At 39.6% G+C, this 72089-nt stretch overlaps 3 protein-coding genes and 1 long non-coding RNA gene across 6 annotated transcripts in view; 2 read left to right on the top strand and 2 right to left on the bottom strand.

Moving 5' to 3' along the window:
• eva1ba (eva-1 homolog Ba (C. elegans)) overlaps nt 1–4607 on the top strand; it is a 12735-nt gene extending 8128 nt beyond the window's left edge. Inside the window, exons 2-4 of the mRNA XM_028579506.1 lie at nt 1721–1874; nt 3297–3391; nt 3480–4607. Coding sequence (XP_028435307.1) covers nt 3325–3391; nt 3480–3904 — 492 coding nt within the window. The 5' untranslated portion in view covers nt 1721–1874; nt 3297–3324 and the 3' untranslated portion in view covers nt 3905–4607. The remainder of the gene's footprint in view (nt 1–1720; nt 1875–3296; nt 3392–3479) is intronic.
• A 7473-nt stretch (nt 4608–12080) lies between these two features.
• On the bottom strand, nt 12081–25748 carry sh3d21 (SH3 domain containing 21). The gene is made up of 17 exons (XM_028579505.1): nt 25546–25748; nt 24753–24910; nt 24593–24650; nt 23638–23747; nt 23018–23108; nt 22841–22902; nt 22722–22761; nt 22140–22234; nt 21647–21748; nt 21206–21257; nt 18283–18333; nt 18070–18187; nt 16584–16752; nt 15380–15460; nt 14993–15189; nt 13631–13694; nt 12081–13481 (listed from the first exon to the last, which is right to left on the bottom strand). Exons 1-17 carry the CDS (start codon nt 25547–25549, stop codon nt 13449–13451), a joined length of 1485 nt encoding a protein of 494 aa, XP_028435306.1. The 5' UTR covers nt 25550–25748; the 3' UTR covers nt 12081–13448.
• A 5216-nt stretch (nt 25749–30964) lies between these two features.
• On the bottom strand, nt 30965–59327 carry thrap3a (thyroid hormone receptor associated protein 3a). 3 transcript variants are annotated; one of them, XM_028579501.1, is made up of 12 exons: nt 59270–59327; nt 50552–50804; nt 43402–43558; nt 37853–38740; nt 36705–37385; nt 36179–36351; nt 35718–35829; nt 35324–35408; nt 33730–33911; nt 33425–33605; nt 33112–33261; nt 30965–32587 (listed from the first exon to the last, which is right to left on the bottom strand). In XM_028579501.1, exons 3-12 carry the CDS (start codon nt 43533–43535, stop codon nt 32348–32350), a joined length of 2826 nt encoding a protein of 941 aa, XP_028435302.1. In that variant the 5' UTR covers nt 43536–43558; nt 50552–50804; nt 59270–59327; the 3' UTR covers nt 30965–32347. The 3 variants fall into 3 exon arrangements, with proteins under 3 accessions (XP_028435302.1, XP_028435303.1, XP_028435304.1); XM_028579502.1 differs by lacking the exons at nt 50552–50804; nt 59270–59327 and adding an exon at nt 43648–43835; XM_028579503.1 differs by lacking the exons at nt 43402–43558; nt 50552–50804; nt 59270–59327 and adding an exon at nt 41738–41820.
• LOC114556535 (uncharacterized) lies at nt 48339–49307 on the top strand. Its single transcript, XR_003692701.1, has 2 exons — nt 48339–48395; nt 49018–49307. It is a non-coding gene; the product is annotated as an uncharacterized LOC114556535 (long non-coding RNA).
• Nucleotides 59328–72089: the final 12762 nt, after the last annotated feature.

Here is a 72089-nt window from a genome sequence, read left to right as displayed (position 1 = left end):
TGAGAAGTGAAGTGAGAAGCTTTGTTTGTTTGTTTGTTTGTTTGTTATATTTATTTGATTTTTGCCAAAGTAAATGGTCCAAGCCAAAGTTTTAAAAAAGTGTCAAAATCTCATAGTTGGTTTGTTCGGTTTGCTTTTTTCAATCAAGCCATCATGGTTAGTGTTAATATTTGATTACGTCAGGAGCCATAATTTGAGGACTGTTGCTCTCATTCATAATATTTACCAGGCAGTTTATAATGCAACTTAAGCTTGAGTTAAACCTGATGGGACAAAATGATACATCAAATTGCAAATGCATGACTCCTTTGTTATTAGGGTCTCATTTTCAAGGCTGTAGGGTTAGGGCAACATCTGCAATAGAACAGCAAAGTGGGTCACTTGGAGAAAAATGACTGAAAGTTGAGTCATGGGAAGGCTGGGGAGGAGAAGATCTGTTAATAATTTCCTTCTTGAGGTAAAACAAAAACACAACAAAACAACAGGGCAGCGTAATTAGTGTTTAGATAGCTTTAAACAGGTCTCCAGTTGTCATTAACCACCAGTAACAGATGCCTGAGTGCTGATGAAGCTCAGGTTTGCTGCATTCCAGTGTGAGAAGAGGCCAGTTACTGTACTGTGTCCAATCATTAGCTTGGACTTTGGCTTGAGGTAACGGCTGTAGTCACTCGAGCCGTTTGCTTTATTACCCTTGAAACAAAAACAAAATATCTCATTGAAAGCCCATGCTCTCTAGCTCTGCTTAGATAATGATGAATAGATTCCATTAGTAGGGAGGAATTAGGCTCTGCGGGAGCGAGGAGATGAACGTGTTCATAATTGAAAAGAAAGGAAGGAAGGAAGCTCGACAGGAAGACAGCGCGTAGGTCCATACCTAGTTGCACTGCAGAAACAAGAGGCCCATCGTCTCGCTCCCGTGGGGACCGAAGGGGTGGCCTGGAAACCATTTTGCCATAGTGACCGCTCTGTCACTCAGCCCTAAGCGCTGTCTCGGTCAGGCGCTCTGTAGTGTACATAGGATCTGCCAAGAGTCAGCAAGATCAAAATCTGCCCTGGAAAGCACAGAGGCTCTGTTAAACCAACTACGGCTGGCACATGAGCTTTTTCCTAAACAGAGCTACACGTTAGAAAACTTCACAGCGCAGCATTTTTCGCAGCCCTTGTTCCCCACCTGGCATGTAAAGCACTAACCCCAAGCTCATTATAGGCCTTTTACTGAGTAAAGGAAAGTGATTCTGGGACTCATGTTGAAGTCTCACTGAATTTTGAATTCTCCTCACTTTTTGTGTAAGAAGAACACATAAACTACAATGGCATTGCAGCTATTGTGCATATTTTTTTTTCCAATTTTCAAAAGGGGATAAAACTGTTTTTGCATTATAGTAAAATAATAAGCATTATAATCTTCCTAAATGTAGGATTTGTGGCAGATCTGTTGTATTGGATTGCATTAAACTGTATAGTATACCTTATAAAGTGGCTAGGGAGTGTACATTCCTGTGTTTTTTACTCTGTGGCTTAAGAAATCACAGTTGAACCAGTGAAAACTGAAAATGCCTGCCTCTAGTCTCTTGCTGGACCGTGTATCCTGCAATAGGCCTGTCGTTGTTTGCATTGCAGACGCCTCACTGATTTTGGATCTAATGTGCCTTGACGTGTGTGTGTGTATGTGTGTGTGTGTGTGTGTGTGTGTGTGTGTGTGTGTTTGCTCTTTTCTCAGGATGGCCAAATGAACTGTTTAGACTGAGGACCAAAGATCACATGCCCTGATCCCACGTCAAAGGAGAGAAAGCAAGAGAAGTGTGATCATTCTCCAACTTCTCATTAAAACTATGAGCTGGGACTGAGGACGTACTTCATAGTTTCATTTTGTGGTAAGTTTTATATGTGTACTCCACTTTCTGTTTACTTCTGCTTTTACAGACGAGAATGTTTGCTGTTTTAAAGTTCATTAGTAAACCACATTACATATGGTTTACATGTGTGTGGTTTTATGCTTGAATTCTACTAAAAGCTACATCGTCAAATGAGCACAAATGCTGCATAAATCAATGAAGTATTCACATCATGATACAAATCAGGCACTGGGGTTATCAGTGGGTGCAATTTGGAGGTAAATGCAAACAAAAACATGTGGATTGTGCAATTTGAGGACATCCATATGATCCGTGTGTAGGCTTAGTGACATGTGGTTCGACTTGGAGAAAAGTGCGCACACATAAGCGTGGGATGGCTTCAGAGTTCATCGTCATTTCACATGAACAGGGATTTTTTTTTCCACAGCCAGCCACAACACAAAGCACATGCTAAAGGGTAATGGAGCTAACATTTAGCTGGAAGGATTAAAGGCACCTCCTTTTATTTTGAATTGGTTGCCATCAACACTCTAATGTGTCTCATGGTGCAACACCATGATGTCATCATGGAAAATGTTTACAAAATGGTAGAGGAAAAAAGACAGAGTCAGCAGGAAAGGGCTGCAGGGTGGAGGAGAGGAGCTGAGGAAGGTTGACGGAGGAAATACAGAAAGACCCAGCAGCACAACACAACCCTGGTTCAATAGTCCATGCATTTTTTACAGTTGAGAAACAGACTTGTTTCTCCTGAAGAAAACAAATATACTGTGGAGGTAGCATGAAGGTAACACAGAAGATGTAGATAATTACTGAAAACAAAAAAATCAGACCACAAAGGAGAATGAACCTGAACTTGTTTTGTATCTGGTGCACTGCTCCACAGATTTCGTGGAGTCATGGCGGCACACAGGAACGGTTAAAAACACAATGGAGCTCCTCAGACTGACAGGATGTCAGCTTAAATATCAGGGACACAAAGTCCAAACAGTACACGTTTTTTTCTTTCTCTGAGCCTCACAGATTTATCTGAGAGTCCCATCGGGCAGGAAAGAGTCCTTTGTGGCTACTGGGAAAATTGACTCTTGACCTCCTTTAAAGACAGCTGTCATAGTTCAGAGAGAATAGAAGAGGAAGAGTGCCATGTGCCAAATATGTTTTGATGATCCCAGATGAAGCCAGTACTTTAGGACTACACAGAGGAGCTTTTGTTTGACACTTGGAGGCCTCATCCCACCCGCTCGAAGGCATATGAAGAAGTACCGTGGTCAGTGGGTTTGACATTCAGGCGCTGCACAGAATGTCAAACAGAATGTCAGAACACTGGAGGAATTGTGCTTGGAAAACATTCCAAAGACTTTCAACACCTGGAAGAGTATTAATATGGTGTCTAGTTGCATTACACGCCAAAGTCAGATGTGTCATATGTTTGTTGTTTTGCAGGTGTGAGGAAATCAAAGTCAAGCTCACCATGGATGTGAAGAAAAAAGAAATGGACCTCTTGAGCAACAGCATAGCTGCATATGCACACATCAAAGGTAGGTCACACCGCAGCCCAGCACAATACCTACTGTACATCTCCATGTTAGTTACTTTATCTGACAATCATTTATTTCCTTTCCTTAGCAAACCCAGAGAGCTTCGGCCTTTACTTTGTGCTTGGAGTGTGTTTCGGCCTGGTGCTGACGCTCTGCCTCCTGGTCATCCGCATCTCCTGCAAGCCGCGGACCAACGTCACCCCCTCCACGCCGGAGAAGAAACAGTTAAAGGACATCACCGAGGAGGACGAGGAGAGTGAGGACGATGACGATGAAGATGGGGATGATGTAGAGGCACCCATCCCTTTGCCCAGCACAGAAATCCCTGTTGGTAATTATACCAGCCAATCAGATGGGACACTGAGTGTGAACGTGTTTACTTCAGCTGAGGAGCTGGAACGGGCACAGCGACTGGAGGAGAGGGAACGCATCATACGTGAGATCTGGAGGAATGGCCAGCCTGATATCCTGGGGTCGGGAACAGGGACTATTGGAAGAGTGCATTACTACTAAGATACACGAGGCTTCAGGGGAAACACTCTGAGCTCTGTGAAGGACAGACACGGACCTTTGGGTGGGCCGGATGTCCCTGAAGCCGGTGAGACTTGTGTTAAATACCAAGCAACATGATGGAAACAGGACAGCAGTGATGTGACACGTTGATATGCAAAAATACTCAGCTCTGACACAGCTGAACTATGTGATATTGCACTTCCCATGTAGCAATGCTATGCGACTACATGAAATTTAAACAAAGAGGTGGTTTAAAGACTGATTAATCCATATGGAAAAGATGCAGTATGAATGTGGGAGCTGATGGACACTTGAAGTAACAACACGGTCGGAAGTAATCAGTCTATTGGTGCTTAATGACAAAAATGCACACAACTTGGTTAATGTATGTAGTACGTGGAAAATGAAAGCATATAAGGACAATGTATGTACTGTATTTTGTAATGAAGATTAATTGTCTGCAGTGAGGACAATTGTCCTCTAGACTGGTAAATTTGTGGGGAAAAGAAAACAATCTCAGCAGTACTGTTAAAGGAAATTTACATTGTTTGAACAAGCACATATCAATCAATTTGGGGGGTCAGTATTACAGAGTATAATGTAAAAACAATTCAAATTGGAGTCTTTAATTTCTCCATGCCTGTGTTTTCAGGGATAATTCCACCAAAGGAAATGACAGAATTAAAGTATTACGCTGAAATCATTTGCTGTTGTTTCTCTGGATAATGCTTGGATGTCAGAGAAATACAGAGCTCATTTTCTGTGTACCTTTGGGCCATGGATTTATAATAAAGATAAGAGAGAGAAAAGGAGAGATAGATAGATAGATAGATAGATAGAGAGAGAGAGAGAGAGAGAGAGAGAGAGAGAGAGAGAGAAACTGCTAACAAGATTGATGGAAAGGTCATTTTTGGTAATTTGTTATTTCTGCTTAATGTCTCTGGTATGTGCCCTAAAAGGTCAGAAATGCAGGACAATTCTGGGAACAAGAATGGAATTGATTTCCTTTCCTCTTTAAATGAAAAAGAACTTGAACATGGAGGCCAGTCTGAATGCTGGTTCAGGTAGACCAGATGAACTTCTTTTTAACAAAGGGGTATTTTCACAAAAGAGGGGTCCCCCTTATGTAGCCTTTGTCCCGTTTGGAATAATTTGGTAGCCTATTGTAAAAGAATAAAACAACAAAACGTATTAGAAAGATATTAGACATGTATAGCCTACAACATAATTGCAAGAGCTAGATAGAATGTAGCTAGGCTAACCTATGAACTATCATTTAAAAAATTAAAATATTGTTTGATGAACTTTGAAGTCTTTTGAAAAATTAATCTTCACGGCCCCCTAGCAGAGCGCCACACAGACCCCACTTTGAGAATCACGGTAGACAACTCGGTACCCGGCGGCTGTTACGTAGCCTACAGTATATCAAGCGCACCCTCGTGCACCGTGGGTCCATTTGACCTGTCACCTGGCTCACTCGTTTGCTGCTGCTACGTGCTGCTCCTGTAGTCTTTCCTAGACAAACTTGTCAGCTAAAAATCCAACCATGTATGCTACTTAATTAAGGACGGTTTTGGGGATAAAAAAAAAATCATAAATGTGTCGCTCGTCCCCAGCTGTCCACGCACACACAACTTGAAACCTAAAGTTTTGCTTCACCTGCATCTGCTGTTGACAACTTGGGACCGCCGCCCCCCTCACCGAGGTAAGTGCTAACTGCTAGTTCTAACGTGTAGCCTAAGGGCCGTTACAGAGTCAACGCGAGCAACGCGAACAAGCAACGCGAGCGACGCGCTCCCTTTCATAGTCTAAACAGCGAACGCAAGTAGACGCAAGCGTCACGGACGATACGTGAAATGCAATACACCGCCCACGCAACAGGGGGCAGCAGAGTGCTCCACGGTGTTCGGTCGGCAGAGCCAGACCCTCCCGGAGGCGATATTACGAATCCCACTATGGCCACGCCAAGACCCGCCCTTCAATAGCGTTCACACACTACTATTGGCCAGGCGTCCATGCTTACGTGTACAGGTCCTATCCCCTGACCAATCCCCTAACCCTAATCTTAACCACTCGAGGTGAAATGCCTAAACCCAACCAATCAAGCTGCTTCGTAGGGCGGGTCTTGGCGTGGCCATAGTGGGATTCGTAATTTTGCCTCCCGGAGAGTGGCTCTCGTCAGGGAGCAGCTGGCTGGCTGACTTCTTTTTATCAGATGCTGGCGTGTTTCCCCACCAGTACAGTGTACTACGGTTGGGTAGCACTGACCAATACATTTAGCGGATTTAGCAGGTTTTAAAAATATATAAATACATTTGGGTCTCTCTCTCTCTCTCTCTCTCTCCTGCTGTACGCTATTTCAGCCTCTTGAGGAGGGCACACAGCATAGACACACACACAGAACGTTGATACATACCGAAAAATGTGACTCAGTAGTCCTATGTTTGATGAATTTGCTTTTCTACTACTACAATACATGCAGTGTCGCCCCCACCGACAATGCATAGTATTGTGCGCACCGGCGCGTTGCGTATCAAAAACTAGGACGACACATTTGGCTACGCATCGACGCATAATGGCGGCCGAAGCGTAGCGATGCGTAGCCTTGCGGACGCGTATGCGTACCGATGCGTTGACTCTGTAACGGCCCTAAAGGATGTCAGCTGTGTTAACCCTTGTGTTGATTACGGGTCAAATTCAAATTTTTTTTTATATCGGAAAATATGCAACGTAGAAATAAGCGCTGAAAACGTGTAGAAGAATTTTTTTTTACAATTGGAACAACGTTGGAAAAAGCAAAAAAAATAAAGAAACACTTAAGTTGTTGTTAACAGAGCGAAGCAATGTTGCTTGACAATGTTTTTAGCCAAGCTAGCGGCGAGGCAGTTGGTCAATCTTTGGTTGGTCAAACCCTGGTCCAGATTGTAATATCTCAACAACTAACGTTATTTAATGGATTGCTATTCATTTGTGCAGCCATTCATGGTCCCCAAAGGGTTATATCCTACAGACTCTGGACCACCAAGAGCTTGACATTTTTGTTTTTTGAGTAACATCTGATGAATTGCGATGATATTTGGTGCAGATTTTCAAGGATCCCTGGTAATAGATTTCTTTCTCCTCGACTTTCTTGACTCCTTGACTTTTCATCTATTCTAGCGCATAGACTGTAGGCTATATTAACAGTCTATGTTCTAGCGCCACTAGCAGGTCAAATTCACTTATCCAGTGAAAAATCTCAACCTCTAGCATACTGGATACACTGGCACAGACTGACTTTTCTTCTAGTGCCACCAGACATTTTTGGTTTTAGTGAAATATTTCAACAACTTTTTTTTTTTTTTATTTAGTGCCACCATAGATTATAGACATTTTTGGCTCTAAGTGAAATGTCTGCACAGTTATTGGATGAAACATTCAAGTACTCCAGAGCATGCATTGCAGTAACTTAGTGTTTCCCTGACTTTTCAACGTTCAAATTTTTCCAATTCTTCGATTTACAACCAAATACCTGAAAAACTAATGACATTCCCATCAGCCTCAACTGTATTTTGAGTTCAGTGCTACATAGCCAATGTTAGCATACATGCTAAACTAAGATAGAGTAGTAAATATTGCAAAACATGAGGACATTAGCATTTAGCTCAAAAAACAAAGTAAAAAGTTGCTAGCGTTGCCAGGTTAAATTGTCTCTCTTTTGAACCTGCTGTCATTTTTGCATGTCTTGGAGTCTGCTGGCTGATTACTTCTTCTCTTATGCTGTTGATATTTGTCTGCTGGCTGAATTTGCTCGTATGCTGGCTGCTAATGTCTTCTCTTATGCTGCTGAAATCTGCATTCATGCTTTTGATATGTGCTGACTGCCAATTTTTTTGCTCTTATGCGGTTGATAACTATGTGCGCTGTGTTTGCATTGGTAGTAATTGTGAATGACTACATTTCTTTTGTGTTGTGGCAAAGTGTTATATGATGCTTTTTATAGAGAGCTTAATTGGTTTTGCGGCATGTTTCCTTCTATGTTGTTGTAATTATTTTACAGAGTGGCCTCTGGTTTGTACACTGACTTCTGGTATGTAAACATGACTGCCTATTTACATAATTATTTTACTGTATTATTTGCTTCATGAGAAACACAGAATGGCTTTTGTCACACACAACACATTTCATTTTCACATTTTCTTCATATTTGGCCTAGATTGTATATTCCCTGACTGGAGGTGTTTTGTTAGTAATGGCCACACAGGAACCAGGTGCTCACTAGATAGTGTAGTCCCTTCATTGTCTGTGGTGTCTTGCAGGGGAATAGAGCTCAACAGTGACCGCCCACTTTTTAAACGCCTCTGGTTTCCAGAAGTGTTTTTCCCCGTTCAATTTTTCCATTGACGTTTTATTAAATGCTTATATAAAGAGTTTTAAGGTCTGGAACCAAGCCAACCAGCTCCAAGATGAATTATGAACATAAAACATTTGATTCAGCGCAAAATAAAAATTTACAGCATAGCATCACAATATTTTCCATGGCAATACTGTATCAATACACAGACGCCAAGTATTGATCTATTATTATATATGTGTTGGTTTGTCTGCTTGACAATGCCATTTTGAGATGACCAAACAGAGAAATGTATCTTTTTAGATAAAATAGATGTTGACAAAGTTTCCTTTTGGGGACATCTATCTATCTATCTATCTATCTATCTATCTATCTATCTATCTATCTATCTATCTATCTATCTATCTATCTATCTATCTATCTATAAATTGCAGGAACGTCTGTCTGTCTGTCTGTTATGCGCATATCTCTCAAACCGTTAGTCCGATGGATTTCAAACTTGACAGGTGTCTTGCTACGGGCACAAGTAAGTGCAATGCCAAGTTTGACATTGTTTGGATTAGAAATGCAAAAGATATCGTTAAATATACTGGATATCGGTAAAAGAAGCACACATTGGCTTTTGCCGCTCTAGCTGCTCTAGCCGCTCTAGCTGCTCTAGCTGCTCTAGCTGCTCTAGCTGCTCTAGCCGCTGGCCACTCCCCCTCTCACACTGCATGCACACTGAGTGAGCACTAAAACTGTTTGAGTCGTGACTCACTCGGATCTTTTACCCAACTCTTTAAATTAACTCATGAGTCGCTCATACTACACGAGACAACAAGGTCTCTCTCTCTCTCTCTCTCTCTCTCTCTCTCTGCACACACACACACACACACACACACACACACACAAACAGTCCGGTTCTGGTGATGATTAATGCATATATGCTGTTTAGCGCTCATAACGGGCCGGGTGGGTATGGCGCTGCCATGAGTCAAAGACGCTAATGTCTGATTACTCCACATTTTCATTGTGATATTTTGTGATTACATTCTGAATCTGCAACGTTCTCTTTCAGGTAAATCAGTAAGTCTGTAGTAGGGTATACAGGAGTGTTGCATTTGAAGTGGTTTGGGGTCCTTCTGTAAGTAATTTTGGGGTACAATTTGGTTTTGATCACTTCTACAAGCCGCAATACCACAGGCCAAGCAATCGGCCCGTTCCAAACAGGCACATTTTCAATGGGCACTGCACTAATAATTGGAAATTGGGAAAAATTTGAAGTTGTGAAAAAAGGTAATAAATTGAAATATATCGCAGAATATTGCAATATGTTTAAAATCGCAATAATATCGTATTGTGACATAAGTATTGTGATAATATTGTATCGTGGGGCCTCTGGTGATTCCCACCCCTATTCAATGGTAGAAGCTCGACCTAGCTGTTCGTGGGTGTGGTAAACATTTCCTTGGTAATAGTGAGTTCCACCAATCAGAGACGTGACTGTCATGCTTAGGATTGTGGGTAGTGTAGTATTTCTTTATATAGATCACGAATAAAACATGTTTTTCTTGAAACAAGGTGGACTTCATATGGACTTCTAGCTTCTACTGGCCTGGTTGACACCAGACCCTTCTCAGCTGTAACTGAGAGTGGTTCCAAAGGGGCGTCACCAACGGACGCCGCTCAAATGCCTCTGGGCACATTGGATAGTCCAACCAATCAGACCAACGATCCGAGTGACGCTTCGCTTCGGTAGCCGTCATGTTGAATGTAAACAAAAAGCTGCTTGCCGTCACTGCGCTATCGTCGTTGCGCTATCGTCGTTGTGTAAAGCCCGCCTCAGCGGTTGTGATTGGTGCCTCGATTTTGGGGACATTTGAAATGGGTTTGAATGGGCTCTTCGCCAGACTGACTTGCAGAGCAAATCTCAAATTTGCTGGAAGTTCGTCAGGGTTTTCACAACCTCTGAGCTCATGGTCAGTCTCCCTTGGATGGTTTAGATATTATGGCTGATAATCCAAATCCTTACGGTGAAAATGAATGGGGTTTTTACTTCAGGAACCACACTGTTGAGCTCAATGGACCACACATAGTAGAATCCATATGATAACTGATGTCAGGCTCTGTATCTAATGTGGTTTTGGGGGGAGTGTATTCACTCCCAAAACTCTGTTGTTCTGACTTTGGGGACGAGGTCAAAGCTCAGGTGGCCAATATCAACTCTGTATTCACATAATAAATGTTTTTCATGTGAGTTGGCTGATGGAAGTAATTTTGTTTGGCTGCCAACGAAGACATACAGAACATTGATGAATTGCCCACACTGGGCTGGGTGAATGATCACAAGTCAATCTTTAGTGGTTGGGTGATTCACAAGTTATGAAAGTAGGAATTCTTGGCATGTCAATAAAGCATAAAAAAGGGAAAATATACTAAATACTCATCAGTGTATGGCATGTGTCCACATTCTTTCTGCTGGCCAACCTGGAACCAGAAACTTTAGTCTTACGCCCTTTTGCTGTGATGCTTGTGTAGCGTTGCTCGGAGGAAATTCTTGGTTTGAGATGAAGGCAGGACAAGAACTTCCGCTAGAGTTTTCCTTAAAGTACAGACTGTGCTGGAGGAGCAGACCGGCTTCAAGTTTGCCTTGGGGCCCGCCATGTTTTTAGATGGAGCACACACTGGAATCTTCTCTGTTGAGGTCTTGGAAAAGCCTCTCATGTGGTCACAAGCTTTCGGAAATCAGTGGCACTGATGGTGTGGACTCTTGAAGTATCCTGAAGTATCTGTGTGTAATTATATTTTTATAAATCTCTTGTGAATGGCGTGTACCTCAAAATGTAATCCAACCTAAAATGTGTTTTACTAGACCCACGATTCAATACTTTAAATAGTATTGTTTTCAATTTACAGGATGTAATCACGACACACATGTAATTAGAAGCAACATATCTTCGCCTTATGCTAATTATAGTTATGAAACAATACATCAGTAAAATGAAGTGAGGGGAATCCAGTTTTGGAAAGCCCTAAATCTGAGCCATAACACAGCGTGGGAAAGATTTCTGCAAAGACAAACGGACCGTCTTTTGTGGTTCTCTGGCTGATTCTAGAAACCAGCATCTAACATATGGCTACATTCATGCTATTTAACCACCGCTTTCATTAATCACATTTTATTATAATGGCCAAATTTTGTACTTTTTAGAGTTTAATTACTTTTTATTGTAATTGCAAATACAATATGATTATGATTCCCCTCAGTAAAAGGCTCTATTTCAAAAAAGCATTTTTAATATGCAACAAATGTATTGCCATTTCCCATGACATCATGCAGGATTTGTTTCTGCATCCGTCCAGCTCCTTTCTTTAACAAAGGCCAACTGTACTGTGTCAGCTCAGCTTCTCTTTCTCTATTTCTAATTTTAACTTGGAAGTTTTTTTTATCTTCGCATTTGACCTCTGAGCTCCAAAATTCTTCAGTTCTCAACACTGAGTTTTCAGTACTCCCAGCAGTTCCATCTTACGGTGTACTGAGTCAAATATCCGTACAAGCAGTGTATTATAATTTATAGCAGTGCCTGTAGCGTACACTGCACCCATCATCACTGACATTATTGCATATTTTAGAGGCCCCTCAGTGAAAAAAGTAATATCTTCACTTATGTTTGTAGGGCTTTACATAAAGGTCATTAATTTTTCATATCTTGAAAACATTCAGCAATATCAACTCACCCTTTTGTTTTTTTAGTTTCATTTATTTCACACCTTGTCCACGAGGGAATGTGCCCTTAATGACCAGTATTCAACACAGTTTTTAAAAATAATATGTTCCCATGGCAGTTTCAGAAGCACCCGGTCCCTGATGAGCTCCAGATGTCATCCAGATGTGCTCTACAGTGTGCAACACTAGCAGGCTTAGACAGGAGCACACCACCATCACCACCATTTGGAGCCAAAACCAAATCTATACGCCTCACTGTGAAGATGCCGTGGTCCAAATACGGTCAAGTTAAATAGCTCTCCCTTTGGTGGGCGCAAAGAATTTCTGATTAAATTCTCTTCCCACGTTGTCTCCATCCATCCCGATGAGTCACTATGTTCAGAGTTTTCAGAGTGAGTCAGTTTTTCTCGGAGTGACACAGGATGCCTTTTCTACTTAACTGAAAAAAAATGCAGCTGACCACAAACTCTGTTTAACTCCTGAAGCGTTTTTAACAGCATTTGTTAAAGATTTTTTTTCATAAAAGATCAATTAACATATAAGATCAGCCGTCAGCTTAAATTTTAACACATTTACTATTTTTGATTAAATGTTTTTTTCTTTTCTAATGTGAGCTCACTATGGCTTGGTCACTTCCACCAATCCAGCATTCACTGAAAAGTTTAACACTTCTCTTTATGTTGAATAGACATACAGTGCCCCCCAGTGGACTAATGCAGCATTACATTCTGGTCAAGATAACCTGCGAAATATATGAATGATATGCTGAAACAATATGACCCTGTGAGACTTCTAAGATCTCTGGGGAGTGGATGGTGATGGAGAATTGGCTTTTAGTAGTTTTTTAGCACAGCGCTGGAACCAACTGCCAGATTGAAAACCGCATTTTTCTCCAGTGCTTTTAACCGAACGCTCTGAAAAATGATTATATATATATATATATATATATATATATATATATATATATATATATATATATATTAGTTGTACTTCAGATATTTGACATTCAAGTAACAATACCCCTTTGGATGACTTGAAATTATATTTCTTTGCAAAAAATATCACAATATCATCACAATATTTCCTCCTATGTACAGCTGCATATATTACATATTCTGCTGAGGCATTAGTTGTGTAAATGTTAAAAGTACAGTAAAACCTATGATCAAAGAAATAAAGGTGGCAGTTGAAACAGGACAATGTAAAACATTAACTTCCAACCAAGAGTAACCCATTGTGATTTCCAGCATTCAAATATGTAAAACCTTTAACAGTACATAATTTAAAAGTCTTTTGAAGGATTAAGTTTCTCTGGTCCAGTGCAGGATCATCTTAATCCTATGTCAGCTATAATCACTTGTGTGTCTGCAGTGGGAGAGCTTGCTTGTCTTCTCCATCCCCATTTCATCTCAAAAAAAATGTTTGTCTTGTTTAAATTTGCAGTATGAAAGCCTGCATGGCACAGTGTCAGACGGTCAGCCCAGTCACAGTCTGTGTTGGGATTAATGCTTCATCTTCAAACTGTGGACTTCCTCCTGTATGGAAAAGATTTTTTTTTTTAAACAATTAATTATACCACAGTCATGATCTTGGGAACCACAGTTTCTGTATTCTTTTTTTCAGGCAATATAAGGACAAGCATAAAGTATGAATGCATGCAAAACTGAAGGCACATCTCACTGACCTGCAGTGCCACTCGTTTGTTTCTCTCGTCCTTCAGTTCTTCTTTCACTTCCTCCATGTCTCGGCTGATCAAAAGAGACAGAAACAGAAAAGATGAGTTTAAATAGGTCAGATGTACTGTACACTACCAGTCAAGTCAAATGAGTTAGTGAAATAATACAAATTAGAATGTTTTTAGTGGAGAGGTATTAGATCGAACAGAAATGGCCTTGATCCTGATCGCTCTTATTAAGCACTATTAGTGAGAAATGCATCTTTGTAAATGCATCTTTAAAGTGGCTATAATCAAAACTTTTATAATAATAATGTATCAAATGACGATGTGACCGTGTAACAATGTGAAAGAAAATGCTCGTAGTGATGACCCTGAAGAGAATTATCAATCTGCAGCTCCTGGCTTTATGGAGCTTTTATAGCGAGTTTCTGCCAAGCAAGTCTGGTGCTGAAAAATGAAGCAAATGTGGAAGTGGCAAAAACTGCAGTTCATCGAGAGGGTACCTAAGGCTGTCTCCAGACAGGACGTCAGGAGGATTGTCTTATGGGTCATGTAGTGTCTCAGAAAGCTTTATTAAGGCACCAAAACAGAGTAAGGTGGCTAATAATCTCTTGGCTCTAATCTCTAATCTCTTGATTAGAGTAACTGATTAGACTACAGAAACTCTATAGACAAATAAGAATGACCACAGAGTAGGTTGTGACACTTATTTTAAATATGTACAAACAAAACTAACTGCAGAGTGAAGGAGATTTCAATCAAGCCCAGTTTGTACACATTTACAAATGAAGTCAAATCAGGCAAGATGAGTAAAAGCAACTGTGTGCGTGTGTAGGGGCTTTAAGAGGATGTATATTTTTGTTAAGCAAACTGAAAATGTGCTTTTTCAAAAATACATGACCCTATAGTTTCACCCTTGAAGCTACTCTGCTTGTAATCACACGTTGATGGCTCTGAATAGCTTACATAGTTCAGTTGCCAGGAAATGCCAGTGTGGCTCATGTGTAGCAACTAGGCTTCTGTGATGTTTCATATTAAAGCAAATCAAAGAGATGCACAAGATTTAAGACTATTAAATCAGTTTTTTTTTTCAGATGTTCACTTATGTTTAGAACACTGTTTGTATTTCTCTCTTAGGTTTTGATTAGTCACTTCCTGTGTGTGCTAGTGTCCACAAACAACACCAGAAATTAATTTGGGATAGAAGGAACCGTCTACAACTTCTCAGTAAGGGAAGATGACGAAGTCCCTCTATGTGAACTGTTACTTTTTAAAAATACGGTAGCTTTAATTGTAACACCTCTCAAATAAACTGAATCAGTTCATTAGGTCTTAAACATATCCACATCACAAATGAGTAGTACTCACTCGTGTCGGGCCTGTAATAGATCCAGAGCCATCTTCAGCTCTTTGATCTCAGCCTGCAGGCTTTCTACAGTTGGTTGTTCTTTATGGGTCACAGTTCTGCCATCCACAACTACTCTGGGTGGTGTTGGTCGAACCGGAGGTGGCGTCTTGGGTTGATTATCAGGCTTTGCAGGCGATGTTAGGAGACGTTCTGTGCCCTGCAATGAATTTAGGTGGCTTTGCATGACATTGTACAGACCAGTGAACATCATTGCTAGAATATTGGCTCATCAATGTAAAAACAATGCACAGTATCTAATATTAAATGAGCTAAACCCAGACTAGTGAGGTTTATCATCAATACCACGTGTGTGCTGTGTTGTAGAGAAAGCAGTCCATGTCACAAACCTTTTGCAGGCCAGATACTTTTTCTGTCTGGAACTTCTTTGTTGATAGTTCTGGTTCTTTCTGGTCAGTGGCACCCTGGGCCTGCAAAGCACCATTAGCCATACCTTAATAGTAATCGTTGCCAATAGTAATTCCTCACAACCTGCCTTAGGGTTTCTCATTCTCCAACTATACCAATTAACACCTATGTCTGTCTTTTGAGCAGCCAAGTGCAAACCTTAAAAGGATACTTCAGGGAATGAATTCCTTTGTTTCCCAGAAGGACTTTTGAAAACCCCGTAGAGATCAGGCCCAAACTTGATGCTGTCAGTGTAAAATGGTCGACTCATGAAAACTTGGGACAAGTCTATCCCTAGGGCATTTTCTCTTGCTCAAGTACATCTGAATTGTTGAAAGTGCAGAAACTGTTATCTCTTCCTTTCTTTAAACAATTGTAAAATACTGCTGAAAGTTAATTGCAAAATGAGTGAGTCTAGGAAAGGAGTAGAGCCTAGAAAAGCCATTTACCAACCTATTAAACACTCATGGCGTAGTGTGAAAAACATTTTTTGTCATTGAAGTGCATGTGCTGGATATAACTTGTCATGAATCACCACATTTGGACTGCAGGAAAGCATTACACCAAAGAACAAAATGGGCCTAGAAATGCAAAGTACCCCTAAATGTAATCACTTCTGCTTCACCCGTATCCAACGAATCTAAATCTGAAACCCCAAAAATATACATTTATTGATTTTGCTATACTAGAGGCAAAAAGGACGATAGCTCTCGTCTGAAAGAAAATGGAGGCACCTACAGTTGTTGCTTGGATTAAGAATATGGTGCAACGTAGTTCAATGGAGAGATTAATGTATATAAAAAACAACTTGGGGGTGTATGAGAAACAATTTGACCAATGTTATAAAAAAATATCCTTGTTAATTATTGTATTACTGAAAAAACAATAAAAACATACAAATTGTATTCAGTTCTATTTCAAGAAAGACAGTACTTTTACATAACAATTCTGCACAAGATAAAGTGCAGAGTTGCCTTATTGTTGAAGCGATAATATCAAGTTGCAAAGGTCCACAGAAAGTACTCTGTGGTTTAGCAGTTTGTCAGCGGTTCCGGCCTCAGTTACTATAAGTGTTTATTATGTAACTCTTCATGTTTAGGGCAAAAGTTTTCAAAAGAAAGTGATAAATCACTAAGGTGGACGTACATGTGCTGCTGTAACCAGGCCTGATGGTGGTCTCCTGTGAGGGGGTTTGGCTCTGTTCGCTGTAGGATGGCACAGCTTTTCAGTCTGCACGTCTATTCCATCAAACTGGTCGGTCTCTTTGTCCTCCGGTTGTTTTGGGGAAACAGGAGCAACATCACCATTTGTCCTACTGAAAATAAGAGTACAATTGAATAAGATTTTAAATTTAGTTCTTTTGATAGAAATATAAAAAAGGTGGAACGTAAGGGAGGAATAAAATCAGAATCTCTCAAAAAATCTCTCTTGGTGAAAGAAAATTGTGCTGCAAAGGCTGTGCACATTTTTAAAACAAGAAAAAAAAAAAACTTTGAATGTGGTTTCCAGTTTCCTACATTTTGATGGGTACAGGTGCAGAGCAAGCAGTAGCAGCTGAAGTCTCTCTGTATGTTATTTTGTCCTGGCTGGCACATGTTTCACTTTCACAGCTCATATTGCAGTCATGATGGCAGATTCCCAGAGTCACAACTCAACTTAAGTAACCTTTATGCATTGGTTAGATCTGATATGAAGTTTATAAATAATCAGCCTTGCCCTTGGGGTAAAGGCCTGGAAGATTGAGCTTTTAGAAAATGAAGAATGATTCTTAAAGAAGCTGGAAAGGTGTCTCTTCCAAACACATTTGCTTGGAAACAATTTTCAGAAAAAGCTTGTTCTCTATTAGCAGCCCCCTCAAATGGGCTGTTTTTGTTTTCTCAGTTTTTGTGTGCGTGTGTTTTGCTCAGGAAACAGGAAATGGGCTGCTCTCGTCTGTTTAGGCCCGATCTGACTCATCCCAGAGTTTCCACTGAGCCGCTAAAGGTCGGGCATCCTGGCATTCTTCTATAAGGACACCATGGCAACTGGTGGCGGCAACCAAAACCTTTCACATCTAAAGGCTCCGCTCCCGGGGCCAGACCAACGAGGAGAAAGTGTTCCTGACATTTCCTAAAGGCCTTTTGCTTTAGAAAGGTTGCAAATAAATTAGTATTCATGTCTCTGAGTTGGAAGGCATATTATTTAGAAAGTCTTTAGTAGTTTAGCATGGAGAGTAGTCATAAAACCGGCGCCAGAGAGTCTTTGGCACAGGGCTGGGCAATATATCGATTTTATATCAACATCGATATTTAAGGCTAGATATCGCCAAAAATGTTGGATATCGTAATATCGTGATATGACACAAGTGTTGTCTCTTCTGGTTTTAAAGGCTGCATGACAGTAAAGTGATGTAATTTTCTGAATTTACTAGACTTATTAGCTTTTTAAGTATTTGCCTTTACCTTTGCCTTAGTCATTGTATCCACAATATCGGTGATTGTTTATCACAAATCTTATTGTGTTAATATTTTGTGAAAGCACCAATAGTCAACCCTACAATTTTGCGACAATATTGCCATCAATGTTTTTGTTCAAAAATATCATAATATTAAATGTTTCCCATATCGCCCAGCTCTACTTTGGCATCACTTACTTGGGTAAAACCTTGGTGGGTTTGTCTTTGACTGGAGGCGGGCTGGGCTTGCTGATGGATGGCAGCTTGACCTTGGTTGGAGGATTGCTCCTCATGTCCTTAACCTCTGGTTTATCATCTGGAAAGCAAATTCATCACATTACTGCACAACAGTATTACTCTAAAAGGACACAATATTGCTATAATTATAATAAAAACCACTGCCATGTATACCGTTTGTCTTTGCTGGACCACCTTTCTCCATCGCTGAGGCCTCTGTCTTCACTAAAAAAGCAGTAGTGAATGAACCGTTACCACAAAGTTGCATTTGGTATGTAAATAGCACAGCTGCACTTCAGATGAATTATGAAAATTCATTCATTTGAATTTTTTTCATAATGCAAAATTCAGCCTAACTTTGAAACAAAAGCTAGCATGTTGTGGTTGGTAACAATGGATTCCTTGTGTCGTCTAGTCTCATATGAGATCAATATCTTTACACTAGCTTTAAAAAACTTAGCCCACACAGTCTCTGACAGACAGTACGTTGGTGGCCTGTCAGATTGTTATGAGGTAAACAGAGGGCACTAAAGAAACAACTGAGGGGGGCTAAGCCCCCTTAAGACTTCTCGTGTCGCCAGCCCCTTGAAGCAGTGACATTCTACATTGGGATTTGGCCAGACAAATATTCTCACTTTGAATCAATTGGCCAGACAAATATTCTCACTTTGAGTCAATTGGCCAGCTGTGTGTAACAATATGATTAGACAGCAGGTTGTTGCAAAAAGAAAGAAAAAAAGAAGTATGCTAAGCATATCTGCCGTTGATAGATCAAAGTAAGATTTCACACCTCATGCAGGTGAAGGGTCTCCTGTAATATATGAAATGTATTATAAATAATGTATTATTGTTTTCATTGACATTACTCAGAACTTTAACCACTACTAAAAAAGCCACTGGCTTATTATAATTGTCAATGATTTGAATTTGTTTACCCCAGAAAGCATTATGGTTTATTGTGGTGCAGAAGAAATACTACTGGTCAATTCAATTCAAGTGTAATCTAGTTTATGAGCAGTTGCATGTGAAGGCAAAGCTGTGCACATCAGGGCAGCAGACCAGGTCACAGCTCTATCCAGTAGCACTGCAGTAACAGCTCCCAAGGCTCTCAACAAGTTCATCAGGGACAGTCACTCTGCCTCATCTCATAGAAAAAAAATACAGCCCCTGAGAGGACTTTGCCTTGGGGACTGCGAGGATAGATGCTTAAATTATGATGGGTCAGTGAACTGATGGTAATGTGAGAGATTTCCTATTTGCCATGCAAGTCGAGTGCTTATTTCAGACAGAAGATGTTAAGGAGCTGTTACAGCTCTGCTAAATAAATACAAGCACAAATCTAAGAAGTGAAAAAATGCATAGCCATGAAGAAAGCATAATACTTAAGCGTAACGCTGAGACTCAGAGATGAACAACGGACAGAATGACAACACAGGAAGCCTACCTTGAATGTTCAAAGCATTTTGCAACATTCCCTCTCAAGCAAACCATCCACACAGCAGTAGTAGCAGTAGTGCTGCTTCTTGTGCTGGTTGTGAAAATCTCTGTGACAGAGCTCTCCTCGACCCCCCACCCCCTTGTTTCCTCCAAGACTCCTGAACTATGTCACATGACCAGTCTAACCATCCCCCATCTTGCTATAGTCTGAGACTTCCTGTCAAATTCTTGTGAGTGATACTGTGTGGGGGGGAAATGCTGTAATTAGTGTAATGTGGTGGCAGCAGTACAAATTATGAGACTGCTGCACTGATATCCAGTTTGTTCAGGTGACATCTTTGAATAACCGAGCACTTTGTATGGCTCTGTTTCCACCTGCCTGTTTAACCACAAATGTTTTGATGAGCATGCAATTTTGAATCTCCAACCAAATATAGAGTTCTAAAAGAGGTCTAAATTTGTAAAAGAGACATTTTATATTTGCAAAATTTGCAACTTGCACCACAGACGGCACTCCTCAGCTGAAACCTGACAAGAAGCCACATCCTGCTCTGTGCGGCTCACAGATTTGACTTCTACATCTTCTTGTTTCAAAGTCTATTAAGGTTCATTTGCTCTTTTTTTAATAACTGTGAGAATACAGCAACAATGACAACAACAATTTAGATACTTTAAAGTAATCTAAACTTAGGTAAATCTACCACCCAGAAATAACACTACAGACTTTATATCAGCATAAAAGCAGCAATCACACAGCTTGCTTTTTTTTTAGTTGGGAAATGTTGGCATAACTCTTGATTCCTGACCATCTCCACATTCAGTGAAGAAAAGTACTCCGATCTTTACAAAAAAAGAAGTCCTGCATTCAAAATGTCACTTTAGTAAAAGTACATATGTAATATGTCAATCAAAGTCTACCAAAAGTAAAAGTACTAATGCAGAATGGCCCATTTCATAATCATACATATTACATTATTGGATTATAACTACGGATGCATTGATGTGTAAGCATCACTTTAATGTTGCTGCTGGTAGAGGTGAGGCACACTGTGACTACTTAAAATACTGCTTTAGTAGCTTAATCCTACAATTATAATGTATTTATTAGTTGATGTATGTACATATAATTAATTTGAATCTGCAAAGTAACTAAAGCTGTTAGATAAAGGTAGTGGAATGAAAAGTACAGTATTGCCTGCGGAGTATAAAGTAGCATAAAATGGAAATACTTAAGTGAAGTAAAAGGACCTCAAAATTGTAGTGAAGTACAGTACTTGAGTAGATGTACTCGGTTACTTTCCATCACTGAGTAGATGAGCATAAATGAAAATGGAAGATACAGAAGAATGATTCAGCACTGTTGTGACCCATACTGAAAGGGCTTCACGCTGCTTCAGCGGCACAATTACATTTTGGCTGCTTTTATACCACATGCTGGAAATCACACAACCAATACTGCTGCCAATTCCTCCATCTGCTAGAACAACAGCCCATCACAGTCCATACTGTCAGCACACTGCCGCGCTAAACACCACTTTAGCCAGGAGTCATGAGTCACAAGAGTAACTCTAAAACATGAAGCCCAGATCCCCATTTGAATGTCAAACAGTGTTTGTTCCTGGGCTGCTGTGTTTGATCAACATACATGCTAGTCTCCTACCTGAGGGCTTTTTGTCGATGTTGCGTGCAGGCGGTTGGCTTGTGGTCCCAGCCTAGAGGACGAGAAACGGAAAACTCAACAGGTTGGCAAGTACGTTCCCATGTGAATTAAAGTCATTTCTATTTTACACACTCTTTCCACTAAGGGAATTTTCAGTGAGTAACTCCAAAACGGAGGACGGTAAAGACAATCCTGACTCACTGCACACTGGCTGCAGACTTGCTAAAGTAACACAAATACAGGACCAGCCAGCTGCAGATAAAGTGGCAATATTTACACTGCATTTTGAGCCATTTTAAAACATTAAAAGTATAGTAGATAAGAATTACTATAAAGCGTGTCCATGGTTTCATGGTAGCGTGTCAAAGCTTGAATATCTTGAATTTGGGGAAGGTCCATTCCAACAAGGATATTCTTGAGATTGTGTTTTAGTCCACTCACTTGCAGGCTGTCCATTGGCGGTATCACCATGACAAAGTTATCAGGAAAGAAGCCACGGCGTCCGTTTAGCTCTCCCTCCCACCAGCCTTCATCTTCTGTTTCCTTTAGATAGAGATTAATGAGTCACATTAAAAGCTCAAACATAGCAGTGTCCCTTGGGATGCCAAATTGCTGCACAAGGGGGTTACCAAACGGTCAAGCAAGACATAGCTGCCTTATTATCAATTTATCATAGACTTTTATCTCAAGATGTTTATTTTTTTGGTGCTACCATTGGGCAACTGCCAGATTTGTGTCACTACAACATGCGTCACCTTGAACTTTTCTTCAAAGTGACACAACTCGTTTGACTGGACGAACGGTACTGTACTGTTCACCTGCAACTATTTTGTAAGAAAAGCAGTTGTACCCGAAGGAGTCTGTTAAAAGCATGACATCATGGGAAAACACATTTGAAACAATGCCAGAGAATGACAATAAATTGTGCTCCAACCTTGCTCAGTATCGCAACAACGTCTCCTTTTTTCATATCCAACTCATCCTCCGTTTTGGCCTTGTAGTCAAACAGGACTTTGCAACACTCCAACACTAAGGAGATGTAGTATCAGAGATAACATGTTTACTAACCTTACAGTAGCTGAGCATTATAGTACATGTGGGACAGGAATAGGAGGTTGTAATAATGATGCCTAATCTTATCAGCCTTGTAGGCAACTTTCACATTAATAACTCAAAGAATAGCCGGAAAGAGGTTGGGACAAGCTTCAGATAAAAGTTTTATACCTTGATCCCTGAGAGATATTCCACTCTGATGTAACCCTCTGTAAAGTGATTAATCAAGGCACGCTGGCCACACGACTGTTAAGTATTATACGTGACCCCACCCAGAAACCATTCAGGTTAAAGTACAGGAATTAAAAAGTGTCTGGGTATAAATAGACACTGTCAAGTTGTTTTTGAAATGCCATTCAAAACTAGAAAAGCCACCTAGAATTAGGGTATCCCCTTAGTGTTTAGTCAATGATTGTGCAAAAAGTTAAAAATAAATTCTTTAAAGCACCCTGTAATGACTCACCATTTTTTGCTTTGTTCCTCACACTTGTCCTTTGAGATATCTTCACGAGGACAAAAAATACATTAAGTCAAAGTTAAACAAGTCATGCATTTCAAAAATGTTATTTCTGCGCTACATACCTCCTTGTTGAACACCGCGTCAGTCAGCTTAGGTCTTGACTTGACCTCATTGTACTTGTTGTCTGTAAAAAGAATATCACAAATAATTAGTTCAGCTGTTGTTGTTTTTTAGATTACATGTGCAGAAAAAGTAAGAAAATAAATAAATAATTAAACAAAAGTTTTGGCTTTACAAACCTTTAAGGGAAACAAAGATTTCTTTGACAAAATTTGACGGAAATGCTCCCACTTTGCCATTTTTCACACCCATCCACCATCCATCTTCAATCTGTTGTAGATATTATAGCGAGGAGAGACAGAGTACAACAAGAAAGTATGTGAGAAGACAAAATGGGCTGGCTGCACTTACACTTTGGTAAAACACTTAACAACAAGTATACATTCCAGATATTACTCAGTAATGTTTCAGATCTGATGACTGATGACTTATTACTCGATGGCATGATACGTCCTTGTGAACTCTAAGAACTAGTCAGATCAGTTCACTTACATTTCTGTAAAGTTTCCGTCACTTGTATGTACTGGGAAACATGAGTTATCAGCCTGGCGGCCAAAAGCAAAAAGATTGTAATACCCAAACAATCAATATGAAAAACACTCAGCAATTGGTTGAGCAAACATTCAGCCAACGCCCAGATTTACATACAATGATAAGGTTTTGGCTACTGAGCAGCTTCAACAATTTGCAGGAACATGCCTTGCTTACGGCAACTTAACAGTAGGCTAACACAGCTCGTTTGCAGATAATTGCTGTAGGGTTATTAGAGTTCAAATGTGAGGGTTTGGGGAAACTTTACCTCTCTGATGATTTCTATCGTCTCCCCAGCAACCAGCTTCAGTTCGTCTTCATTCAGGGGGCTGTAGGCAAACATTACCTCACATTTCCTCGTCTGTTTCATCTTCTTTGCTGAAAGACAAATAATCTATTGGTTAAGATGATGGAGAAGCTGGAGCTCAATAATGGTATGTTTAGCTTGGAGGCAGAGTAGTCAAGTCTCAACAGGACAGTGCTAAGACTGCAAAGAACTTTGACGCTTGTAACGTGTCTAATCCCTTAAGGACAGTTTGTGTATATCTGCTCCATTGCAATACATTATAATTAAGATTTGTGTGGTGAGGATATGCTAAACGTATGTTTACAGTTGGCTTGCTTGCTGCACTGTCTTGCTGAATGCATGCACCACATTGACCACAATAATAAACACTTGTGATTTTAGATCGTAGAATGTTAAAATAGCCAACCTGATATGAATAGCACGGTCGAATAGTTTCATGGTTTATTTTGAGCCAACTCAAGCTGCAAGCTGAGATAAGGGGTTCATCTTGCAATATGTGCAGATGTTACAAGGATAATTCTTCTTGATTTGCATAATGTGCTTAATAATGCAGTGTCAGAAGGCTGTTATCTTGCATTTTGTAAACATACAAGTTTAAATAGATTGATTTATTTGCAAATGAAGACTTTCATTCCAAATGGAGATATGGACCATTTGAAATAATTGACACCATTTCGCCATTTTCCAATAAATGAAATGAATGAAAAGTCAACTCCATTGTGGGTATATATATGTTAAATTTAGGATCTGATCACATAAAGTATAGTTTTGCAAAAAAAATAATCCCAGAATGCATATATAGTCTTTAAAATTGGAACTCTTCACATGCTGTTTCGACAGTGCAAACAGATACTTTCTGCTTTGTAAGCTGATGACAGTGAGGAAAATGAAGAATGCTGAGAATTTAGCCTTTTACTTTTTCTAATACTTCGTGGCTCCCTCTGGCTGTCACCCATCAAATAGACTGGCACATCCTGTTATAAAAAAAGAAAAAAAAGGCATATTTTAAGACGTGGATAAGCAAACACACAATCCAGTATCAGCAAAATGCTGTGGGCATTATAGCATTAGCAGACCTTGACAAAGGTAGCAGGGAAGATGCCTCTCCTTCCTCCCAGCTCTCCCTCCAGCCATCCCTCCTCACTGGCCTTGGTAACGTTTTTGACCACATCCCCCATCCTCACTGTGATCTCGTCTCCCACGGTGCCCTCGAAGTCGACCAGCACCAGCACCTCTACAGTGGCACCGTAAATGGGGCAGAAAATTAGAGGCTTTGCACAAAAGGCTGGTGTGCTTGCTTCACAAGTGATGTGTCCTGACATTTGAAAACCAAGACAAACCTCTAAAGTAGTCGAGGCCAGACAAGGATGCGTGCTTTGAGCAAATGTAGATTATTTCAGATAAACCGTATAGTGTTTTTCTGTCACTAATCATTCCTCACAAGTGGAAAAACATGTTTGTAATGTCAGTCTTTACCTGCAGTATTAAGAGAATTTAAAAATCAACCAAAAAGAGAAAAGCCACCCAGCGTTGGTAGGTTTTCTAAATCTCTGGGTTCATAAAAAATAAGATTACCCTTATTTTACAGGAAACACAAATACATAGATCCAACCAATGCAAAGTAATGCAATGGTATCATAGTATCACAGCTTTAGTTTTATTTGCATGGCAAATTAAAATGCTTAAAATATTCAATGGCATTTTGGGCAGACACAGAAAAAACTCAATCTTTTCATTACTTTGTGCATACTCTAGTTTTTTTTTACCATTACGTCTCTAGAATCCCAGCAAACAGCCAGCTGAGAGGATTGAAACATCAAAAAAAAAAAAGCCACCAGTATATAAGAAAAAGCAATAACACCAACTCACCCATGGTCTCTTTCTGTCTTTCTCCCTAGGATTTAAATGTGTAATTTCCTCACAAAGCAGCAAACACGCTTGAGTAGAAGGAGAACCGAAAGAGTGTGGTTGTTTTGTCTAAGACTGAGAGATATGGCAGCCAAGGCCCTTCTTCCTACTTGTCAAACATTAACATTGAGCAACTTCTCCTGAGGCTTGTCATGACAAGTCAACAGCAAGGAGTAGGATGGCTCATACAGTTCAGAGAGAGAGAGGGGGAGCGAGAGAGAGGAGGAAAGAGGGAGGGAATGGGGAAAAAGAACAGGTAAGACAGGTTTATAGTGCAAGAACAAAGCTCATAAGTCAGGCTGAGACTAGACAGTGAAAATGAAGGCTATGACAAAAATGTTAGAAGACAAAAGTCTAGATTCAGAAGCAGCACAATCACACTTGAATCTGCTTCACTCTTTCACACATCTCCATACTGTATAGTGTGTAGAAGCTACATATTTGAAAGAAATTCAAATACCTTATGTACTGTATACATGTGTTGTGAGGACTTTGAGTGTGTGTCTGTAATGTTGTTGTTTTTCTATGCCCCTTGAGGCAAAGTGACTGGCCAGTTATAGAAAGTGAAACCAGGGTTACACAAGACTGAATTTCACAAACCAAAGTAACGTGGGGACAAGAAACGTAACATCAATTGGAGGATAAAGATGTACCTTTGCTGAACATGTTAGGTCACTTTTTTTTAACACGCTTCAACAGAATCTTTATGATTTAAAACTTGTTTTAATTGCAGAAAAAACTAAAGTCATACTTTTTTTCTAATTCGAAATCTAAATCAAATCTCCCTTCAATCCTCACTTCCCAGGTTACAAAAATGTAATGTGTTTCTAAGTACAGATATCTTGGTATTTTAATTGATGTATCTCTTTCTTTTACCCTTCATGTTCAGCAGCTAGCAAAAAGATTAAAACTTAAACTAGGGTTTTATTTCAGAATCAAATCCTGCCTTTTTGTTTGAATCTGGGGAAAAAGGCATTTAAGTTTGCTGCTCTCTCTACATGGAACAAGTTACAGAAATCCATGAAACTTACTGGGCTGGTCTCATTGGTCGCTTTTAAGAGGATGTTGACTGACTTGGAGGCAGCCACATCTGGCTGCAGATGTTTTGCCTGATGTGTTTAGGATTGTGGTTGACTTTGAAGGATTTGCTGTTTCAGTTGTTTTATGTTTTTAGTGTTTTTGTGTATTTTGTGTTTGTATGTACTGTATGTGTGGTTGTACTGCTGCCTGTCTTGGCCAGGACACTCTTAAAAATGAGATTTTTAATCTCAATCAGTCTCTTCCTGGTTAAATAGATTAAAAAAATTTAAATAAAAAAAAAAGTACTACCTCATCTTCCCTGTTGAATGTTGGGGAGTCCTCTCAGTCTAGTCTTCAACATTGTGTGGAACAGGATATTGTCTTTTTTTGTGTCCTGTAAAAGTTTTCTCCTGGACAACATTGAGTGGATATTAAAAAGTACAAATAATGTGTACAAACTACCTCACTTCCAAATAAACAAGAATTAACAGCAAATCGTAAAAGTGTTTTAAAAAAAAGAAAACACAATTCAAATTTCATTATTGAATTTGACATGGTCTACTGGAGCAATGGAGGACATGCACAGGTTCTGAGAAGATTGTTTAGCCTATATACACAACGTTCCACTTTTGGGATTCCTCCCGATCTGCTGGAAATTCCGCCGGATCTTACCCTTTTCTGATGTTCATTTTCAGATGTCCGTTACCTTCCAGACCCTCCTCCGCAGCACTGCAGAGGAAGGTCTGGCAATGCGAGACTAATGATTGTTTAATCAAAGACTACCTGGAGACTCTTTGACTTTCATAGCTCTGAGTGAATCAAGTCACCTTGGCCTTCTATTGCTTAGAGTGGTTACCAAATCAGGATGAATCACCACACCCGGTTTCACCGGTTGAGTCTGGGGTACAAGGCGAAACCGGTTTTGATTTTATGCTAACCGGTTGAAATGACATTTGTCACTATGACACCTTCTGGCAAATTTAAAAATAGACGACATTACGACATTAACATGCCGACAGTGTCATGGCAGTGAATCCAACTTGTATTGCAAGCAGTGTTGGGCAGTAGCATTACTAGTTTACCTGCTTCTCAATAGTGTTGCTGTTTTCTGAATCAAATAGTTTTTCAGTAGCGTAGCTCTTTTATTGATCGAGTAGTGCGTGACTGCGGTAGCGTCCACTTAAGCTACATTTCCCCGAGCATTTGTAAAGCTCAAGTGCATCAGAGCTCTCTGCTACGGTCTGAAAACTGCTGAGGATCACTGACGCCACCACCAAACATGGACGTGTACGTACGTAGTGTACATGGATGGATAAAAAAAAAAATAGCTCCAATGTAGTAAACTACTTCTGCCATGTTGCTGTAGCTTAGCTTGCTACATTTATATAGGGGCTAACGTTAGCTTCAGTGAAGTGAAGCTTCATTTATTATCGAATAATGGCTAGCATAGCTCACTAAACTTTCCTAACACTAGTAATAAGCAATATGACAACGCGATTAACATAATGTTATGTTTGTTTATAAACAAACTAACTAACGGAGCCGCTATAGTGTCTGACAGCAATTTACTGCAGAGCGCCGCTATGAAGGTGATTACATTTCAGTAGCGGTGGAAGGGGGGATTAAACGGTGCGCCTTGTGTTTGTTTACTAGAAAGTTGATGTGTTTTTTTCGGGGTGACGAGAAGATATACAGTATCTCACAAAAGTGAGTGCACCCCTCACATTTTAGTAAATATTTCATTATATCTTTTAATGGGACAACACTGATGAAATGACACTTTGCTACAATGTAAAGTATTAAGTTTACAGCTTGTATAACTAATAAATGTAAATGTGCAGTCCTCTCAAAATAACTCAACATACAGCCATTAATGTCTAAACCGCTGGCAACAAAAGTCAGTACACCCCTATGTTAAATTCCCATAGAGGCAGGCAGATTTATATTTTTAAAGGCCAGTTATTTCATGGATCCAGGATACTATGCATCCTGATAAAGTTCCTTTGGCCTTTGGAATTAAAATAGCCCCACATCATCACATACCCTTTACCATACCTAGAGATTGGCATGGTTTTATGTCAGTTAGCCTAATAGCTAGTTTGATTTGCATTGAGAGATGATTTTATGGAAAGTGCCCCATGACAATCTCTAGGTATGGTGAAGGGTATGTGATGATGTGGTGATGTGGGGCTATTTTTAACCTTTCGATTGTTATGGTTTTGGTATTTTGCTTTGCATTTGGTTTACGTTTGTTCCCTGTTGTGTTTGTTTTCTGGTCTGTGTATTGTGTGTTTTGATTATTCCTGTCTTCTCTGTTGTTCCTTGAGTTGCCTAGTGGTTTGTCAAGTGTCTGTGTTTAGTTGTTGTCATATTTTCTGTCTGTGTTCCTATTTCATGTTTTATTTTGATAGTCTGGTTTTCTGTCTTGTCTTGTCCAATTAACTTCCTGAGTTTTCCCGCCTTTGTCGATTGTCCTGCCCCGCCCTGATGTGCTTCACCTGTTGTCTCACCTGTTTCTGATTTACCCATCTCCTCATGTATTTAGCCTCTGTGTTCCCCTTGTCTTGTGTCAGATCGTTTTGTGTCCGTGCCTGTCTAGTTTGTGACCATGCCCTTGTGTTTCTGTCCTGTGCCTTGTGTCTGTTCCTGCGTCACTTTACTCCTGCCTGTGTTTTGCCCGTTAGTTTATGTTTGTAAGTTTTCCAGTCTTTGTGCTGCCGCCTTTTGTTATCATTAAATTAAATCTCTGAGTTCCACCATCTCCTGCCTGCCTGCCTGCCTCTCTCTGCATTTGGGTCCTCACCGTCCCTCACCACACAACATCGATTGTATTTCTGCAGCAGTAGTTTCACCACCTCCGATGTAGAGCAGCGTACAGCCCCTTCCCTAGCTAAACTCTTTGTCTCATTCATACACCCAAACGGGGCTCTGTGTCTGTCAGAAGGTGTGAGATCTACCATATCAGCAGAGCAATCACGTAATGCTAATTCTGAAATATAGTGTTTTTATTCTTGTAATAGCCTGTTATAACTTTATTTTTCTCAAAATATCACGACTCCTCCCAATCTCAGAGAACACAGATATACTGTGTTTTGAATGTGCACAAAGTTTTGGACATTGCTCAAACACATCTTAAATATTACAGTCCAGGGGTTAACAACAAACGACACAAAACAGGAGGGAAGAGTAAATGATGCCTAGGCTAAATGTGTGCTGTCTCAGATATAATTAGAAAAGCCAATCTACAGCCTTACTTCAATATATTCCGTTATGTTTTTATATTTGGATTGTAATCTATGTTTCTCTTCACATTAAGATATTTGCAGCATACATTGATTCAGAAAAAGGTAGAAATAGGTGCATACAAATTCACCAGAATTCAGAAAATGAAGTGTTTAATGCTAAAGATTTTCAATAAATAATTTTAGTTCTTTTGGTGTTATTGGAATACTTCAAAAAATCTTTTTTAGAAAAAATCTCAACATAAATCTCACACTAAACTGAAAAAGGCTGTTGCTGCAATTTTGTTAATTTTACAGGAAAAAACACTGTTATTATTAGATGAGGAGCCTACGATCAAAATAATGAAGTTACTGTCTGTGTATATATCTCACCTGGGCTGGCACATGTTCACGTTAAAAAGCATGTGCGCGTGCACAAGCACTACGGTCATGCGCAGTGTCCCGGTTTTAGCTCCTGGAAATCTGTTCACCCTACACTAAGCGCCGGACGGACAAACGGCGCTTCTGCAAAATAGCCTCGGGAAGGAACTTGTTTATGTGGAACGTGTACGTTCAAAGGTTGTTTTAGTCGTGCAACAGAAAACTCAGATTGGACAGATAGTCTAGCTAGCTGTCTGGATTTACCATGCAGAGATTTGAGAAGTAGTTAACCATAGTCCTCATAAATCAACCGGAGTTTAAAATTCCAAGACAAAGAAAGCGGAAGGTAATGGACATCCGGCCGAAAAGAGCAACATCTGGCAGAATTTCCGTGGATATAGACTATTTGTCCTGAAACACAAGATGGCACTGTCATCAAAAGACTTAAACACGTAGGCCTAGTTGTTGTGCAGCTGTGATGCGTTCATGTACGTACAAAGTGAAACGATCGCTGAGCTGCCCCCAGGGTCGCAGTGTTCCTGGGAGAAAACCAGACTGCTTACAACCACTAGTAAGGCACTGGTCTTTGTTCTCAATATGTTTATTCATTAAACTGGATGTTCAGTTCCTCTCTGGTGTGACTGCTCAAACTGGTGGGAGGCTACATGCAGCTGTGGACATGCGTCAAGCTACACTTTGCTTCCTGAATTGCACTTATACCTGTATAGAAATTACAATAAGAAAAAAACGTCAAGGAGAAAAGTAATCAGTGTCTCTTTAATTTATAGTCTCTAAGAAAAAAACATTAACACCTATTTAAAAAAAAATGCAATCTTTCCAACGCTCTTAACCTTTAAACTATTAAATGTAAATCTCAATCTGTAGGCCTGAATTGTACAAATAAGATCAGCAGACCCACAGCAAGGCACAAAAATCGTGTAATTCAATTGTTTGGGCAGTTAGGCAAACAGATGTGAGCCTAATCCTAGACTTAAAAAGTAATGAACAGAAATAATATTATAGACATAGTATGATATAGACATACTGTAATTCTTGCTCTACAAACTGCCCTGTTCAGTTTCTTTACAAACTACAGACTAAACAAATGCTAAAATGCCTCTTTTATCACAATGTTGACACAGTTGAAGACAATTTACATAAGTGATCAAACTGGCTGGAGAAAAGTTTGCAAACAGCAAATTAAAAACACAACAATCTATGGCAATCCCTTTACAGACAAAGTCAGAATCCTGCATAATTTCCTGCATAGCCAAGTACAAAACTACAATGAATGTCTTTGGAGAAAAAAAACGTATAATCACTATCAGTATTATACATTGATTAGTGGTATCCAAGATCAAGCAAAGAGCTACTTTAACATTTAGTAATCTTTGACAGCAAAATGTTTAATGAGCAACATGTTAAATGTAGAGCTAATGTAGATCTGTTGGTTGTTGTACAATAAAAAGACAGTAGAGCATAACCTTTGACCCATACAGTTTGGTCCCATGTCAGATCGGGTCATTTGTAGAGTGCTGGATTGGCTAAACAGTGAAGTTTATTATGTCAACATGAACTACATTGCTGTCAAAATAATCCAGACAAGACACAGCTCAAAACCAAAAACCTCATTTTCTAAAACCTTTTTAAAGTATTTATCTTGTAACCCACTCACAAAACATGTCTTCATTTGCACAGGTATAAGGCACAAGCTGAGTTTAACTACCATGTGATTTTCTCTTGCTACTTAAAAATACAGATGTCATTAAGGAGTCTTTTTTATTATTTTTGAATTTTTTTTATATCATTCCTGTGAAAAAGTGTAAATGTTACCATTACCAATGCTGCACATACAATTTCCCTTAACCATGTAACGCAAAAAGCATGTAACATAAATCTGAATTCTTATGAGAAACAGCAATTCACCCTTAAACAGTGCTTCTACTAGTTATGAGTTCTATCCTGATGTGGAAAATCATTGTGTCAAGTCAGTGTGAGTATCCTACGCTGAAATTAAAGCATAAAAAAGTCTTGAAACATTTTAATCTGCATTTATGAATCCACTGTGGTGGATAAAATCTCAAAGTGCCATCCCAACAACACCGAAGAAAACTAAGATTTTCAACACACTGCTTCACTGCTCAAGTATTCGCTCCGTCGATTTCCCCTTCTTTATGGTCCAGTTCGATCTCCTCTTCCTGTGCATTATCTTGCTCCCTGTTGATGTGGAACTTGTCATGGGCCCATTTGGGGCTATTGGTGTTGGGGCCCCCAGTGGCTTTGCGGATGATGAATCGTGCCCTTCCACGTGAGAAGCTTCCCCGTCCTCGCCCTCGGTTGTCCAACCACTTGCACTCTGCCTCCCGTTCTCTGTCATCGTGCTGAGAGAAAAAGGATGACAAAAATTGTGAAAGTACAAACTTGCGCTAGGCCTGCACTATACATATATTTTTCTTTTTTTTTATCATCATAGCAATATCAACTGGCGCAATAAACACATCCCGAACAACATTTAGAGATTTTTTTGTGTTTAGTTGAAAGAAAATGTCAGTAGAAAACTGCACTTTAAAATGTAACTATCACATTTTAAATCAATATTGGGTCCTTTTAAAAAAAATATTTATTATTTTTTGGGCTTTTCCGCCTTTATTCGATAGGACAGCTAGGTGAGAAAGGGGAGAGAGAGAGAAGGGGAAGACATCCAGGAAATTGTCACAGGTCAGATTCGAACCCTGGACCTCTGCATCGAGGTATGAACCTCCAAGTATATGTGCGCCTGCTCTAACCACTGAGTCATTTGGGTCATATTGCGCAGCCCTAACTTGAGCTAAATTTGACTAACGACACCTTGTGGTTGATTCAAACAGAGATGGAAGGCATGAAATGGGAAAGAGATTGACCCTACCAAGTAGTATTTCCTGCTCTTGGGAGTGTACTCTGGGTCCCAGTCTTCATTTTTTGGCTGTACTGCCATGTTTGCCGTGGGGTTGGTACCATGTGAAGAATTTCCCTGATAATTGCCTCTGTTCCAGCTCCTTCCACGAATACGGACTTGCTGTAATTAAACAATAAGACAAGGAAAAATAATTGTTTAACAGCAAACTCATTAAGTCAAATGTACAGTGTTAACTTGACACAGTCATTGTTTTAAACTAGGCTCCTCCATCAGTCCAACATGGTTAAACATGGTTAACATGGTTAACATGCGTTAAACTTACAAATCCTCCACGTGGCTTTTCTCCTTCAACTGGTCCTAGTGACTCTGTTTGACCCAGTCTGGCCCTGTTAAAGCCTTTATCTTTGGGGTCAGACTTGCTGTGGGGCAAATCTTCTTTTTGGGACTTAGAGGACGAGGAAGATGAGGACGAACTTGAGCGAGAGCGCTTCTTCTTACTTTTCCTAAAAGGAGAAATTGCACATGCAAAATCCTTCATGGCTAACTGTTTATCATGCAGGGCAGATGAACAACAGCATTCAACATATTTGTAGATAATTTGAAACAATACAGGTCAGTTGCACATACTTTGATGTCTCGCGGCATTTAGAGGACTTTTCCACAGATCTCGCTCTACTAGAATCTGGGGAATCTCCCACATCTTGTCCCCGATCCTGATTGTAACCACTGTCGTGGATGGAATATTTTTTACGGCGCTCAATATCCAAACGAAGGTCCATCGGGTCACCTTTCGATTTTTCCCCGCCGTCCTGAGCAAATCAAAAACAGAACACAACGTCGTGGACAGACTTTGGATTAGCATGTAGATGCCATCAGCCTGCTCACAGCCAAGCTGGTTTCTAAACTAAACAGTGAGGTTGATGGATAGAGGGGGTAAAACCCAGGTAACAGCCAGCTGGCATGAATAAAACCAAGCCATTCTGGAGTGAATTTTCCAGTGCACTTAAAGTGCCAAACCAGTAGTTTTGCAAGTTTTTAGGATTACCTTAAAATCTGAACCATTATCCAAAGCATATGTTTTTAGGTAGAATTTGTCTGCCTTCAAAGCACCTATTTAATATGATAAGAAAATCAACTTGAAAAGACTTAATCTTTGCTTCAGATAGGCAATCCATCACCGTCAATATTTAGGCAGCTGTATTTTGGGTTAAGTTATTGCATGGTCAGCCGCCAGAAGGGTGTGTTTTGAAAACCTCCTTACTGGTCGTTCAAATGCTTGTGGGAAAGTCCAGCATCCAAGGCTTCAAGAATCTGTTGCGCTACAGCAACAAACGGCAACAGCATATTTCACGTCATCCATGCTTGTTTGTCTTCCATGTGCAACATGACTTCCAGCAGCCAATTCCCACATTTTGAACATCCGAGCTCCAGAGACATGGTGCTTTCACATTTCAAAACGATCCCTGTATGTGCACAGTGATGTATTTCCTATTTCAAACAAGTTTAAAGTCACTGTAAGTTGATTAGCATACTGTACTGAAACCAATAGATGCCTGGAAGGTGGGATACCAATCTAAAAACTTTGATGTATGCTTTTGGAAATGGTTGCTGGGACCCACTATATACACACTTTGTAGTTGTTGAGATACTGTGTGTCTGGCAAAACAACTAATATGGTTCTTTAACAATGGTGAAGAATAGGAAGATAGGACTGTTCATGCTAATTTTACTCAAGGTAATAATGTATTTCAATAGTATTTGCACCTCATGTTTATAAATGCTTGACCATATGTGTCCATGCACATCCATAAAGAAAGATTTACTCAGAAAGTGAAAATCAAAGCACAGGTGCATAAAGTGCTTGCTGTTGGTTATTTCCGTTTCTTATTTTTTTTAAGAATACTTACGAAGACATTTGCTTAGAGTCCTTTGAACAGCTTTGGCACAGTGGCTTCCATTTGTTAGAACTTATATGATTCATTAGCCTTGGTCAGGCTTGTGGCCACAGTCTAAGCAATTCATTCATTCACCATGTGCGGAGGCGATATATAACAAACAACAAAGTCAAAGTGCCTTATTTTGCATTTGCATTTCTTAGACTGTGCATCTCCCTTCAAGGAAAGCCACAGGCTTTCAGAGAGTGCAGTCTAAAGGCATCTGCTCACTCGTTTGCTGTTGTTTGCTTTTCCAACATATTTGATACTGCAAAATGTTGAGTCACCTTGTAAGTGCCATCTTCTGAGCTTTTCATCGCCTCAAAAAGTTGAGAGTGTTTCTTAAAAGCTCTTGGTGAAACATCAATTCTCCTGTGAGAAAAAAACACATTTAAGACAAGATGATTAAAGGCACATAGTACAGGAACCACAGTACAGGTGCTAAAACGGCAAACTGTGAGCAACAAAATCAAACTGCAAAGACGACACAAAACGGACAAAGGGAAATAAAAATTGGTGGGAAAATAAAACTGACCTCCACCGAGCATGAGAACAAATAAGCGAAGATAGTCTGTTGATTTTCAGGTAGGAAAGGTGAGAGAAATACCTGAAAGCTGTTAAAAGAGGAGGTGAAGCCACAGCACACTGAAGGTGAGAGGGTCACTCAATAGGCGACTCTACCTGTGTATTTCTGGGCTTTTTCTGGTTTTCATCATATCCTTCTCTGCAGCTCGTCTTTGGTACATGGTGAATCGCTCGTTTAAAGTCATTTCAGAGGATGGAAAGTGCTGAGCTGCGCAGGGAAACAGTAGAAACAGCTGTCAAAGTAGTTAGTGCTTTAAGTGTCTGGTCACTTTTCCATCCAACTGTGATGCTGCATTGAATCAAATATCCCCATCTGCATATGAAGTAAAACACCAGTAAAGTGCTTGAAGGTCTTGTTTTACAGTCCCCTCAGAAACATAATGTCTGCAGAGAAATTGCAATTGTGATGAAGTTGCTTTACACCGATTTGAAAGGTTACAGTGTTGAGGAACTTTAATGGTGAGATCTTAGTAAGCATGTAGTGTGATTTGTCTGTTCCTGGGCAAAAAAAAAAAAAAAAAAAAACTATTTCTCCAGCAAGAGAGGTGAGGACTCACCTTTAATGTGGTGAACGATGGTGACAATGTGTTGAGCAAACAGCTCAGAGGGACTCCTCTGTAACGGAGCAGCCTGAACATGTTGAAAGATGGAGCGAAACTCCTGATCCTTTTTTGAGGACTGCACAAGATCCTGAGACAACTGTCGCTCCTCAGCTAAAATATCAGAAGAGCTGAAAATGACAAATAAAAATCTGAAAAAAAAGCCTTAAAACAGAAAACATGTTATCTCGATCACATTAAACAAAATATAAACGGGGAAACCATTGCAGGAAATTCTTCTTTTTTTTAAATAAAAATTTGAATAAAAGGCTCAAAACAGAAAACAATGTTCTCTATCACATAAAACAAAATTCAAATGAGGAAAGTGCAGAAAGTGCTTCTTTGTTTTTTTTTATATATAATTTTCTTAAGCAATCAGTATATAATCAGTTTACTATTAGCTACTGTTGCAAAGTCTCCAGCTGGATGTACAGATGTGACTAATGGCTCAGCATGGGACCAGAACCCATTATATGATGCTCACCTCATCAGGCTATCTCCAAGGAAATCCATTCTGAGATTTAATTTTGCTTCCTGTTTTCTGGAGGCCATGAAAGGCGAGTCCTCTCCCCTGAGCTCCTTGTCAGAGTACCTCCATGGTGGGGGTGTAGGAGATGGGATGGAGGGAGATTTTGCCATCTTCCTGGCTTTACCACCCACGTCTGAGGACAGATCCTCAAACTTTCCTGCCAACTCCCTCTTGGCGAGGGCAGCAGAAATCGCCGCTGCTTTATCCCGCTTTCGACTGAAATATATGTCCTCTGCCATGGCGTCAACGTCACTGTTAGCTACCTGTGAATGGGCCACATTCTGCCATTTGCCAAAGCATTCGTCAAACAGTTCCCGGGCCGAGTGAGATACCTTGATCTTTAGCTTAGAGGACTCGTCCCCATTGCGCCAGTCTTTGTGAAGTGGCTTTGAATGAGGCCTGATTATCAACTCCTCCTCTTCCTCCATGTCCGCAGACAGAAAAGGAGAAGCTTTCAAAAAGCTGTTCAGAGACACTTCCCCATCATTGTCCTCTTTGTGCTTTCTTGACACAGAGTCAGGGATATTCGCGGATGCTTTGCCATTCGCTTTCCCCTGTTCCATATCCATATCATTTGCTTCTGTGTTCTTGCCATTTCCCCAAGCTTTAGATTTCTTATTTTGCTCCTCCAAAAACCTAAACAATGACAAAGAGATAAAGAGCTGCATCTAACTGGGCATGCAACGTGTGAGACAACTGCAAATATGAAACCAAGTGATTGTCTGACCGGATGTCATATTAGAGCCTTTACAAACACGATTTTCTAAAACTACAGAAAAAAATGAGTCATAAGTATTTTAGCTATGAAAATAAAGACATCATTTTGATTCTATAAAGAATTTCCATGAAAAACAATGCTGTTTGACAAGGCAAATATTTTGAATCCCCCTAAATAACAAAATGTTTTATAAGTTTGTTATGACAACCACACTTGACAACCCAAGATTGCAAAGCCAAGGAAATGTCAGGATGAAATGACTGTGTGGTCTAAAAAAAAAAGGCATGTGAAAACATTTAAGCAATAAATGATAACATTGTCTATAAAGCTTGCATAGTTTAATAAAGAATATTTGAGAAAAGAAGAGAAAAAAAATCTGTCTTACTGTCTGAAGGCAATGGAGATTGCAGTTTTATCTCCATCCAGGTATTCCTCATTGGAGAAGAAGTCAAGCATTGGATTTAGACCTTCACGTGAGGGCTTTTTTGTTTTGGATGAACTACACACCATCTTCCAGGAGGGGGCGCCATTGCTGATGTCATTTGTGACTTTAGGGGAAGGACTAGACTGGTTAGTAGTTTGGCTGTTGTGGCCAACACTAACAGCAGCGCTTGCCAAAGGACTCGTTCTCTTTGGACTGCTGCTGCAGTCTGTTAGGCCCTGCCAGTTCCCCTCAGTTTTCCCACTTCCTGCACCTTCTTTAGCATCTCCCGCCAACATTCCGACAAGCTCCACTGGCTCCGTATCTCCCCCTCCTCCCTTTTGGATCTCCTTGGAGGCCGAGAGCTCCTCTTTCACATCTTTGGAGTTTTGGTTCGTCAGCAACAAGGCTGGCCTGCATTTGGGAGAGGAGTGTGAGGAAGAGGAAGAATGCTGCGAGTGTCTGGATAATGGCGACGAGGATCGGTCAGAGTGGTGAGAGTGACCACGAGTGGGGCTTCCTGAGCGCTGCTGGAAGTTGTGGGAGCGTCCTCGTGAATAGTTTTGCTGCTGCTGCTGCTGCTGCTGCTGTTGTTGAGGGTACTGCTTGTAATTCTTCCAGTTGGGGCGGAAGTAGTTGTTATTATTGTTGTTGTTATAGCCACCACCCCCGCCACCACGCTGGTAGCGTCCACGTTGAAAGTAGCCCCGCCCTCGGCCCCTGAAGTTGTACGGCCTCCGGAAGCCGCGGTGGTAGCCCCGGAACTCACGAGCGTTCTGGTATCCCCTCGGATATTTCTTCTCCCGGTTATGAGATGGAGAATGAGATCTTGACCGTGTCCGAGACCTAGAGCTGTGAGCGAAAGCAAGGGGAAAATGAAAGGACATTGTTATTATTTCATTTTCAAATGAATTTCCAAAGATTAATATATATTAGTGCTGTCAGACAACGCGTTATTAACGGCATTAACGCAAACCCATTTTAATGGCGTAAAAATTTTTAGCGCGAGATTAACGTTCTTTTTGGCCTAGCAAACTTTGTAGTTTTTTTCACATGCTGTTGCAACAACTAGTAACGTTAGAAAAACTACAAGACCACACCGGATCTAGCTAGACCGGGAGCAAAACAACAGGAACGCCGCACACACTTGTTTGGGCTTGCGAGCCGGCCAAAGAGTAGTAGGCTAACGTTACGTTTTGAGTGGATGGTGAGCACGAGACGCCAAAATGGATGGCAATAAGATTCTGAATGGAAAGTTGACTTTTAAAAAGTTGCCAAATGGTTCCATTGACAAGACAAGAAGTGATCTGTGTTTTTTGTCTTTGTGAACTGAGCTATCACCGCAGCACGTCCAGTCTGATTGATATATATATATACACACACACACACACACACACACACACACACACACACAGAGCAGGGAAAATAAGTATTGAACATTTTTGTCAGTAAAGATATTTCTGATGGGGCTATCGTGAAAATGTCATGATATTTTCACCAATGTCAGTAACAACCCAAGTAATCCACACATGGAGCTGAGCGCAAGTTCTTTCAGGATGACTTCCTAAACATAATCACTCCACACTCTCCTGAATGGATCAGCTGTAGAGGCGTTCACTTTAGTCTTAACCAATCAGAAGCTGCCAAGAAATCTCGAGCCAATCACTGCACGACATCCCTGTTTTAAACCTGTCTCTCTCTGCTGCTCAGTTGTCATTTCAGGAAGTGCACCACCCTCCTCCTCCCCTGCTCCTCTGGTCTTCGCCCCTCTCGGCTCCTGGGTCCCATTCCGGCCGGCCTCTGCCGGCGGCTTTTGGCTCCTCACGCCACCATCAGTGTCTAGGCTCCATCAGGGGGGTTCATACTTCGGCCCTACCCCTTTTAAAAATGTTCTCAGGATTTTTAAATGATGGTGGAGTCTAATCTCCAAAGACTGTACTGTCTGCCAGTGCCAGATGCTGAAAAACAGCCCCACACCATGTTGCTCCCACCTCCAAACTTCACTGTTGGTATTGTGTTTTTAGGGTGATGTGCAGTGCCATTTCTCCACCAAACATGGTGTATGCTATGACAGCCAAAAAGTAAAATTTTGGTCTCATCTGACCAGTTTATATTCTCCCAGTATGCCATTGGCTTGTCCAGATGTTGTGCAGCAAACTTTAAGCGAGCTGCTGCTGAGGCCTTTTCTTGAGCAGTGGGGTCTTGCGTGGCGTGCGTGCACAGAGGCCATGGCAGTTGAGTGCATTACTAATTGTTTTCTTTGAAACCACTGTACCTGCTTCTTCCAGGTCTTTCTGAAGATCTCCACGAGTTGTCCTTGGTTCTTCGACATCTCTTGTAAGTATTCTATGGACTCCTCTGTCAGAAATCTTGCAAGGAGCACCTGGTTCTGGCCAGTTAATGGTGAAATGATGTTCTTTCCACTTCCGGATAATGGTCCCAACAATGCTCACTGGAACTTTCAAAAGTTTAGATATTCGTCTGTAACCAATGCCATCCGTATGTTTTTCTACAATAAGCTTGCAAAGGTCTTGGGACAGCTCTTTGCTTTTACCCAATGCTTCTTGAGTGACACCTTGGTAATGAGACACCTTTACTAATCCAGTTGATATTAATTTGCACTAATATGGGGCAGTATTGCTTCCTAAATACTGACAGATTTCAGCTGGTTTATTGGCTTCCCGTGCCTTTTTACTCCACTTTTTCTTCATGTGTTCAATATTTATTCCCATTATCATTCCACTTTATGACACATAACTTTTGTCATGGACATACATATTTTGATTTATTTGTATGTGTGGATTACTTGGGTTGTTACTGACATCTGGTGAAAATGTCATTCCAATAGCCCCATCAGAAATATATTTACTGGGAAAAATGTTAATGCGTTCAATACTTATTTTCCCCGCTGTATATGCCTACATAACAACAAAAAATATTTCTTGGGGGTTTCAAAGGAATGTATTACAATCTTATACAACACTACCTAAAACTGTAACTCACAGCATCGACAAAATGATTTTGAGTGACTCTCCATATATGGGTGCGCGCTCTACCAGGTGTGCTACCCAGGTGCCCATTACAGCAATTACATTAGCTTTAAATAAGCAAAACTACAGAGACATGTGAAAGTGCAGCTTCAAGATTTTTTTTTCATACGTATCAAACTACCATAAAACACATTTAAAAAAAAAAAAAAAAAAAAAAATATATATATATATATATATATATATATATATATATATATATGGATGCAACTGTATACATCTATATATATATATATATATATATATATATATATATATATATATATATATAGATTTATACAGTTGCATTTGGAATTAACAAAAACATATGTTAGTATGTAGGAGCCCACAGGCTGCAGGGTCGGACTAGGCCACATGGTGGCTCTGCTGCACTTCTGATGTTGTTCTCTAGCCTGAACCTTAAACATAGTTTTAAGATTAAAACCACGAACCACGATACAGCATGTTTCCTTCTTTAAAACGGCGCTTTTATCAGTCCAAGATGCTCTTTTTAAGCCTGACGCATGTCAACACAACATCCACAGTTAGACATCAAACTAGTTCCGTATGTTCTTTAAGTATTTCCTTTACAGCTACATCTTCAGCAACTTTTCTACAACTGTTAATAAATAAAAAGTAACTGCTCAGCCAGTTTCCCTGTTATAATCAAATATAATATAAAAGACCTGGTGAAATATGTAGGTATATTAAGACATTTACAAACGCCTACAATATATTGCACAACAATACTCTAAATGGACAGAGCAAAGCAGTACCACACTACATGCAAAACATGCTAAAGCCAAAAAAGCACAAAACTCACCAAGTGTGTTTTTGCATTGGAATACAGAGTGAGTAAAGAAAGCAGTGCACTGAGCAGCACTGCACACTCACAGTGCGAGCTACAGATACTACATCTCCTCTGGCCAACTCTGGTGGAGCAGAGAGTCACATGGACTTTGTGAGGGAAAAAAAATACTTCTACTCCAATCCTTTGACTCTACGTTTGCCAGCTGTACTGGCTGTTCAACCAGTTTAGTGAGACTTTTAGTATTCTGACTCTTTCCCAACATACTGCATATATTGACATTTTATTGTGGTCTTAATGTAATTTTTCAGCAAGATACACTATAGCTTCACTTATTAAACATGAGATAATTCACTAAGGAAAGTCTAAATGTTTTGCTGAGACACAGTCTGCTTCTGTGGCCCATTTAACTACTGAAGTGATTCAATGCAAAAGATGCTGACGGTGAGAGGCGAGTCCAGAAAAAAAGCTTTGTCTGTGTTAAGTCATCAGACCTGGCAACATGTTGGAGGTGTTTTGAAGAATAAAAAGAAGTGGGGAAATAAAATGTGCGAGTGTTCATATACAACTTATGCAAATGTGTTCTTTCAGGCTTGCTACAGTTCCAGTGTAACCCCAAACCCATTTGCACATGTGCAAGGTGGGCTCAGGAAGAGTAAACCATTAGATTCCTTCCATGTCTCTTCTTTATGCTAATTTTAATACGTACTGCAACACTGCCAGGAAATGAGCTGCCCTGCCATTTTATTGCCTTGCCACAGCCATTCTGCCAGAAACTGCAAAGGCATTAGAGTGAAGCCTTACTTATTCTTCCAAAGGCACATCGTAGCCAGCAAATAACCCCACAACCAGGGCATTTTTATTTAAGCAAACCAAGCAACAACACATGCTGCCCTCTTGATTATCATATGCCACTGAGGTCAACTAATATCGAAATGTCCACACGCAATGCAAACTGCAATAATATTCACTCTAACTAAAGTAAATTCACAAACCGGCAGCTGAACTCTTTCTCAAACATCAATTTCCTCTTGAAAACCGAAGCCGACTCCAGAGTTTGAGTCCGACCCAAATCCATTAACACGCTACACCAGCTTTGTGAGTTCATGAGAACCAATGTCCAGGACAAGATAATATCTTGCATAATGGAAATCAACAAATATGCCGCTAACACGAAACGCTGATTATAACCGAACACAGAGCTGCTTGTTGACATTCCCACTGTCACAACTAAACTAACTGGCCCTGCACATATATATTTTTTTACATGCCAAACGTACCAGCACATTGCATACTCAGCTCATTGAGACAAGATTTACTAGATAGATTTTAAGTGGAAAAGGAGCTTAGCAAGAAATTTCGGATGACCAATACTAATGTCTGTACATAACGAGGCCCCAGCCCTTTACTTGCTGCACCTGCTGCTAGTTTTTTTTTTTCCTTCATCACAGTTATTCATACTTTAAGCATTAGATGGGTCAAGCCATTCTTCATTTATATGTGCTGTAAAATACCTTTTTCAAGAATCAAGTTATCAAACCTCGTTTTAATAAGTGTGGTCTGGCAACACGGAGGCATCATCAACAATCGAGCAAAATACAGTTGATCTTGACCACAGAAACACAATAAAGCCAATAGGTTATTCAGAGAGGACGATTGTTCATAAAATGGTACTTTACCGGTAATGGCGTTTCCTGGACCGGGATCTGGAGCGACTTCTGGAGTGAGAGGTGGAGCCGGATTTTGACCGGGATTTTGACCGGGACCTTGAGTGGCTCCGAGACCTCGAGGCTGATTTTGTGGATCTGGACATCACTGCAGCCAGCCCACCTCAAACTGTCACACAAAAGAGTTGTAAAAAAACAAAGTCAGGATTTTAAATAATGTAAGACGGTAAACTATAATTACATTGGTTATATAATCACCTTTTCAAGACACTGGATGCATAGAATGGATATTAATCATCTACGTGAACAACTGAATGAGCTATTATCACGTTTAAAAAAAATCCATCTTAAAAAAAGAATTCCCGAAATACAATATCCGACAGAAATGAGTCATCTGAGATGCACTTCACAAACAGTCTTATCGCAAAAGCCGAGTGAAGCAACAGAACAGCTGTGAAAAAGGGAAGGCAATAGGCTAGGGCATCCAAACAGAACCAGATTTATTTAGTCACTGGTCATTTGCATAGAGGGCAGTCTTACATAAGTTATCCGACTACTTAACTGTGGAGCACGCTATAAAATGCTAATACAAAGATAGTAATCGGTACGATATACCAGACTGTACTTTTCCTCCACTGCAGAAGACATTACAGTAAACCAGCCAAAATGATGTTAAAACTAGTGACAGAAATGTTTGTTCTCTTGCCACAGTCTTTACATTAAAACACAACTCAGACTCTCAAATAGGGTGAAAAAAAGAAAGCCAGTATGTTCAGCTTCAGTCTATCAATGTATTTCTTTGAATGATCAGCCCATACACATATAGGATCAGTCTACTCCAAGCCTCGCCACTTATCCATACATTCAATATCTTAAATACACTATAGTTTCGGTTTAGTTCAAACTGGTGAGAATGTGACAAGAAAAAGGTGTGAACAGATGTGGTTTTGAAATAGAACACATTATGCTATATGCTTATATGCTGGGCCTCCGCTCAGCAAATGTAGCAAAGCTTCAAAACGTACTTTCACGCGTGAAGGAGTCTTTACAGAAAAGTTTCAGACTGTTCTAATCTTGTCGCTTTCTAGTTGCTTGGTTGTTGTTATATGCCTTGTGATTCACTGGTTACTGTTATCTCACACCTGACTAGTCCAAATATTACAACAAACTAAATAGGAAAATAGTTTACTTCCTCTGTAGCTACTTTACCATGTAACATTTGCATGTGGTTAATGGTCTGCTGTGAATCTGCTACCAGAGAGATGCTCACATCGGATTGCTTGCTCAGTGCACTCAGAGCTCGGTACACTTTTCACGTCTCGACTCCTCTCTATAGTAGCAGCGTCTTGTTCTGTCCAAGGTCCACAAGGCATTATCTATGACGTATGATCTTCAGATTACAGTAAATGCTAGGGATCAAATAATTGATCTTTCATCATGAGAGTCATCTTCAGGGGCTTTGGAAGAAGGAAATTGCCGACTACACATGACAGGGATTTCAAAGTCAGCGCACGCTTTCACATAATGGTCCCAGTGTGCATCCTCGCTACTATTTTGGAGAGTATTGAAATGGGTCCATCTTCCCCCGCCTCCTCCTCGTGCTCTATGAACTTCCCACTCTCCTTATTTCTGGCAGCTTGTTGTTTTTGGCTTTCAGAGAATAATTTCCTGAAGGTTCAGCCTCAACAGACCGTCAATTTAGCTTAGTCTGCACATTTCAAGAATGGCATTCAGATGTGCCCGTTTCCAACACGTGGTAGGTAAATGGTAAAATAAATACATTGTAACAACCTTCTTTATTTTGCTATATAGAGCAGAGGAAGTTGGCCTTGAGGGTGGAAAACCTAATTGTAATGGATTATTCTACATTTGTTGTAATAGCTGTAATGAAACCAACAAATCTGTGCTTCAGAGATTTTCCTAGTGATAAAAATAGTTTCGTTTTGAACAATTGTCAGAAGAAACTGTATACTAAACAGCTATACAAAGGTTCCCCAGCCAAAGTAGCATTGTGTTATGGCTGTATATACAGTATATTTGTGTAAGAGAGGGCAAGCAAAGTGCTGTTCTTGCATTTTGTATTCAGTATATAAACTAGTTGGTAGAATTGAACAGTGGGATCGGTTTCAATAGGTTTTCTCTGAACGCTCATTTGATAACCAGCTGCAGCTGTCCCGGCTCCACACTGTGTGGTCGGCAGCCTAATCACTGAGATTTCAGCCTGTCTAAAAGGCTGTGGGAAGCTCGGTCTTTAATCACTCACTACTAGGTTTGCACACACAAACGCAATGACTGCCACACATGCACACACAGTACATGTGTCTAACTATACTTGTGAGGACTTGAAGGACTTTAAGGACTTTAACGTTTTACTTTTTCTCACCTTTACTACATCCTGACACTGAAATAACCACTTCATCAACTGCCAACCCTATCCATGTGGTTGTCAATCACTGAAATGACCTTACTATTAATACCATCACGATTGTCAACTCGGTCCCAAATCCTACACTTGGTGATGCAGTCACAAACAGCAGCACCAAGAAAAACAACATCTTTCCTGGTTTAAAGTCTAACTCCAGTCTTCCAGGGGGTTGGATTATCTAATGCTTGTATCATCAGGTGTAATATATGTCTTGTTGACCGGTCTCTTAATCGACAATCTTGGTGACCTTAGTTTACCAGTAACAACAACATATTAACAGGAACAGCATGCAGAACCAGAAAAGCAGGTCTTCAACATTGCAATATAGAAAACACATTGCAGAGCATGGTGAATAGATGTGTTTTGAAATAGTAAAACCGAATCAAACAGTAAATAGTTTCTCACATGAATGGAAGTTTAAGAACGCACACACACTCGCATGATTAAGAGCCACTGTTGGAGTATGAAGCAACAGCTGTGTAATCCTCATCAGCTGTTTATTTAATGTTACGGCAAAGGTATCTCTGATCAACAATGGTCCAGCAACTCGATACATAGCTCAAAGCGTACGAGGAGAAACACTCCACTCAATCAACTGCCCTATCATTAAGACTTGGATGCCACAGTGGCAGCTGGAATCACATTTGCTATCTATATGTGCCCCTGAGACACCCCGCTCGCTATTTCAGAAAAGCCACAGCAACTGTCATTGGCACAATCTTTGGTTATTGAAATGTGGCAGTCCCTCTTAGTGTTCCCTCAAGACACTTCACATGCTGAGGCAGTTAATGGATAGCGAAGCCACTGGCAGAGCTGTTCGGGACAAGATAAACCTTTCAGCTTCCTTCGTGGGTTATTAATGAAAAAAAACAACTTCTGAATAGTCTGATTCATTCAGTTATGTTTGAGAGTATTAGCGGACTTTTGTTTGTCTTTAGGGAGATACTGAACTGCTAGAGCGACAAATAGATGACCGCATGCAGAGTTCCTGCGACATTATTCTTCGCTTATCGCCTACAATGACAGATAATCATTCAACGTGGCATTGAACTTGGCCACAGGTTTAATGATAACATGATCCCAGTCGCAGCTAACTTTATGCTAACAGGCAGTTCAATATTCCTCAATGTTTGGAAGGATTTGTGCTGCTTTTCATCATTTAATTCAATTTTTAAAAGTTGTTCTTCATAATCAACTGTTTATAAACGGTTTGTAGATGTCTGCCATTGTTAGGCTAGTTTTGCCTGGAAAGTGGCATACATCACTGTCATCCTCACACCAACATGCTTCTCAGCTGTCTGTCATCACTACATTTGTGGAACTCTGCTGTATACAAGAGGGAACTCATCAGCTAAAGGTCCTCTCTATTTTGGTCAGTTGGTAACAGCCGGGGCAATGATGAGATATAGATCTTTTATCTAAAATGTGTACAGTGGTTTGTTTTGTCCTCTCTTTAAAGTCTCTGCATGGAGTTTGAGACACAGTTGGTGTTTATCTTGTTAAATATGATGTTAAATAATGTAATGCTGTAGGGACACCACCTAAAACATGCAGACATTAAAGTGTTCGGTTTCTTCTCTAAACAAATTACACCACTACTGTACATGTCAATGTGGGCAACAATTCCAAGCCACATAGTAAGTTAAAATGATCAGTATATCCTCACAAAGAAGGTGGCACACACAAAAGTGAAAACAAAACTAAATGTTCTGTAACACTACTTCAGTACATGCCAAGCATACTTTAATGTGGACACACCTTTTCATTGTGTCTGTAACCTTTGTGCAGCTAGTGTTTGCTTAAAAGGATCAGCCTTAACCAGGATCTGGTAGCCTAACAGGAAACAGCATCATTTTTTTTTAAACTTTTTTTATTTACATCATTGCACACCAGAAATAGTTTAATGTTGACCTCAAAACCCATAGAGATAAGCATTTACAGGAAACTTGAGTGTAAGAGACTATTCTTATTGCTAAATATGACTTGTTGGGCTTGGTTCATTTTCATATGTAAATCTGATCATTCATGGCAAAAAATATGAACTAAACTATTGTACTGACCTGATACAACAAAGTAAAATGGACTAGGGTAATAGGTGTGAGCATGGCAACCTCGCGGTTTAATGCCTTAAACCTGCATTCTATCTGACTTCCAACAGGGGGCGACATGTGAGGTTGCAAAAGAAGTTATTTCTATAGTTAGTTTCTATCATAGACTAATGCCGCGTTCTATTTACCTCGGAACTCGGTTTTGACGAGGTCAAAGTCGTTCACACAAGCATGTCCAACTTCTATCTGTGGACATGTTACGCTGTTTGCATGCACAGAAAACGGCGTAATGCGTTGTTATCAACTGGTATTGCTAACAATAGCTAACCGGACTAGAGCTAATGAAAACAATGAAAATCCGACTTTTAAATAGAACGCATTCAATTCGGGTATGACGTCATAGTTCCGGCTTCTGAGTTCCAAGGTAAATAGAACGTGGCGTAACAGTCCATGGTTGGAACATAGTAAGCTTTGACCGAAGGACAATGTGGTCGCTCATTTGAGAGGCTATTTGTGGATATAGAGCAATATAGGTAGGTCATGTGCTTATTTAACTTTGTATGTTGCTGTTGGCTTGTCTGCCTTATTCACTGTTCAAATACTGAATACTTAACAGTAGCATTAGCTATCAGTTTAGCCTGCTAGCTAGTTATCGGACTGCAAACGTGCCTGCCACTTGCTACTTTTTAATTTGACAAAACTTGTAAGAGTTCATACATGCTATATGGCCTACTGCTAGCCAACATGCCACACTTATTTAGCAGCTAATATAAGTAACTTTTTAAGGATTAAACAGCAAATTATTTGATTTCTGTTTCACTCTTGTCACCAAGATCCTGCAGACCGTAACGTTAGGCCTCCATAAGGGTTCCTGGCATTATCTTCAGTGGCTTACTCAAACATGGACATTTGTAGAAATTTGCTGTTTTAAATATAAAATATGACTTAAGTATAAAATATGACTTGTGGATATTGCGGGGGTGCAGACGGGTCAAATCTCGCCCACTCCCACACTTAATGCAGGCGCCTCACATGATGCCATAGTTCTCAGTTGTTCTCAGTTGTTACCTGTTTTTACCTCTTTTCTTTTTGTAATCCTGCCCGTGGTGGTAAACAATTTGCTTCTTTTCTTTCTTTTTTTCTTTTTTTTACAAGATGTCAGCAAAGAAGACTATGCTCAACGTGTTCTCCAGTGGAAATGCAACAAGGCCACACTCCTGCCCACATGTGAATCATTGAGGGAAAAGAGGTTCAGGATGACTTTAAAAGGTTGACTAAGGCTTTTTCAGTACATCCAGCTCAAGAAAAAGCCATTGCACAACACATTGTGAACTGTAACATTTCTTGTTGGATTTCCCTGTTGAAGATTTTCAATTTGAAAGACCTTTTGGAAGAACGTAATGTGTCTAATTGCGCTTACATTTTGTGCAAGTCTGTTGTACTTTAAAGTTACACTTCTGAGCCTTTTATTGGACATTTTATCTCTGTAAATGTTCACCTTTTAGTAAATGTTCTGGGAATTGTTTTGGCAGCTTTAAATAGAAATGTTTGTTTACTAATGCTTGACTGTATATGTTTTGACTACAGTAAGCAACTAGCTGTTGGAACACAAATTAAATATCATAGAAATATTACTTAAATATTCTTCAAAATAAAGTAAAGGGAAATTAATTAAATAATCCTGAAAACCAATCATTTGTATATGGGTTTGTGAGTAAATGTTAAGGTAGACTAAGTGAAATTGACTAAGAAAGAATGAGTACATGTTGTTTCTTAAGAAAGAGAATTGCCAGTAATATTTACTTGAGTATTTTTGATAATATAAAAAAAAACTCTTATTGGGAAGTGAACTTTACTTGAGAATTTCCAAAGACTTGTGGACTCTGTGTGGAACATTTTTTCAGTGTAGGTGGAGGGACAACTGGGTGAAACCATGGGTGAAACCTGCAATCACAACAGTCATTCCCAGTCATTGGGCTAACCACTAAAAACAACTGGTGAAGTTTAACAACTCTTCGAGGAGTTACTGAGTTCCACCTTAAGTCCTCCGGTGCTCTGAGAGGGTGCACTTTGGAAATTACTCAACCATTAAACAACGTCCAAGAAATAAATGTTGACTAAGGCTACCACTGCTGAGCTTCCAGCAAATGATTCAACCCTTACTTCACAGATGTTCACACTCTTTCAAATTACATCAGTGAGAGAGGCACCTTACTCTAAAGAAAAGCATGTCAAAGCCAGTAGCCTAAGTGGGGTCATGTCCTGGATGGGATAGACGGTGCATCCTCCTGGTCTTTCCTCTTCTCGTGTGCACCATAATGCATAATGACGCATCAATCAAGCGTGACGGAAAATAATAAATCTATCAATAAAACGTAAGCTAGCCTACTTTACATCACATCAGGAGAACATTCCGAGCGATGGTTATCTCTGAAGGTCAAATTTTGTTTCCAGTCGCTTTTTGTGCCCAGAAATGTCCTAATTTCCATGTCCAACGTGCAACTTTGGCGGCAAATAGAATGTCTCACAGTGACTTTTATGTCATGGGTGATCCCTAGTGGTGCGCAACGACTAGTCTCGTTTTCCATGTTGCTGCTGCCATTGGAATTTAATTTCTATACATTCATTTTCACTTTCGACTATATTATTGTCCAATAAATGGAGGGAAAAAAGAAAGTAGGCTACTCACCGGTCGGCGTTGTCGTTCAGTGTTGTGGCGTCACATTCAGGCAGCACGGTGTAATATTGCAGAAACGAGTAAAAGGCACTTTCTCCCTTGTATTCTCTGTGGCTGTGCTGTTGTGCTCAGTTTATGTCAAGCGTGTGTGTGTGTGTGAGTGTGAGTGTGTCTGTCGGCTGGAGTAAGCGGTGTTCAGAGAAGGGGGGGTGTGATGGCATCGTGCAGCGCATAGGTTCATATTTCCTTCCGCCTTCACCGCCGTCTGTCAAACACACATCGCAGTGAATGGGATTGGAGTTCACTAAGCCGTGTAAAACACAATAAACTAATCGGTCCGCCGCCCTTGTTAATGTCATCATTCTGTTATAGAAGCCTAATAATCCCCGATGAAAACTCACTGTGGTAACGTGTTTCTAAAGGGAACATTATAGCTACTGTGTCTGTCCTGGGCTACATACTGGTGTACATTTATTATAGTGACAATATTATTTCTCCATTTATGTACAGTATTAGAATGTAATTTCCTTGCTCCTCTCTGTTCACCACCAGCATCTTAGTAGACAGCACATTTACTGTAAAGTGCCGTTTTTATATTTGTATTTGTATTTACCACTTTCTTAGGTAGTACAATTTCAATGTAATCTAATATAGCCCTGCCATTACATCTTTCTTTACAAAGCTTATAATGTCCCTGACATTGGCAGGAATTTGGAAATTTGATTATGTTTATGCCTATTATTGAGGTCATAAAGGGTGGCTTTACTAGACTGCATGATATTGAGAGGTGTTTCAGTTGCGTCCTTCTCATTTGCATGCACAAGGGAGGCAGAATATTAGAAACACCTTTCAATATAATGCAGTCCAATACCATCACATAACTATAGCCTCAATGGTAACACACAATTTAATAAACACCAACATTAGAGTGTCAACAAAAACTGAACATAGGCATTAAAAAAGTAGACTTTTTTTTTTATAGCAGAACAGTTGTATTTGATGGCACTGGTGTACCTTATAAAGTGGCCACTGAGTTTATACTGTAATTCAGCAGGAATTGGGGCTGTGTCTTAAAGAAAGACTAACTGGCTTGTAGGAGCCAGAATACTTGCTGTTTGTCCAGGGGGTCAAATACTTGTTTTTCCTCATCAGATGGTTATCAATTTTAATAAATTCATATGATGTGATTTTCTGGAATTTTTTTTGGGATTCTGTCTTTCACTGTTAGAATGTATATATGATTACAATTGTAGATTTTTGCATTCTTTGTAAGTGGGCAAACCTGCAAAATCAGCAAGGGGTCAAATACTTATTTCCCCCACTTTATTTACATAGCAAATATTTGTTTGCTGCTATATCAATGTTCTGAATGTCAAGTACAGCCTGTCAAGTATGTGGTATATTCAGAATCTAAATGGGAAATATTAGCGTAGCAAATATAGTATTACCAAATATTGGCGTGTGATTGTTATGGAATCAGTTGAGCTGTGACCACAGCACACCACACAGTTTCATCGAAACAGACAACAGTACTGGCAATGAAAGCCAATGACAACCAAACGTCTAATAGATTGCAGTTGTATTAATGACTAAGCCACTGGAAACACTAGATCCATTCAACTCTGAGTTACAGATCATCTGTGCCATATTTAATGTGTATTTTTTTTATTTATTTTTTAATTCCTCTACTTGGACATGAATACAATGAGTGGTTTGAATATGAAATTGCTGTTTGAAGCTACGTCTACATTTCTTTCTTTCTTAATCTTCTGCTGTATCATGCTTTAGGCTGATCCAAGGAATTGGAGCTCATAGCTGCTGGATAAATTGCTTTGGGAAGGGTTTACTTTGTTGACCACTGTTATATGACTCATTAGGGCAGCCACTTCTCTTAGCAGCACATTTGCGCAATGTCCTACTAGTTTTTTATGTTATCTTCAGGATAAATCTTCCATGTTTTTTCAGAGTTACATGTTGACACACTTCTAACCATGCTACATGAAATTGTATGTTATCTTAATGGCTCACTACTTTAAAGGGAAAGGTACTCTATTTAATCCACTCTTTAGTTCATCTCTAACTCTCTCTAACTAATGCCTTGATTTTTTGGTATGAATTCTCAAATCCTTATATGAATCATTTAAAATGTAATATATAATTTAAAGTGTTTCTTCATACTGGTGGCATCAGTCCTTAAAAAGCATTTGTCCCACTAACATATTTTCCTTTTTATGGGATTCAGTGGAGGGTTTTAGTGGCACATCATCTGTTTCAGACACTTTTCCATCTTGCCAAGAATAGTTTTTTAGGAAGAATTGGCATGAAAGTGTTCAAATTTGTGATGCTTATTATTGGTTTAAAATGCTAATAGGATTACTGAGACATGGCTGCTTTTTTCATCTTTTCATTGAAACCTTGTAGAGCAAGGACTCATGGAGGACTGTTTGCAGTTTGGGACTATGTGTAAGTATTTACTATAAATCATCTGCGTCATTCTATGAAGTGTGTCTGTAATAATATTCCACTCATTTAACTTACATGCTATCAGTGTTTTGGGGAGAAGCTTAATGAGTTTTTGTAAAAGTCAGGAATGGTGTCAGTTGGGAGTCGCACAAAGCATGGCTCTAGGAACTCTTATCTTCTGGTTTTCTTGGCTTGTTTTCAATATATATACATTCATAACAGGCCAGGGGATACAGTTAAAGTGTCTGCTGTGTATTTTCCTTCCCCTTGAATGTGCTACATCAAAAAACTATGATTATGTTTATAGTACAGTAGCCAACAAAAGTGTCTACCGCAGATACGCTCATTTGTCTCAGTCAAACTGGGAACAAAATTGGTGCCAATCATCCTGATAACAAAGATACAAAATCATGACATGTTGCCTGCATCAAACCTAACTTTGATATATAATATTATTTTATAATCCATCTACCTAGACATAGTCAACTCACCGTCTACAAAAACAACATACTTTGGGATTTCTCGACTTAAAGTGAAGACATCCTCTTGGATTTGGACTTTGATTTCTTAATAATAACCATGAATCTTAATGTAGACCAGACAGCATTTACAGGGTGATAATATTCTTAAAAGCTACAATAAAGTATTCTGTGCTGGATTTACAGAGACTTAATTTAAGACTTATTTGGAATTACAATTGTCTGTACAACTGCTGGTCTGCATGGGGGTGGATGCATCTATCTAGAGTGTCCAGAGTGCACTTTTTAAATAAGAAATCCTTTTTTTTTCCTCAAACTGCCTCTATTGTATGGTTGGGGAAGGAAATGATTGTCTGTTTTTGTCAGTTACTGTAAATTGGCCAACCAATTTGGTAGCACAAACATACTGTTCTGTTACATGTAGATGTCGAGGAAAATATATCTTCATCATAAATCTCCCGGCCTGTCCAGGCATAATGTGTCAAAGGAACCTACAGCAGCGAATATTTGCATTGGAAATGCATTCACTCATGAATGGCTATGTTTGCACTGCACATGCCACAGACACATCCTGGAAGTGCTTGTTAAGTGCTCATTTGATTAATTCAAAATGTAACTAGGAAATTCACACAGTAGAATAAGTCAGCTAATATAGGCAGTGGAGATCAGCAGTATCAGTGTGGCTGGAAGATGCAAATGAGATTAGGCAGGAAGTGGCGGGTTTGTAGTTTTGTAAGGTCAAAACGTCAGAGTTAAGAATCTCTCACAGAACTCAGTACTTTACTCCCCAAGAAACAAGTTCCAACAAAAGACTAACTATGCTTAGTTTGAAAAGGCCATGAAAGCCAATACAGCAAATGAGACAAAGAAGCTTACATTGTCTGGGGTTATTTATTCAAAACAATCCCTTAGCCTCATCTAGTGCCATCATCACATCAACATTTGAATTTGTCCAATATTAGTTAACAAGCAAGTACCTTCAAAACATATGAAATTCCCATTATCCTCAGCTGTAGTTGGTGTTAATTACCAAATGTTTGCATGCATACACATTCCCATGCTAAACATCAGCATATTAGCATCGCCAACGTGAGCACGTTGGCATTAGCATTTCATTCAAATGTGTGTCGAAGTACAGCCTCACAGAGCTGCTAGCCTGGCTGTAGACTCAGGCAAAACAGAGAAAACAGATGTAATACACGCAACGATTTTTTTTCTTCTGGCAATTCCTTTGTGAGGAAGTCTTTCAGAATTCTCGGACTAATAATCCTATGCCTCCTGAAATGACTCCCAGAACATGTGTTGTGTGCTACAGTGTGCTCAGTATTTTAGTGATTATAATGTCAACCATTTCCAAGTTGGATTAGGATATTTCCTCCTAATATAAAAAGCCACAACCTTTTTCCCAGTACACATATTCTTCCTAATTGCATTACAATTGCATTGCCTCAAGCAGAATACAAAAAACTATTGCCAGTTTTTAATCTTGACATTGTCTTTGCTGAAAGTCAGTCCTGGAATGGCCCTTGCTGTAGCACCTATAGTTTGCCCTGTGGCCCCTTCCCATCCGTCTCTCTCGCCTTTTAGCTCTGCATCACATCACCACTGTCCAGACACCAGGCAAGTTATTTTGGGCAATCCCTCTGATACCACTTTCTCCCTCTGTGCCGGGATAAAAGAGTTCATACTCCCCCCTACTTTATATCCTTCCCACCTGTTGGAGATGTCTGTCACCTTGTTGACAAGCTTGAACACACAGAGCTTCAACATTTCTTCTAATTACTGCACCTAAAAATCCCCCAGGGGTGATGGAGGACCTTGAGTCACATGTTACTACTGCCTTTATAGAGACTCCACATTAGAAATGACTTGATTTCTCAGGATGTTTAGCTGTATTTATTTTAAACTTCAAAACACATTAACTGAAATAACCCTTCCAATATTCATATCCCACTGTACCGTCATGGAAGATAATTGTTTTGAACATAAATCAGTTGATTTCACAGGACGTTTAGCTGTTTGTTGAGCTGGATGTTGGAGCTTATTTAAATATAGTAACCAAAGTAATTCTTCAAATATTCTATTGTATATGGATATATTTTTGCAAATCCTTTGAATCTCCGAAGGAGTTTTAGGTGAACAAAGACTTAGCAGAAACAAACAGCTGGTTGTTAGGCCATTCCTTGCCAGTCCCTTTACATAATATAGTGCCATCTGGTTGTGGTTACCTCTTGTAAAGTACCAAACTCTTCTTAATGCTGTTGTTGGCTGAATCATTGTGTAATTTATACACTATGGTGACAATTTCAGCAATTAATTGTTTCAAAATAGAGCTTCTATTGTTCTAAAGATGAAAACTTTTCACAATAGCCATATTCAAATAACCAAATCATTTCCACCCCATGCTGTTACTGAAAGTACTAAGGCTAGATTCAGTATGACTCAACAGAATGAGTCTGTGTCAAGTCCCGCATTAGTTCCAAGTTCTGTGTCGACTCACTTTGTACGATCCACATCCCTGGCACTGATATTTCATTGCTGGTTGTTTTTTACAGCTTTTCCACAGACCACTCAGATCCAAAGGTGAACTTAAAAAATAAAAGTTAGAAATGCCTGCTTTGAATGTAATGAATTATTTATTTACTTATTTTCTGGCAATCAAAAGATCAGATTAGACAGTGGTGGGGGAAGTATTCAGATCTGTTGCTTTAGTAAAAGTGCCAAATAAAACAATAAATGCTTCGTTACAAGTAAAAGTCCTGCATTCAAATTCCTACTTGAATAAAAGTACAGAAGTATTATCAGCAAAATGGAATTAAAGTGACAAAAGTAGAAATACTCATTCTTCAGATAAATGGCCCCTGTGATTGATATATTGTAATATATTACATCATAAGATCTGTTACTAATGAATCAAAAGACCCATTTTAAGCTTGCTGCGGGTCGAGCTGGAGCTAATTCTAACTATATCCTGTTGTTGTTAGATGGTTTGATCTATATCAGTGCATTGTACAGTATATATGTGGTCATTATATGTTTTCTTATGTAAAATCTTAATCTAAAATGTAACTAGTATACAGCTGTAACATTAATGTTGTGGAGTAAAAACGTCTATTTTCCTTGAATAGTGGAGCAGAAGTACAAAGAAACATATAACGGAAATACTATATATACAGTATAATACATGTACTGTACTCCTGCAGCAGTTACATCGCACCACTGTTTTCAGACAAAGCAGATATTCCATTGGCAATCTGTTGTGTTAATATGATGCAACTTCAAACATCAATCAAAAAAAAAATTCCACAGATGTAAATCCTTCAACACTTGTATCGCTGTCGAAGACACCTAGTGTTTACGATCATTGTATTTTGGTCTTTAATCTCCATTTCGTTTCGATACCTCCATTGACATCCAGCTTTCGCACCCTATAAATGATCATATTTGGCCGGAAAGTGAAATGACACTCGCTATCCGACCCCCATCTGCGCTGCCCTTTTAACGTCACTATAGACGTCTGGTTATCTGATACTTCTCCAGCACAACATGGATGTCCCTCTAGTCCTCTTTGTTGTCAACGCAGCTGACCCAACTGGGTCCGATAAGACGAAAACGTAAGCGAGACAGCTGCCTGTGCCTCCAGAGGGTTCCATGACCCCTGTCCAGAACCTATTATCACCTCTAGCTGTTTCTGCAGGGCTTGAATCCCACCCTAACCAATCAGAGATCGTGTCAGCAAATAGGAAAGAAAAGTGGGAACCCAAGATGGAGCTGCTCGCTCAGTGGATTTAATAGAAGCTCTGATTATGAGCAACTGCTCAGTGTGATTATAGACAAATAATGGGAGCCAAAAAGTCATAAAAATGGCGCACAGCCTTACAAGTGTGCAGTTGTTTGAAACTATATCAAAACCATTGTATCTGTCCCTGATATTTGGTGTCTCTAACACATCTAAGGTGACGATGTTCTGCTTCCGGGATTGCTGCGTTGCCAACGGAAATTCCGCCGGATTTCACTCTTTTCGGCCGGATGTCCATTACCTTCCGCTTTCTTTGTGTTGCAATTTTAAACTCCGGTGGATTTATGAGGACTATGGTTAACTGCTCCTCAGATCTCTGCAGGGTAAATCCAGACAGCTAGCTAGACTATCTGTCCAATCTGAGTTTTCTGTTGCACAACTAAAACAACTTTTGAGCGTACACGTTCCACCAAAACAAGTTTCTTCCTGACGCCATTTTGCAGCGGCACCATGGCTCAGCCCAATGCTTAGCGCCGCCCAAGACGATTGCGATGGGTTTAAAGAAAAGCCAACAAACCAGGGCACATTTTTCTTCCATCCCGGAATGGTGTGTGGACTGGTCAGGCCCTCCTCGGCAGCGCCATGGAGGAAGGTCTGGCAAAGCGAGACTAAATGTAACATGATGAGTTAGTTTTCTCTTTGTTCACCAAGAAGATGCAACTGTCTGTGACCAACATATCTTTAAAAAAAGAAAGACATAGAATATCCAGAGTTTATGAACTCATTCATGCTACTAATGAACCTACAGTATTTGCTTCAGTAACTGTTTACAAAAGGGTGTGGACACAAAAAGAGTAAATAGAAATAACATCTTTTTAGTCTTCAGTTATAGTTGAGGGGCAAAATATTAGGCACAACTTACAATAGGATATAATATTTACTAGAAATATAAATCATCACCTCTTTCTAACAAAAACCAAACATTATGACAACAAAGGTTATTTTTATTGTTGTTTTTTTTCTCTACCTTCTCTACAATATTCTGGCATCTTGCTACAGAATAATGTAGACTTTGAAAGTAATAGTTCATTATTTGTCCTCACAGGATTGCTTTCCTTTTTTAGACGTCAGACTTTTTCCATCCCTCCTTTAAACTTGTAAAACTTTTTTCAGTTTATTGTCCTTTTATATCTTTTATTTCTTATATCGTTTATTATTATTGAGCTCTAAAGTGAAGAAGCATTGACAAAATACAGTAACATTTAATGTTATTAATCTAGATTAAAAACCATCTCTTGTTACCAATTCTGTTTCTGTTTTATATCACAGGATCAACCTACTAGATCTTAAAAAAAGAAAGAAAATACCACAGCATGAAAACATGTTTTGGGAACAAAGAGTCCATCGTGTTTCAGAGATACCTTTTAGCATTGAAAGCACATGTCAGGCACAGAACTCCAGCTACTCTCACTGGGATTTATTATGCACTTTATTTTCTTCTTCTTCAGACTAAAGTACATACTGTATGTAACTCAAGCATCATGACTGGCATTGTATAACTTATTAGATATATGTAATTACTATATCAACCAGAAATGAGCTGAAAGAAGTTGGGAGTTGCTCCACTTTTCCAGTCCTGACTCACTCATAGGTTTCTCACAGCTACCCATCATAGTATTGAAAACCACAAGCTAAGACAATTTCTGCATGCATGTCTAAATGTCAGTTCCAGTAACTTAAAAATACAGCATGGAGCTCAGTAATTTCTTTTCTCTTTGTTTCAAGAGATAGTTGCTTTGGTTTCTGAAACCGAAACCCTTCTGGCCTCGGATCAGATCCTACCAGAACATTCTCTCCTGTGTCTTCACTCTCCTCCCTACACTCCCACTGTCTCAATACGGAGTAAAAAACACCAAAAGGCAAATGGACTGCCCATACCACTTGCTCTAGTGATCAGATTACCCAGCAGTGCTTCTTCTTTCAACTAAATTTGGTTCTTAAGCCCCTTCTTAGTGTCCATGCCAGCAGCCTAGATCTAAATAGGCTTACCCATATGATGCAGCACAGCAGTCTCATAAAAGAGGAACTCTCCCTGTGTATGTTGCACACACACGCAGCCCGGAGCTGGGTCAGTTGGAGTTACAGTTAAGAACGGTCTTAGGGTTTCCATGTATGAGGTTTTGATGAATCAGTACCTGGGGGACTGAGAAAAAGGTTGTGCTTAAAGTGTAAACCAAATACGTGACCAGTATGATCTGCCAAGCAGTCTTAGAGCAAGTGGAGTTATGCTAGCACAAATTTTCTCTCTAATCCAATTAGATATATGATGGCTTCAACTCAGGAGGAAGGGACAGCAGGTGGTCAGGCCGTACAAACAGCTAATGGTGGCTTTTAAATGACAAGAAAGGGAACTAAGTCAGGGTCTAAGGCCACACGACACCTCTTGAGCAATTGGATATTGTATCAGCCTGGTGAGGGTTAGTGCAGTGAGCCTGGATGTCTGGGATTGAGGTGCTTATTATGCTCTAGGTGTAGTAGGTGACTATGGCAACATGTTGGCAAGTCTGATAACATTTTGCCAGAGAGATACTATAAAACAGATGTTGTGGTGATATTCAGCCCTTGTAGCAGCTGACACAGGAAATTCCCATCTGCGCTGTGCTGACAAAAGACATTCAGCAAGTGCATCACACTTTGCAAACTGTTCAAGTTGATCTTAATTAAACACTGATCAGATTAAATTAGGAAGTGTCCTCTACCAGGTGGTAAACGGTTTCTGCATCAACCTTATCGTTCAATTACTTCTTTTACCTCTGGCAAGATACAAGGCAAAGATTTGTGAATTATAACAAATTGAACTATAACTGCAGAGTTCTTCAGCCGGCAGTATCAGTGTACAGTGCGTGTGTATATGTGCATGCAACCCTCTACACCCTACACCACATGCATTTGTTTGTTTGTATGAAATGCACATGGGGGTTCATGGTGCATGAGGAAAACACTTTAGCTTCCATCACAGCTGCCCTTTCTCAAACCCAAAGGAGGCGTCCCCAAAGGCAGCTAGATGCCCAGAGGATGGTCTTTATAAAAGAGAGCAGCTGAGGCTGCCACTCTCCACTGAGCCATCCAAGGCTCGGCTCAGTCCCTTGGAGGGCAGTTTGGGATCTGCTACATCAATAAAAAACATTACAAGCCCCCTTCTCACCAGCTGCAGTCAACAGGACTGCGTAAGGTGAGAGGACACTGGCCTGCTTTCACACTCATGCACACGCCCACTTTTTTGATTACAAAGATGCTAACACAGGTGCTGCGTACCTTCTAACTGTGGTCTTCCATGGATAAATGTACTGCCTGTGCAAATCCACCCAACCTTTGGTGCCCCATCTTTCTGAGCTGTCACTCAATGTTACAGGCTGTCATCGGTTTCACTTACAGTTAGCGTTCCAATGGATCACTGGTAACCTGAGAACCTAATCAGGAGGCAGGCAAAAGAGAAAGAGGCTACAGGTTCCATCATAAAACTTGCATATAGAGTCCTGACAACTGAGAGACTCCACAGGTTCTTTCTTTTACCTTATTTTCACCCTCTGGTGGCCTGAGAGTTATACAGCATGTTTAATTTACTTCTGCTGCAAAAAAACACGCATATAATAAAACCATGGATGGCATTGAAAAGTTAGGGAAGGGGTTATGCAATCATAGAGTTTAAATAAAGTGCAAATAAGCATATGTTAATTCAGAATGGTTGTTCATTTTCACTTAAGGGCATTTCTAGCGCTAGGAATATTGTTTTTACAACTGTGAAATATATATGGCGTAGTTGACTTCATATAAATTATATTTATTTGTTGATCTTTTCCTGCTGACATTTATGGGCCTGCATTTTTTTTTCAAAGGTCATCTCCTTCGCTGTAACTTAATCATAGCAATAAATGGATGCCATATATTATGTCCTAAAGGGCGTATCGCCAGACCCCTGAGATCAACTTAGTAACATAGTGAGTTTGACACCACAGTTCAAATTCATAGAGCTGTATCACCGCTTGCTTGAACTACTGCCCTCCACATGTCCAGAGGCAAACACACCGAACAGCCCACATGAACTTAACTTTGAACTATGAAATCATGAAATGAAATTCTCAAGGACTGCTTCATTTGATTGCATAATCAATGGACTTTATGGATCAAAGTGGTGGAGCAAAAGTCATTACAGTCCCCAGTACCTTGTTTTGTTCAATTTATGAAGTAATGCATCTACTATGCTTGTTAGTTAGCTGACCTTACCCCCTTTGTTCTATTTGAGTATAACACTCCCTCTTGGAATGAATTCAATTGAGTGTTTGGTTCATTAAGTGAAGACAGATGCCTACTGGAGGGTTTCATATCAATGTGCATTACTACCAGTGGACATTAAACAAGAAACGATTAAAAAAAAACAACAATAAATTCCACGTAATCAGCATTTAACTGACTCCAAAAAAAGGCATTCAGGAAATGGAGGGCAACAGAGGAATGCTTTTGAAAGACCACAGTGAGTCACTTTTGGTTAAAAGAAAAACACCCTGCCAATACCACTTGTGAAGAGACAGAAAAATGTCTGAAAAGTATGGAATAAATCTCCTTTACTGGCACATGCTAAAACAGTTGTAACTTTTGTATACAAGTTAACATTTCACCATGTGCACCTAAAGGCACTAAGTATTTGGCATGACGACACCAGGGAGAGACTCACCCACTGGTTGCTGCACTGAGCTGCTACTGTCGAACTACGTGGATCTATTTAGCTTGCGGCAGAAATGGTCATAATACTTGTGGCTAGAACACAATGACTTTTTGAAAGCTTTGGCTGACAAGGCATGCTGTGTTTCGCCTCCACTGTCTGGAAACAGCCTCTTAGTGGCCCGGCGGCTAAGAGTGGTAAACTGTACGGCCTTTAAAGCCTTCAGTTGCTGACGGGGGCTACATTTTTCTCACTCAACATGGGTGGATGAAATAAGGTCAGACTGAAAGCCTCAACTCATTTATGATTGTGTCAGCTTCAGTTAAGCCAGGTCTCGCTTCAAGAAGTCTTTACATTACTCAGATAGCAGGTACTTTGTTAATCCGTCAACAGCTACGTAGGAGAATGTGCAACCAAATTACAAAAAAACATATTGTTTTACTTACCTCTAGTGGTATCTAGCCATGCAGATAGCATATAGATTGGTATATAGATTTGATATATCATCTCTGAGATTTCTGCTGCCACACCAATACTATGAAAGTGAATGGAACTTTGTTAGTGTTCTTTGTAGTATTGAAATATTGCATTTAAAAAAATATTATTCTTCTAATTCCTGTGTTCTTATTACATCCCCTTTTAGAGCGCAATGTTTAGGGCAATTAATTCAAGTCATTTAAAATTGTATCACTATGAAACAATACACACAGGGCTAAATGTAACAAGCAACATCGCCTATGGCAACGACTACGTGGCAATGTACTGAACCAACCATAATGGATTCCCAGTCAAATTAGAACCCATGCTCTTATAAATAAATGCTAACAATGCCATACATGTGCACATGTGCTGGCATTAAGCCTACAGCCTGTGACAGGCGGTAATTAAACTTCTGACATGATTAAACATTCAAACAACAGTTTGGTTTTCCTTAGCCTCAGGATTTTATGACTGTAGACTGGTTTCATCTAAGCAGGCTAAGGCTAAATAGGCTTCTGACAGTGGTTCTCTTCCTTGTGCAATGGCACAAGTTAAAGGTACCCTGTGGAGTTTTTTAACCACTGGTTGCGCTATTTAGTAGTCGTTTAAAGAGTGGATCCCCATTTTGCAAGCTCACAAACATTGAACGAATGAATTGAACTGATGAATTTAAAAAGTTTTAAAAAGGCTAGTAACTAGTACTAGTAAGGAAATGCATTCAGTACTCCGGCCTCAAGGATACACACAATGTGTATTGGTGAGTAACACTGACTGTATACATTACTCCACAGGGCACCTTTTTAATATTACCGTGTCTTATTCCAAATGTGGGACTCACATCTTGTTATCATCTCTTTTTTTTGGTGCAAAACCTTAACTGCCTTAAATTTGCATCACTGTAAATACTTTTGATGCAACAGTTTCAACAGTAATTTCTTCTTCTTCTTCTTGTTTGTATGTTTTTATTGTGCCCTGCCAGGGGATTACAGATGTAAATAAGCCTGAGGCTAACTCTGGTATAATGCATCAAATGGTAACATTTATGTTTAAAATTGTACATGGTCCCTAATAAATAAAACAAAAATAAAAAAACTACTTACAGAGTCCCTACACACTCAATGTCAAAGTGCTTTTTTTAACTTATAAAACACATGGTTTTCAAATAGCTTTCCTTTTTTTGTAAAAATTCTGTTTACATTATGTTCTTTGGATTATCCAGAGTGATCAGGAAAGTATGTCAGGTGTGGCACGTCGCTATTGGATTTTTAAAATGTAATTTTGTTGGTGTTGTGGCAACATTACATTCACCTCCACTGTATATCTCAGAATCCAGGCGGATCAATCCAAAACAATCTGCATGGCTAACAGAGAAAATATGCATTATTTTTGTAATTTGGGTGAACCAACCCTTTTATTCAACTTTAACATCACAAATCCTCTCTAGGAAGTTGCTCTTTCTGCACAGTGTGTGCATTAGAACATGCATTTCAGCTCAAACTTGATTGGACTTTTTCTACTCTCATTAATAGGCTTTGGTGTTGCTGTTCCATTTACTTTGGCTATGTGGATGTTTTATGTGGCCTCTCGGTAAGGCCAAACTGTGACCTGAAGACAGAAGTGAGGTTTGTTTCACCAGTGTATACCTCAGCAGCTATTTCAAAACCAAAATAAAGTGGAATGAATAGGAAGGTATGTGCCAACTTAGCCTGTAAATAGCATATTGTAAAGATGTCTGTGTCACAAAGTCAACTTAAGTTTGTCCCCTTCTATTGCTACTGTATGAAGGACATTTTACACACATATGTTACATCTGTTCATGTGAGGACAAGTTTGCTCTGCACAAATGTCCTTTTAAGTCATATCCTCCATTGAATATACAGAGTCATATTCAGGGACTGTCCAAAGACAACAGCTCATTTCTTAATGACAAGTCAACAGTAGCTGGAGAAGAAGCGGAACATTTTACTTATTTACATGTCTCGCCAAATGATCGCAGACAGTAAAAACAGTAACCAGCTTGTTACAAGCCCACTTCTCAAACTCAAACAAATGAGAGGCTGAGTGATTTGCAAAGATATGCCAGAGTACGACCTGCAAGTGCAACCATGGAGACGTTAGATCCAGCTGACTGAATTTGTTGACTGTTACCCTCAGGCTACTTTTAAGTACAATGTTAGAACAGACAGAACATTCATCTGTGTCCCTATAAAGCTACATAATGTTGTACAAATGGCCCTCAATGATTTACTGGAAGAATAATGTATTTTTCACTAAGTCATCTCAAATAATAACTACAGTTTTGAGTGGATTGTAATACTGGATGTTGTAGTACTAAAGTAACTATTGTACGAGTGCCTCCATGACCTACAGCATAGCAACTAACTGTAGATGGAGAGATTGACACTTGTAAACAAAACCCAAAGATCTACAAAGAACCCATTCATTCAGCTAGGAAAACAAAATCTGGTAAGAATAATCCCCTTGGAAGAGATACTTCAGCTCCTGTTAAGAATGGGAAAACTGCTGTGGTGATAATAAGTAGGTTTTTTTGTCAATGGGCTGATATTCAAGTTGATATTTGGCTGTACAGTACTGTATATTTATTTGTTTCCGAGAGTAAAGTTGCACTCTAACGCCTCTCAGCCTCATATGACCTTTTGTCGGCTGCTGATGACAGAAATTACTAACAAGGCACTAAGTGTGGTTTGTCGGGATAGAAGGAAAGCAGTAACTTTAATTAAAATCACATGGCTGAGTGTTATGGTGGAAGATCTGGCAATGTGCATCTATGGCTGAATGGCTATGTTCTTCTAGATGATTTAGGATTATGATGAGGCCCATGCACATACTCTCTATGGAACAGTATTTGTTGGTTGTAGAGCTTCAAAGGCGCAAAACCCTATAGTAATTGTGGTTATGTTGTACATCATCAAAAAACATGTAGTTCATACATTTGTTTGTCAGTATCAGACTTGTTACCAAAATAAGATCACCAGACTTGTAATTGTTTTTCAGTGTGTTTAGCACCAGGGGAGAAGCACCACAGTGCTCAGGACTAACAATTAATGAGTGAGGTCTGGGGGGAAATCATCATATGTGCAAATGTGTCACACTGTCCCATATATACACACACACACACACACACACATACTAACACACACTAACACAAACACGAACTACAGGTAAATGTGGCAGGACTAAGAAGTGCTTTTGGATGCTTTTGCATCGTAGACACGTAGATGTTTCAAAAAGTGGTTATTGTTCCCCAAAATGATCACAATATAGTTTGTGTCTGCTTGTTTTAAGGCATTTATCGCCACTTTAAGCCTCACTTATTCAAGGAAAATGTTGTTTTCATCAATATGTGTATATGTAAAGTAAGTTTGGATGGTGTCTTCTGAACAGTCTTTTTGTCATTGTCATTATTAAGCTTTCAACCCCTATATGACCTTAATTACCTAGACATACTTTTATTGGTGGCTTTCTAATAAATAAGTGTGACGGAGATCCATGCTTTTGTTGGGCTGGTGTGATGTCACTTAAATAGTTGAATATCCAGACCGTTAACAAATCCCAGTGGATCAAAATATATGAAATATATATTTCAGAAGTGTATTTTTAAAAGATTACTGTGTGCTTTAAAGTTCTGGGCCAACATTCTTTTCACATGATGAAATGGAAACATCATTCAAAATGTCAAGAACCGTTCTTTAAATATCTATGACTGCTTGAAATTAATAGGATAAAACAGCATTGAAAAGCAGCATAGATGAACAAGTTAGAGTAACAGGAGCTCAGTTTGTTTCCAGTCTTTACATGTTCACACCCGTAGTGGTCATGCCAATCAAAGAAGTCCTTAATAACTTAATAAACTGCATTTGTGAGAGCAGGCAGGGTATCTGACAGATGTACAGAAGAACCAAAAATTGTTCACAAAAACAGTTTTGTGATCAATTCTTTTCCTGGCGGTGCTCCCATCCACTGTCATGTGCCAGGATCCCATCTGGGTTTGATTCGCTCTCACACTGTGTTACTTAACTGAAAATAATTGTTTCCCAGATAACTAAAGCCTTCACCTAAAGTTAATACAAATGACCAAAAAAAGAATTTGTAATTTGCATCAGATGTAGTGTAATTACTAAATTCCTATTTAATATTGCTTTATGCTTTTAAACTAATTAACACCTAATTTGGCAGCTAATGATGGAACATTAAATAATCCTTCTTGCAGTCAAGTTGTTAAGTATGTTTCCTACCAACTCACAATCAAATTTTAGGCCAATTTGGATGTTTAAATGTGTCTCACTGCAGGGTTTGCTTGGTTTCAGAAATCTGTCAACTTACAGGGCATGGAAAATAGCTATATATGAGAAAAAAAACATATATTAGAAATGTCTGTGGCGGCTGTATTACACAGTTTGTTGTTTGCTACCTGAGAGAGAAGGAAGAAGAGATTCAGCTGTTTAATTATTGTTTTTTTAATTTCAGGTTGGACACAGACCTTGTGTGGATCCTAAGGGTCAGTTTGTTCAACATGAGTTGGCTAACTTAAATAATGCTAATTTGAGGTATTTCCTGAATTTATGGTGCAGTCAAACATACTTCATTCAATTCAACCATTATATTGAAAAGTAACTTTTTATCTTAATGGAAAATCTCTTAACCCTTGTGTTGACTTCGGGTCACATTGACCCGTTTTCAATTTTTGTTTTATATCAGAAAATATTGGACGTAGAAATAAGCGCTGAAAATGTGTAGAAGAAAAATTTAACAATTTAAAACGTTGGAAAAAGCAAAAACAAACAAAAAAAAGTTTGAGGTTGACGGGAAGACAACACAAGGGTTAAGGGAAGATGTAAAAGAGAAGTTAGGAGGAGAGAGACTCACTGCTCAAAATAATCAGATTTAACTTGGACAGGGCTACAAAATCAAAGTAAATACTGAATGCATAAGGCATTGTAAAACTGACAAGTTGCCTTGGTACTGAGCAGTAAGGCTGTTAGATTATGAAAAAGATTCATAATCACATTTTTGTTCAATATTGAAATCAAGATTATTTAACACTATTACTCATTGTCTTTTGGAAAGATGTTGCAATTATTGAACTTAAAAAACGAATCGACAGTAAAAACACTTTGAACTGTAAAATTTCTCTTTATGCTTTTACTGTTTGAGCTTTTTTTTCATGCAGAACACAAGACAAGAGTTCACTTGCAAAACATAATGTGCAAAATAATAAGCTTATTAATAAGCTTTTGTGATCATTAAGAGCCATACTATATGAATGTAATTCCAAGGAGAAATCCCAAACAAATTCCAGCAAACCCTTTCTAACCCATTCTGTACCATCACTCACAATAACCTCAAACTAACCATTTTGTTTATGGAGTTTGTTGCAAGCAGTATAATAGTGTGAACATTACCTCACGGGCTTAATTCAGGGTAAAATGTATTGATGAACAGACAGCTGCCTACCAACTTTTACTTGAATACCCAAATAATCACATTTTCCTACTCTCTCTCAAAAGCAAATGGCATTATTGAATGAAAGCTAATGTTGTGCCTCACATGTTTACTGAGAATTTCCTAGCTTTTCCAGAACTTGAAAGTAGACAATTAGAGATGTTTTCTAAACAAAAGAGGAGATACAGATGTTCCTCCATGAGCATGTTTGAGCAATTAAATAATTTTGGTGCTGAAAAGACTCTGAGTTTCAGTATTAGACCAGTATTTTTGGCATGCTTGTTTTCTGAGCCTTTGTTGCATTGTTTTGGTTATCTGAAGATCAGAAATTTCCCACGACCTTGCACGTAGTTCATTCAGTCACCTTTAACTGGTCCTATTTCGGCAATCCTGTAGCCTGTATGACAGTTTGGGCTCATCATGCTGTTTTGATTAAGGGCTGCAGATTATGTGTGACCGATTCTTTTTCCCATTTGGATCTCTGTGTGGTCCTCGCTGAATGCAGCTTTTGTCTTTGTTGCTTGCGACTATTTGTTACACTTGAACTATACAATACATCTCTCATTATGCTGATGATATTCTGTTGTATTTGTTTAATTGTGGTAAGCCCATTTCTCATTGACCTTCCAAAGTTTTTTGGATATTATTTAGCTTCATGGATACCCCAACCATTTCTTCATAATAACAATAATGTGAAAAGAGTATAGTTTTTGCAGTTAGAGCAGCCTTAAACATATTCGTAATGGTAAAACGTTAAAAGCATTTAAGTAATGATTTTTATGACAAAAAGGTTAAAAAGGATAAGAATAAAAAGTTCAACTACTGAAATAAAGACACTGAATATTTGGTGCCCTGCCATGGATTTTGTCAAGAACTTTATTTAGGTTGTACTCAGCTATAGTGCGTAGTTTCTGCCACCTCCATGAGGAATTCTAAGTAATGACAACAAAACTGTCAGCGCGTCCACATGATACAAGCCTTCCGTGACCGCGATGAGCCAGCACACCTGTTTTCTCTCATGGAGATGTTTGGACATTTAATCAGGAAAATGTGCTTGTTAGGCTTCCCCGGTGGTTGATTTCTTTGTCCCTGAAGTGTATGTTTGAGTTCAAGCTAATTTTCTCAGAGAGTCCGGAATTTTACCTGACAGTCCATAGTCGGAAAGAAATTTGAAAAAAAGGAATGACAGAAGAGGGTCAAAGTGGAATCATACTGTGAATTTGTTCTTTCGCTCTTACTCTGGTGAGGGAAATATTTCCAGTCTACTCCACTTCTGAAAAGAAACAATGCCACCAGGAAAAAGTGAGGCTCCATCAGTTTCAACCCAAACTAATTCTAGTTTCTTGTCTTGCACATTCATAGCTATATGATACAATTTGACTGCATTCAACTACAAGACACTGCTGTTTGAGGAAGGTGGGGAAAAAAATGCTGTATTTTCTGTTTATTTAATTTTTTTCTGACATTTCTGTGATGGCAAAAAAGAGTGATCTCATTTTATACCCATTTAAACTGGTGCCAGGGGAAAATGGTTCGGTTTGAATAGACCCACTGTTCTGCTCTGTTCTGTTCTGCTAGACGTCTCTACAGTGCTCAGGGATGTTGGATCCAGACCTCTCTTTGTGGCTTTTGGTTCCACTCCAAGATTCGGTTAAGCTGTATTTCCCCCTTTTCCCCTTCTCCGTCTGATCTGTGCTGCAGACACATGCACAGTCTGTATGTACACTCACTTTTACACATAATGCAAAAAGCAGCCATGTTTATCACACATGTTCCATCACTCTCTCCTTAATGTTGACACACTCAACATCTTCAAGCTCACAAACACATTTTACACAACAGGGACATTCACAGTTTCCTCTCTGCTCAGAGGAGTGACTGTTTAGGGGCAGAGGGAGAGCGAGAGCAAGCTGTCTGTCAGCATTACATCCGAGGCTGTGGGGCACAGAAAGCTTTTGGCTTTCAGGAATAGCAATGGCGACATACGTCTTACCTTTACCTTTTGTAATCTCGCAAGGGATTCTGAAATGGTTCCTCTCATAAACAACCTAAAGCTTTAAATAATGAAATCATATCTAATTTATTGAAAGGGCACATACTTAAATGGTCTCACCCCTGCACCTATTAAGTACTTTATTCTATGACCTCAAAGCAACACATAACTTCAACTTTTCATAGGCACCATAAGCAAAGCATTTGTAGTTCTATAGCAAAAGTCATGCAGTCTTATATTATGCAACAGTGTGTGAATTCACATTTGACCAACAGGAGCCAAAACATGCAATTGTCATCTGCTTTATGCAACTTGGCCATACTATTAATCTATATCTGAAAAATTTACAGATCAACATGATTCTGGTCTTCCTCCAGTTCTGAATCTTGGTAAGTATTTCCCTCAATCCCAATGAAACCCAAGATGTTGCAGAAGTTGGACATCTTCTCTGCGTCCCCGTACAAGCATTATGACTAGTCTTTGGGAAATGGCTTTTTATGATCTTTGTGTGCAAAGATGCTTGGCTTTGCATAATAAGCCTGGCACTAGACCCATTAAACTGTTCTCATCAAGGTTTTTTAACTCCCACAGCCTGCTGAGATTGTCTTTTTTACAGAAAGTTGATTTAGTGCCTTTTTCACACCAGATGAAGAACACATGTAGATGACTTTTGGTTCTGGTATTCCTCTTTCCATACTTTTGGTTCTGGTGTTCCTCTTTCCATGGATTTTTTTAATGGGAAAAGGGGAAAAAACTAACAATTGTCTTTTTTGCAAAAGGGTGCAATAATTTCATCATTCATTTTGAAAGGGAAATAAATAGATATCTACAAAGTTATTTGGACTGCTTCCTAAGAAACGCAACAGGGTGCCAAATAAAAAGCCTGCGTCATGTACTTAAAGAAGTGCTTCTGACTTTGATGTATGACGCCATGTGAGTGTGTTGGTAATAGTTGGCAGCTCTAAATAAATATAATCTCTATATCTGCACATATTTTTATCTCTTCTCCAAACCCAATGTAAGAAAATGCTTGAAGCTCGCATAACCTATAATCAGCTTCTTCTTGCATTTTGTTTGTTGTTGTTTTAAGGAGAAGCAGATTCACATGGGAACATGCTGTGCTCCTCCTCACATACAACTGCAATGTGCATCATCAACATAAAAAATGTTGAAAATTATTTTGCACAGCAAGTTGCTCTCTTCAGTTTTTAAAGAAACAAAACAAAATCCTTAACGCAAAGCCTGATATTCTGACAAGTCGCTTGCAACTGTCAAAAACTTAATTGGAACGTGTGTGTGTGTGTGTGTGTGTGTGTGTGTGTGTGTGTGTGTGTGTGTGTGTGTGTGTGTGTGTGCGTGCGTGCGTGCGCGTGTGTGTGTGTGTGTATGTGTGCAGCCTGTCTTGGCAGCACCAATTGTTTTAGGAGTTGAGTTATGCAAGTTCATGAATTAAATCAAGTCCAAAGCTATTTCAAAGTAACCATGGCCAGCTTACTCTCCTCCATGCCAACCCTGCAGCTTTATTGATGCCAGCCATCACAACTATTTCCTTGTTTGGTAATATCAGCGGCTGGACAAAAACTTCTGAAGGACTCCTTAAACCAAAGCAGTCTGGAGTCACTGGAAATGATTAGATAGTATGCAACCAGACACTACTTTACTACGCAAAATGGACTCTGATGGCCTAAACATGGTGGAGCAGGAGAGGTAGACTTCTGTCGACTTTGGGTCAGCTGCCATACTGATGGACAAACACCAAAATGAAAATCTGAGGGCAGAGGGTCTAATAGATGACTCCTGGTCAGAGCCCTGCGGTGGGGCTTCTTGTGATGTTTCTATGAAAATGCAGTCTTCTACTAGCCTTCTTTGAAATACATAATGAAGGTGCAGGCATTTTGTTTCCTTCATGATGGTAGAAACTGATCTTGTGGCCCCAAGACCCCTGGGCCTTGTGGGCGTCCTGCAGGCAGCTTCTGTTTGTTTTTAATTAGTGCTGGTCTGAAAACATGGAGGAGAAAGAAATACCTCAGATTTCACTGAGAAGGAGCTTTGTCTGAACTGAAGAGCTCTAACTCTCCTTTTCTGAAACATTTTTTAGCCATGCTAGGGATGGCAATTGTCTGCCAATTGGTCCCCCACTTTAGTCCAGACTGGAATATCTCAACAACTATCAGATATGTTGCCATGAAATATGGTACAGTCATTCATGGTTC

Source organism: Perca flavescens, chromosome 6, assembly GCF_004354835.1.
Source record: "Perca flavescens isolate YP-PL-M2 chromosome 6, PFLA_1.0, whole genome shotgun sequence".
In the NCBI taxonomy this organism is placed as follows: domain Eukaryota; kingdom Metazoa; phylum Chordata; class Actinopteri; order Perciformes; family Percidae; genus Perca; species Perca flavescens.
Note: the sequence above shows the minus strand (reverse complement) of the source record. Positions and strands in the feature narration are given on the sequence as shown.

Bases quoted from the DNA above. Each gene is read 5' to 3' on its own strand.
- sh3d21 (XM_028579505.1), bottom strand. The intron at 23,748-24,592 runs GTAAAAGGCTAA...TTTGTCTTTCAG, and splicing joins GCCACGAAGTATTAGAAAAA to CAAAGAAGATGAAACAGACG. The intron at 22,762-22,840 runs GTATGTAGCGCA...GTCCTCGTGAAG, and splicing joins ACGCGGTGTTCAACAAGGAG to ATATCTCAAAGGACAAGTGT.
- thrap3a (XM_028579501.1), bottom strand. From the start codon at position 43,535: ATGTCCAGATCCACAAAATCAGCCTCGAGGTCTCGGAGCCACTCAAGG. The intron at 37,386-37,852 runs GTAAGACAGATT...GTCATTGTTTAG, and splicing joins ATCTCCATTGCCTTCAGACA to GTTTTTGGAGGAGCAAAATA. The intron at 35,409-35,717 runs GTAGAGTCGCCT...TTTTTCTCACAG, and splicing joins AAAAGCCCAGAAATACACAG to GAGAATTGATGTTTCACCAA.